The 52,584-nt window shown below is 40.1% G+C and overlaps 2 protein-coding genes across 4 annotated transcripts; both read right to left on the bottom strand.

Moving 5' to 3' along the window:
• Positions 1-523: 523 nt before the first annotated feature.
• Positions 524-23,213, bottom strand: C9 (complement C9). Its single transcript, XM_068665860.1, has 12 exons — positions 23,059-23,213; positions 16,416-16,533; positions 15,584-15,731; positions 14,096-14,243; positions 10,152-10,290; positions 8,640-8,855; positions 7,353-7,593; positions 6,358-6,486; positions 4,150-4,328; positions 3,677-3,905; positions 2,559-2,728; positions 524-684 (listed from the first exon to the last, which is right to left on the bottom strand). The coding sequence occupies exons 1-11, from the start codon at positions 23,142-23,144 to the stop codon at positions 2,580-2,582; spliced, it is 1,782 nt and encodes a 593-aa protein (XP_068521961.1). The 5' UTR covers positions 23,145-23,213; the 3' UTR covers positions 524-684; positions 2,559-2,579.
• A 1,902-nt stretch (positions 23,214-25,115) lies between these two features.
• DAB2 (DAB adaptor protein 2) lies at positions 25,116-47,339 on the bottom strand. Of its 3 annotated transcripts, none has more exons than XM_068665859.1 (15): positions 46,871-47,339; positions 36,255-36,432; positions 35,076-35,215; positions 34,269-34,367; positions 34,007-34,138; positions 33,272-33,352; positions 32,963-32,986; positions 32,668-32,715; positions 32,439-32,501; positions 31,003-31,296; positions 29,683-29,830; positions 28,645-29,169; positions 28,061-28,152; positions 27,234-27,301; positions 25,116-26,564 (listed from the first exon to the last, which is right to left on the bottom strand). In XM_068665859.1, exons 2-14 carry the CDS (start codon positions 36,349-36,351, stop codon positions 27,239-27,241), a joined length of 1,806 nt encoding a protein of 601 aa, XP_068521960.1. In that variant the 5' UTR covers positions 36,352-36,432; positions 46,871-47,339; the 3' UTR covers positions 25,116-26,564; positions 27,234-27,238. The 3 variants fall into 3 exon arrangements, with proteins under 3 accessions (XP_068521960.1, XP_068521958.1, XP_068521959.1); XM_068665857.1 differs by having other exon boundaries at positions 30,661-31,296; positions 46,871-47,337; XM_068665858.1 differs by lacking the exon at positions 32,963-32,986 and having other exon boundaries at positions 30,661-31,296; positions 46,871-47,337.
• Positions 47,340-52,584: the final 5,245 nt, after the last annotated feature.

The following is a 52,584-nucleotide window of genomic DNA, read 5'->3' on the forward strand; positions in this document are numbered from 1 at the left end:
GGCAACCAGGACACTAATTTTCTTTTGTTTACTCAGCTTTTTTTTTTTTTTTTTTTTTTTTTTTTTTGAGGCCTCCAGAACTTTATATCATTGAGAACTATGCTTCCTACCACAACCTAATTAAATTTTCTTAGTTGTCTACCAGTTTCAAAAGTTATTCAGGATACTGATAGGTAGTACAATTGCCTCACTCTTGTCTCTTTCGGGAGTTTTGCTAAAAATATAGGTGGCATTATACCAACTCTTCTACCTCAGTCTCTCTCAGGTTATTTACTGACAGTATACCATCAAATGGATGACGTTATATACATTATTCTGATATTCACGCTGGGTTTGAATTCTTGAAAATCAGTTTGAAAACATTCACCCCAAAGAATTCACCCCAAATAATTGTTGAAAATAATAAAAAGGGGGACTATTATGCTACCGACTAACAAACATAGATGATAGATGATTCATGTTCTAATAACAGCAGAAGACACAAAAAAAAAAAAAAAAAAAGGACAACACACACTGCATCAGCTCTTCTCCATTAAGATATTTATTGGTATATTACTTTGTTTTGCTAAGCAATCATTTAAGGTGCAGGTGCTTTTAATTCACGGTGTTCTGTTGCTCTTGGGTAGCAAGCTATCTATTGGAAACTGTGATTTGTAGAACTGGTTTGGAATCCAATAATCATTTCTAAAAAGGGGGAAAAAACAGTGACAAAGTGATAGAACATAGTAACTATGACATTTGTATTAGTCAATATTTAAGTGAAACAGTATTCTTATGGCTCACCAAGAACATGATTTCACTGTGTCTCAATTATGATTGTAACATAAACTCATTATAATAAAGAAGAAATCAAATCACATGTTATGTGCAGAAGCTTTAAGCGTGGAAGCTATAAGCCAGTTTCCACTGGCTTCATCTGGAAGAGTGAATTCTCAACAAGTCTGATGTTATCGGGAGCCAAAGTAAAATTATTTTTGTTTTTTAAAAAGAGCTTTTAGTATACAGGAGGAAACATATCTGAATATGTATGCATCATGTATAATCATCATGATATTTACTATTCTGACTGAAAAGGACATGTTGTTGATATATTTATTGAAGGAAGAAAATTAAGGCTGCTCATGAGATTTTAATACAAGACCAATTGCACTGGATCAACCAAAGGCTAACTTTGTTATCCTGTTTCTAACAATAGAAAAATAGCACAGACCTGGAGTATGCCCAGCAGTAGGGAAGCACATAGAAATACTTCCCCAGAACACTCTCCCGTCCCAGCAAAATTGATATTTCAGAGACTACATAAATGAAGGTCATTTCTATATGTTTGAGAAACTTCTATTAGTTTTTCGAAAGGTTTCTAAAATGTGTATTTCCTTTTGGTATGTCCACTGTGTAGAAGACCAGTCTACAATTTGTTTATAATCTGCCACTTGCCAGTTTTATCTAATGTCTCCTAGTTCTTACACTTCAGTCTCACATTACCCTGGATTTTACATCTCTCTGTCATATTCTCTCAGTTTTTGCTCTTCCAGCTGTGACATAACTTGTGAGATGAGTAGCTTTGATAGCATGGAGATGAGTTGCTGTAGGAAGCACTTCATAATTGTCTGATTTAGGACTAGATAGCCCACAAGTGATATCATGTTCTGCTGGCTATTCTTTCTTCGCAGTGCTTCACAAGTAGATTAGTGGACCTAGCTGAACTCTGTTGAAGGTGAAAGAGCTGGCTTGCAAGAAAAGGTCTGTTACGTATCTTTGGCTCAGGTATAACTCATGTTGCAAGACCATCAAGGTGTTTCAAAGGTGAAATTTGGAAAATCCTTTCCCTATTTTGTGACCTCTTTTCTTGTGGCCATGAAGAAAAGAGGGAATTTATAGTAACATATTAAGCATAAAACACAAACACTTCCTCCTGGGCCTGTAAACACTTATTGTCATTTCCAGGCAGCATGAAATCTTCTTCAGAGCAGATGAAGAAAGTTGAGATAGACCTTTCCATTCTATGGACCAGAGCATACACCCTCAAAATCCTGCTTACATGTTTTGATTTTCTTTGCAGTATTGTATTAGAAACAATACTCACAAAACTGTGTTGCTAAACATTCTCTTAAACTAACTTTTTCCATGTGAAAAGTTTCAACATTACTGTAAGAGTTACTGTTGGATTTAAGCATACTACTTATCAAGTAAGAGAATTCAGACTCCCAAACTGTCTTTTTATATCATGTGCGGAAAATATATCTTTTCTCTTTGAAAGACATAAGTTTTCTAAAGTCTAACTGAAGGTGAAATCTGGATTTCAAGAGCTGGATTTTTAGGCTGTTCTTCTCCAGAACTCTCATACTTCTGTGATATAATGTTTCTCTTCAAGACATTCAAAGACAAATCTAACTATTCAGCAACTGGAGCTACAAAGTGTCTGTTTTTAAAAGTTCTACCATCACAGGTTGAAATGAAACATGCAAATAAGTTTACGCATTCACTGAAATATCTCAAATATTGGCTGACCACTCAAAACAGCAGTAACAGAGTAACAGTACTTAAGAGATGCTGCTTACCTGATTTGGGATATTTTCTTCTCAACAGGGACGTTTTTCAATGGCTTCTCCTTGGCATGGTCTGCCTCCATCTTGTGGTGTAGGATTATTACACTGGCGAGTTCGAGTGCTTTCACCATTGATGCAGGTGGACCAGGTACTCCAACAGCTCCAGCCTCCATCAGTGACAACTGGTATTAAGACATCATACTAGGATTAGTCCAATATTTTTCTGTCTGCTGTGCAGTGACAGAAAGATCATTAATTAGAGATTTTTACCTAGCACTTCTGAGGATTGACAAGGTGGTCCATGAATTAATTCTGATTTTTGCAGTTATGGTGACTCTGAAGATCATTCCACCCTCTAGCATATATCCCAGCTACACAGATTTGGCTTTTGAAAATGCCCTTGTCAGTAGCACTGTTCAAGGGTCCAGATGTTTCAGCATTTCTGTCACCCCAGGAAACTGCATGAATATCAAGTTCTAAGGTATCTGTACTTCAAAGTCTCCACTACAGATACTGAATTTACTGCACATTATTATTATTATTATTATTATTATTATTATTATTATTATTATTATTATTATTATTATTATTATTATTATTATTATTATTATATTTATTTATTTTTCCCCATGTATACGACTGCATTTAGATCCGTCTTCCCCTTTGTGGACCAATCTAATATTAATCTAGCACAGTAAGTATGAAATGTGGTCATGTGCTAGCAACAATAGTGCTTTTGCAGGAAACTGAAGACAAAACAGCTTATGACATGCTGAGATTGCTTTTGGCTGAGATCAACTTACAGCCTTGGTCCTTACCATCATACCACCATCCTCCTACTTACTTAAATGTATTTGGATTGTCATTTCAAGATGCAATGATATATGTATTTGGATTGTAATTTCAAGATATAATGATGTATAGGGACAAAGACTTCTATCTTAGAGTGCTTTTATCATCAAAAGAAACCAGTAACTTCTACTAAGATCCGCACTCTATACCCATGCGATTTGACTGGAGTAGGAATAAGGGAGTGCTATGACATCCTTATGTCCTTGTGAAGGCTCATTTTCCCTGGATATTGTTCTAAAAACTATGCTTGTTTTAGTCCGCTTGGAGAATTTACTAACCTTCAACTCTTGTAGATTTGGGAATCTGACAAGCAATTCCCTTAAAGTAGCTTGAGCACATGCATGTACAAGCTCCATCTATCAGTACAAGGGTGCCTCCATTTTTACAGGGTTCACATTTGCACACACTATATTCAGTAACGTAGTCCTCAATTGCTCTTTCCAAATTTTGTTTCTTTAAATATGAATTTCTTATCTTAACTGGAACAAGTGTATGTATTGGAGAAGGCTGTGGAAGAAAAAAAAAAAAACAAAACTACATCTTTAACAGACTTTTCTGTAGTTCTGAATACTTTTGATACCAATAAAGGATACCATCCTTTAGTGCTGATATACACATCGCTAGAATAAGTATCTGAAGAAACTGTCAAAATGAAGAAAGTATCTGGTAGTTCATGAAACTTAGAGACTCACCTCCATTTTACAACAGAAGTTTTCAGATTCTAAGAGGCACAGATTCGAAGAGAACTTACCCGTTCCTGTATCACAACTGGTGCATCAACCAAGGACTTAGCCCACTCTACGTAATCTTCTACGTCAACCATTTTCGATCTTCGCAGTAACATTTCTTTTATTTTAACTGAAAAATCAACCTTCCCTCCATCGACTAAGGAAATAACATCATCAATGATAGCATCGTCTTTATATTCTGCTACAGAAAGAAAGAAGATGAAGAAGAAAGTTTAATGTCTATACTTCCTGATGAATGGTTGTCCTTCTAGCACAACCAGTCCACCTTTGTAACATGATAATTGAGAGAGGAACCCTTCACCCACTAATCATGGTGGAATTCCATATTTCTTTGCTCATACCAAATTTGTAGGATGAAATCTTCTATTTTGCAATTAAATTAGGAAACCCAATATCTGAAAGGAAAGGAAGGCATAGAGCAAAATGAGAGACATTATGGAGGTCATAACCAGATATTGGGTTTCCTAATTTAATTGCAAATGGCCTGTCTGCATGTGTGTGCGTGTCTCCATTTGAAGCAATTGGAGATGAGGATTCAAGGGACAATTGCTGGGTAGACTAAACATTTAAGGCCAATTACTGGAGTCACCCATAGTGTGTGTGGCATGTCTGTGTGCTGATATGCATTGTTGGTCTGCTGATCCCTACCAGTAACGTAAGTGGACCTGTGGGCCTTGGAGGATTGTATATCCAGGTGCCAAAAATAGGGTGAACAAAGCAGATAGGGAACATTTACTGCATCATTTAAATGTCTAAGGTCAGCTGCTGGAGGTACCTATATAGTCTATATATATATATATATATTGAGGAGGGGCTGATAGACCTGAAGGTTGTGCTGCTGTGTATATGTACAAGTTCCATAAAGGGAAGTGCAGAATCCTGCACCTGGGCAGGAACAACCCCATCCACCTATATGTGCTGGGGGCCAACTGCTTGGAAAAAAGTTTTACAGAAAAGGCGCTGGGGATCCTGGTAGACACCAAGTTGAACATGAGCAAACAGTGTGCCCTTGTGGCAAACAAGACTAGTGGTATCCTGCACCACATAAGGAAGAGCTTTGCCAGCAGGTTGCAGGAAGTGAACTTTGCCCTTTCTTCAGGTGCCTTTAAGTTCACCTCCGGAGTAGAATCATAGAATCATAGAATATCCTGAGTTGGAAGGGATCCTTAAGGATCGTCAAGTCCAACTCTTGACACCGCACAGGTCTACCCAAAAGTTCAGACCATGTGACTAAGTGCACATTCCAATCTCTTCTTAAATTCAGACAGGCTTGGTGCAGTGACCACTTCCCTGGGGAGCCTGTTCCAGTGTGCAACCACCCTCTCTGTGAAGAACCCCCTCCTTATGTCAAGCCTAAATTTCCCCTGCCTCAGCTAGTAGTTTCCAATTCTGGGCTCAGCGGTACAAGAGAGAGGTGGAACCACTGGAGTCCAATGAAGTGCCACAGACATGAAGCATCTCTATTATGAGGAAAGACTGAGAGAGTTGGAACTGTTCAGTCTGGAGAAGAGAAGGCTCAGGGGGATCTCATCACGGTGTACTAGTATCTGAAGGGAGTCTGTAAAAAAAGTGGTACCGGGCTCTTGGCAGTGGTACCCAGTGACAGGGCAAGAGGCAAAGGACACAAACTGAAACACAGAAGGTTCCTTGTGTGCATGTGGAAACACTTTTTTTCCTGTGAAGGCGACTGAGCAAAGGATGCCCAGAGAGGTGGTAGAGTGCCCAGAGAGTCATGGAGGTCTTCATATCCCATCTAGACATGGTCCTGGATAACCTGTTCTAGGTGGCCCTGCTTGAGCAGGGGGTTTCACACCAGGTGACCTCCAGAGGTCCTTTACAACCTCAACCCCTCTGTGATTCTGTGATATTTCCATTGGCTGACCTCTGTACTGATCCAATAGTGAGGGGAACAGGATGAAGCCATTGGTGCTGTTTGTGTTTGTATGAGTGCTGTGTTTCTATTTATATTGATTAGTTTGGCCATGCATATATCTATGGATGTGTTGTATATGTTGTACATGTGTGTACTGGGAACACATGCTCAGCCTAGCTTGGGAGTGTGGAATTATGGCAGCTTTGTCTTTACTGGGGTACATGATCTGTCATTTCCCTAATAAATAGCAGCAACTATGTTGATTTTTGTAAGGAGAAAAAATTGTTATTGCCTTTCCTTAAGCAAAAGACATAATGTAAAATAAGGATATACTTACATTTATCCTGAATTTTGATCTTTTTGCATATATCACCAGACATTTCAAGACCGCCCTTAATCTTGTCATATTCAACACTGACATCAAATTGATAGCCAAGACATTTCTTCACATCTTCTACACTGATATCTGGAAGCAAAAATAATTAGGTGATTATTAAAGGATAGAGTGACCAACAGCACAATGCTGCTCCATGGGAGGTTCAGACTGGACATTAGAAAAAAAATTATTTGCCATGGGGGTGGTCAAACACTGGAAGAGGCTTCCTAGCAAGGTGCCCCATGCCTGTCAGTTTTCAAGAGGCATTTGGATAATGCCCTTCATAATATGCTTTGACTTCTGTTTAGCCCTGAGGTAATGAGGCAGTTGGACTTGATTTTTGGTGGTCCCTTCCAACTAACTTTTCTGTTCTGTTCTGTTCTTTTCTGTTCAAGGAGTGTGATTATATTATTGGAGGATAAGTTTCAGTGCTACTGGTGCTGTTGGAAATGTTTATGCTTTCTTCCTCCTATTTGTATTCTGCTTTCTCCTCTTCCATGCAATGAATACGAGGATGACTACATTTGAAGTGTCTGCACAATTTCTAGAAAGTACTTGAATTTATTCCTTATTTTATGCCATCACCAACGCTTAGAGTTCCAGATGAATACACCGACGAGCAAACCAGATTTAAGGTTTTGACAGATTTCCTAAGCACTGGGGACCTCTTGTGAATCATATAGCACCAATTACTGTGATATTTTGAAGAGGTTTGTTTAATATTTTGTTTTCTAAGTTGTAGACTCAGAAAGCAGATTTCAAATAAGTTACAGAGACTCTCATCTCTGTTGAACTTGGATAATTTGAAGTGCCACCGGTGTGCCACAAGCTGAACACATTGAATTGTGCTGTTCTTAGTAGTGTTATATATACACAAGTCTATCCTCATCCATCTCTGCATGACTGGAAACTTGGTGCCAATCTGCATCTTCTAGCTAGACCAACAAAACACATACCTAAGCGAGACATAGCATGATTATCCAGAACATACACAAGTTCATATTTTCCTCCCACAGCTCCAGAGGCTGCATAGTGAGTTCCATAATCTTCTAGGAATTTGAAATATTCCCCCTTATCGTATTCAGCAGGCAGCAAATTTAGATCGTCAAGGAAAGTATCTGTGAGGCGGATATCACGACTCCGCATTTGGAATCTTCCCAGCTGAATCTTTCCTTTTACATGTAGAAAGGTTTGGTTCTGAATACAGGGAGAAGAAAACAGATGAGAGAACCATTCTGGTATGAAATACAGCAGGAAAATATGTTTTATTTTACTTATAAAGAAACTGCAGCCCTTTTAAACATGGTATTCAGTCTAGCATTTTGGACACGAACTTGTTAAATTGAAACAAAACTTCTCCAATCTAAACTGAGGAAGAAGCAAGAAATTTAGACTTCTTCATTTCTTGCATTTTTGCAGAAGTCTCCCTTTGTTAATTGCAGCAAGCCCTTTATGATCCATTTGATGACAAGTTCTTCTCTTTAGGTACAATATCTAAAGATTCTGAATTTTATAACAGAAAAATAATTCCACATGGCTTGCCAGATAACAGAAGCTGTTCCTGCATGCCTATTGAGGTCAGATGGAGTTTAGTCTTTGTTTATAGTTAAAGCAGAACTACGCTCTCTCTGATTGTGGATAACTTCTCTGTTATTCTCAGACTGTCAGCATGAAAGGCTCCAATAAAAAAAAAAAAAAATCCACCCTTGCATCTTAAAATAAAAATTTATCAAGAAAAAAATCCTTTCAAGGCATGTGAGCCATACATACATTTTAATTGTAGTATTTACTAACCCATATACTCATACATTACACTCTATATTTTTATATCATAGTCTAAACTAGGACCTAGCAGCTGCCTGTACCACATGACATCTTGTGAAATAGTTGCAGTAAAGTTGACTCTAAGTAAACATATGACTTCCAAACCCCATTATTTTCTGTAGTACTTGTGTGACCTTCTTAACAGCAGTGCCTAGTAGGAGGTATATAAAAGGAATTTAACAGCTGACCATTTAAAAGATGTTAAAATGCTGACTCAAAGGCTTTTAGAAATGACAAAATTCTTCAGGCATCTACATTTCCATGAAGAAATTTTTGTAGGTACAAATATTTCTGCCATTCAGCAAAAATCCCTTACTTTCTTGTTGTCTCTGGGCTCTTCCTACTTTTATGCTAACACTGTATAAATTTTACTATTTATAAAATGATTACATTAAATACTCAAGCGTGATTAAACTTACCCTTTCTGTGAATCTAGTCAACATAGATCCTAAATTTTTACCCTTGCTATAGTAAAACTTCAAGTTTCCTCCTGCAGTTTTGTTACTTCCTGAAGTAGGTCTATATTTCAGAGACAGGCCAATGTTGAAGCTTGTTTGTTTGTCCATGTACACCTCTCGTATCATTTTTAGATGATCACGATAGAACTCAGATGTGAAGGTTTTGCCTGCTTTTGTCTTAGAAAAGAAGATGAAAAAGTTATATGAGAAGCCAGAACAGACAGTAACAGGAAAATCTATGTAGCACTTTGAATTTGCACATTTTACTTATCAAGAACAACAAAAACAACAACAAAAATTATAAAAACACAGGCACTTATGTGAATAGAGCAGAGAACCATTAGGGCTGGGAAGCAGCTACCTGTCTACTTCATATAGTATCCAAATTGACTTTGAACGTAAAGAGTAATTAAAAGAGAAGATATTTTATCTGAATAGAAAATAATTCCAAAGAATGTATTAGTAAAGGCTTCATGACATTCAGGAATAGAAAAATATGTTTTGACAGAAAAAAAAAAAATCTAACATCTAACCCTTTTCTACTTTTTTTTTTTTTTTTTTTTTCTCCTTGAAAATTTTCAATTTTCCTTGGAAATACACATTTAAATCTCTAAATAATTTGACTCAGCTAGAGAATGGGATTCAGTAAAAAACAGTAATTTGATTTATCTTGATTCTCTCAGAAACTCCTGAGAGTTTTTATGCAGTTTCCTTGTATATTCAGCCTCTCCTGAGACCCAGGCTCCCAAGCCTGTCCGTATCTTTTTATCTCCATTTGTGGTCAGAAACTGCTATGGAAAAAAGCCCTCATTAAGTGGAGAGATGATGCTGTCCAAGAGCAGATGTGATGTAAGTAACAAGTCTCATCTTTAGAAGAAAACAGGAACACAATGCCTTAATGGCAGTGTATATTTTAATTTTTTTTTTTCCCCCACAAATTAAATATATATATATATATATATACACTAACACATAACAGAATTGCATTGAAAGTTTTTTGTTTGTTTGTTTTGTTTTGTTTTGTTTTGACAACAGGAGAGAGAAAGTTGTCACTGATTAAGAAACTTAGAGAGCATCAGAGTATCAAAATGTTCTGCCTTCCTTTTCATCACAGTCTTTTGTGTGTCCCTGAAAAAGTTTTGATTGCTGCTCTATCCAGTAAAATTAGGTATAGTATTCAGTTTTTTACATCTCCTATGTATATCATCCAACCATATGGTAAACATTCCAGAGACACTTTCATTTACTATACACAGGTGCAACAATAAACGTGTGGGAAATTATCTGCAGCAACTGAGTTTAATTGCTAAGGCATATGATAACATAACCAGTTTCCCTCCAGACTTTGCTGGCAGTATGAGGCTTAAAAGCTGCTGCTAACTTATTTAAAGAGGTTTCAAGCCTTCTGAAAGGAAGTCAAGATACAGCATTCATTTAAAACATTCTAACTTGCATAGAAGAACTTAGACTTACATCATAATTGAGAACACCAACATTCCACGGCTTGCGGTAATATGTCTGTGTGTTCCCATCACGCACCCTTTCACAAAGACCATTGAAAAACTCATTGTCAAATGGGCTGGCCATTGGCTGCATCCCTAAAACATTGATTCTGCAATAGAAATACAGGACAGGTTATGCTTCAAAAAAGAAGGTGTCAGCACATGTAGTTTGGAATCAATGGTGTTACGAATGGAAAAGCCTAATTTTTGTAAGAGATGGATAGGGGTAAGGGACCTGCTCCACCATGGCAGTTTGTCTCATCTTTTGTTTTCTTAATTTCTCATTCGTGTAATGGATAAAATACTACATATGTGTAAAGCACTTTATTTTAAAGGTCATATATTAGAAAGAAACAGACAAATAAAAGACAGATAATGCAGTAAGAACCTTAGGAATGGAAGGAGAGAATAAACATTTCTTCTTGAACAACATGTTTGTGAGGAACTATTAAATTATAGTATAGATTATAGTATATATATATAGATTTATTTTTTTTTCCCCTGCATAACTCATTATTATTTTGTTTGCTGTTAGGAACTTTGGTATCAAGAATGCACAAGATTCACGTAGAAGGAATATACAACTGCTCCTAGCTTTGTCTCTTCTCCCAGGGAGTGACTTAGAGGAGTAACAGAACTCCCTGGAGAGCAAATCTGAACCACTGCAAACCCTGAAAAGAGAGCACATTGACTATGTAGTTCTACACATCTATCTACCAGTGTACAAGAATTACTTCTGAAAACAGCTGCTCATTTGGGGATTCGATATTGTTTATTGGCTTTCTAACTCCTTCATAGATTCAATTCTTTCCAGGAAGCACAGTGTTTATGTCTGATACATGTACCTAACTAACTGCAGAAAATGGTTATCAGTTCATCTAAATTGCCAGCATTGGGTACCGCAGATGTGCATCTATACATTTCTCAAGGAAGACATCAGCAATGGTTTTTAAAAGAAATACTAAAGTAGCTTCTTCTTCTTCTAAAATAATAATAATAATAAGCCCATCTGTCTTAGTTCCCCGTACTACAAAGGCAGAGATTTTGCTCTTGTGCAGTCATGCTGTTGCAAGATGAAACGCAGGATGCACCCTTTTCATTTAAACACAAGGTGGTGCTGTAGTATACTTTTATTTTCGTCTTCTGTTCCTGTTTGGATAGCTGTCTTTTGACTCAATTTGTCACACAGTATGCCACACCTTCTCTCTGTTTGAAATTAAATATATACAGTATGGTCTGAGAAAAGAAAGATACATTTTCGACTTAGATTAATGAGGAAAACTATAAATGAATCAAGATCTAGGGAAGTGAAGAACAATAATGAAAAAAAAACACCCTACAGGCAGAGTGGTGTTGCAGTAAGGCAGCCTGTAGTATAAAATAATCAAGGGAACTTTTCTTCCTTTTAGATTCTCATGTTAGTAAAGTTATGGGGAATGACTGATTCCTTATTAATTATCACTTGAAAAGATATGTGTATATCACAGAATCACAGAATCACAGAATCTCTAGGTAGGAAGAGACCTCTAGATCATCGAGTCCAACCTCTAACCTAACACTAACAGTCCCCACTAAACCATATCCCTAAGCTCTATATCTAAACGTCTTTTGAAGACTTCCAGGGATGGTGACTCCACCACCTCCCTGGGCAGCCCGTTCCAGTGCCTGACAACCCTTTCAGTAAAGAAATTCTTCCTAACATCCAACCTAAAACTCCCCTGGCGCAGCTTTAGCCCATTCCCTCTCGTCCTGTCACCAGGCACATGGGAGAACAGGCCAACCCCCACCTCGCTACAGCCTCCTTTAAGGTATCTGTAGAGAGCGATAAGGTCGCCCCTGAGCCTCCTCTTCTCCAGGCTGAACAAGCCCAGCTCCTTCAGCCGCTCCTCATAGGACTTGTTCTCCAGGCCCCTCACCAGCTTCGTCGCCCTTCTTTGGACCCGCTCAAGCACCTCGATGTCCTTCTTGTAGCGAGGGGCCCAAAACTGAACACAGTGCTCGAGGTGCGGCCTCACCAGAGCCGAGTACAGGGGGACAATCACTTCCCTAGCCCTGCTGGCCACACTGTTTCTTATACAAGCCAGGATGCTGTTGGCCTTCTTGGCCACCTGAGCACACTGCTGGCTCATATTCAGCCGACTATCCGCCATCACTCCCAGGTCCTTCTCTCCCTGGCAGCTCTCCAACCACTCGTCTCCCAGCCTGTAGCTCTGCTTGGGGTTATTGCACCCCAGGTGCAGGACCTGGCACTTGGCCTTGTTAAACTTCATGCAGTTGACCTCAGCCCATCGGTGCAGCCTATCCAGATCCTTCTGCAGAGCTTTCCTACCCTCGAGCAGATCGACACACGCACCTAACTTGGTGTCATCTGCGAACTTACTGAGGGTGCACTCGATCCCCTCATCCAGATCATTGATGAAGATGTTAAAGAGGACCGGCCCCAGCACCGAGCCCTGGGGGACGCCACTAGAGACTGGCCTCCAACTGGACTTGACTCCATTTACCACAACTCTTTGGGCCCGGCTATCCAGCCAGTTTCTAACCCAACGAAGCGTGCGCCAGTCCAAGCCAAGAGCAGCCAGTTTCTTGAGGAGAATGCTGTGGGAGACGGTGTCAAAAGCCTTGCTGAAGTCAAGGTAGACCACATCCACAGCCTTTCCCTCGTCCACCCAGCGCGTCACTTTGTCGTAGAAGGAGATCAGGTTCGTCAAGCAGGATCTGCCTTCCATAAACCCATGCTGACTGGGCCTGATCGCCTACTTGCCCTTCAAGTGTCGCATGATGACTCCCAAGAGGATCTGCTCCATGAGCTTCCCTGGTACTGAGGTCAAACTGACAGGCCTATAGTTCCCCGGGTCAGCCCTCCGGCCCTTCTTGTAGATGGGCGTCACATTTGCTAGCCGCCAGTCAGTTGGGACCTCCCCCGATAGCCAGGACTGCTGATAAATGATGGATAGGGGCTTGGCCAGCTCCTCTGCCAGTTCTCTCAGTACCCTTGGGTGGATCCCATCCGGCCCCATCGACTTGTGCACATCCAAGTGCCGTAGCAGGTCACCAACCAGTTCTTCGTGGATGGTGAGGGCCACATCCTGCTCCCCATCCCCTTCCACCAGCTCAGGGTACTGGGTATCCAGAGAACAACCAGTATTGCCGCTAAAGACCGAGGCAAAGAAGGCATTGAGCACCTCCGCCTTTTCCTCATCTCTTGTAACTAAGTTTCCCCCCGCACCCAGTAAAGGATGGAGATTCTCCCTAGTCCTCCTTTTTGTGTTGATGTATTTATAAAAGCGTTTTTTGTTATCTTTAACGGCAGTAGCCAGATTGAGCTCCAGATGAGCTTTGGCCTTCCTAATTTTGTCCCTGCACAGCCTCGCTACATCCTTATAGTCCTCCCTAGTGGCCTGCCCACTTTTCCAAAGATTATAAACCCTCTTTTTTCTCCTAAGCTCAAGCCACAGTTCTCTGTTGAGCCAGGCTGGTCTTCTTCCCCGCTGGCTCATCTTTGGGCGCATGGGAACAGACCGCTCCTGTGCCATTAGGATTTGCCTCTTGAAGAGCGCCCAGCCTTCCTGGACCATATATATTAATATAAAATATGCCTATATATTTTATGTTTAAATAATGTGTTTTAAAAATACTAATGTAATATCTATGTATGAGTCTGCATATTAGCATAATGATTGATCAACTTAGTATTCACTGTCTGGATAAATATTTATCCTCCCCAAGTACACAATATCAAAAGTAGTCAGGTGTTTTTTCTGAAAGTTATGTTGCATTTCTGAATACAAATGAAAACATGATTCCTCTTTTGGGAATGCCAGTGTCCCAGCATTTTCAGTTGGCTTTGGAGACAATCCTAGACTCTTCACAATGTCAAATACATTTTTTTTTCTTTTTCCCTTCATTACATACCCTTGCCCTGCTGTCCTGCCAATTTCAGACACATCAATATCATGGTTACGGCATGGTGATCGTGGTTCAGATTCACAGTTATCTTCATCAGAAAAATCTCCACAGTCGTTATCCACGTTACACACAAGCCGTCGCTTTATGCATCGACCTAATTAAAAAAAAAAAAAGTTATTGAATGAATCCAATTCTTTCCAAGATGGACATTAAGTAACACCCCTACCTATTCTTCATTGAGGTTTTTCTTTTTGTATAGTTTCACCAGTTTCACAAAGAATTTTCATTTTTCCTCCTTAGAATGAAAAAAAAAAACAAACTAAAAAACAAATCAACAGAAAACCCCACCATACTATTAAATCCACTTATTAATTTACTGAGACAGAGAACTGCTGTCATTTGCAGAACGTTATCATTTCTTGTGGTTATTTCTATATTAATTTTTCATTATTAGATTTTTTTAATGTATTAGGAGAATACAAGAAGACATTACTCCAATATCAGCAAAGAATTATTTTTTAATTATTTAAATTGTTACTACTTGGAAAACATGAAATATAATGATTGATATTCTAATGCAACAGTGAAAAACTGATTCTGCTGATGTCAGGTATCACAGTTTATACACAGATTGATTTTTTTTTTCCTATAGAATTTAAAGATTTGAATAAATTTAGCCCTAAGATAATAATAATAAAAAAACAGTTTGTTAATATGAACTGTTTCACCTGTAAGTGTCACACAATGGCTTTGAACTAATAATTAAATACATGCTTTTTAATTTTTCTTTCTCTACTTGGACTTTACAGAAAGATACAATACTGACAATAGCTTGGAACTCAAAATTCACCTAACATCTTTCCTTTCCTGTTTTGATTAGTTTTAATTAACTTATTCTGTTTTCAATTATGATGAACCTTGAATTCATCTAATTCATATGCCATGCCTGTATTACTTTATAAATTAAGATCTGTGAATCTAGAGACTTGTTGGTCCCAGTTGGCATGTACCATATGACATTAGTCATTAAGCCTCCCTATCCATTTTGCTAGAATTCCTTCTAGCTTTATCCCAGTGATTTTTCATAAAACAGGATTCTATACCAGGTGGAACAGGAATGCTAGAAGAAAGAACAGTCTGTGGATAGCTTTTAAACATGGAGTGAAAAACAAGGGAAAATAATTTAGATCTGAGGCATATTATTTTGACAGATCGAAGGAATGTACCCCTTTCTCAAGCATTTTTTATGTTATGCTTTTGATCTCATGGCTTTGCAACCCACTTATCTACACATTCAGGACTGTCTTTAACCCTTAGCAATAATGTTCTGCTTCAGGAAATCATCCCCAAATAGAAAAGCATTGAAGCATACACCCTGTTTTGTGTATGCATTTTGACTTCAGTGCAGACTGATTGAACTTCTTCATAGAACTGCGTGAGATGTGATTTGCTGAACTATTGCACAACTCATGATGGTATGGAAACAAAACCTACCAGAATTGCATTGAAAGTCAGCACCACAGTCTGGTTCTATTTCTTCAGGACAGACTTGGTCACTTTCACAGTTCTGTGTATCTCCTAAAGTCTCCACACATGATTTTCCACCAAACTGGCCAAATCTTTCAATACTTCTAGAACGAAACTTAAAATATAAATAGCAGTTTTAATATTGTTTTAAGAGAAAAGAGAAGACATACCAGAACTGCAGAATTTCCACTGAACTTAGGACTTCTCAAAATGAGGCATCTTTGGTGAAAATATTGGTTGAAAAATCATAGACACAGCTTATGTTGTAAATTTATAGGAACATTGAATCAGTATCTTAGCAAATATATTTTTCACTCCCCCCCAGAAAAAAAAAAAATCCAAGGAGGAAATGTATCATACACATTTGATATTTTTATATTCTTTCAAGTCTTTCATTTTTTGGTAATATTATAAGAACTCTCCCAAGAAAGCAAAAATCTTAGTTTTTGCTAAAAAGATTGCTTCTTATTTTAAAAGGGAAAATCTATTAAAAAGTGATGCTCTTTACAGAAACAGAAACATTTACGTGGCCATAAAAGATTTTTTTCTGTCAACAAAATTTTTTCAATTACAGCTCTTGAATGGTTTTGTACATCTGGATGTAGTCTTACTTACTGTTATGGCTTCAGGTCTGAAATGATTATGGATTTAATCAAATCACAAACATTCAATATGAAGAGTTGCAATATGATATTTTCCCACAACCAAAAGACAGACAGATATTTTTTTTTTTTTTTTTTTTTTTTTTTTTTTTTTTTGCCTTGTCACAGAGACTTCCAGCTTACAGCCTACAGCTTACCCTTTGGTTGGTGCATGGGTCACACGGCCCCCACTCACTCCAGCTGGTCAGTTTACAGTCTATAGGGTATGGAGCATTCAGTTCTCTTGTCTCCCTGTGGAAAGCTTTTTCTGAAGAGCTGTCAAACAAAACATTCCAGGACAGTACACTAAAATAACGTTTGAATTTGCATTTAAACCATATACTGATATTTTGGAAGCACTTTCAAGTTGTTTTCTCCTTTACTTTTATAGCAGTTCTTGGTACACAAAATGTATAGACCACTGCTTAACCTTAAGCTCTTTGCTGATTTAAAATTACGCTTTTAAAAATATCATTTACTCAGCCTGCTTTTTTCCCCCTTTTTTAGATCATTATGCATACTCATACTTCTGGTGGGTTGTGCTATTGAAGAGAATCATACAATAATACACAGAGAATATCTGCAGTTCCCCTATTCAAACAGTGGATATACTCTGCATACTTAAAGCTAAATACAAAGGCACAGCAGTACATCTCAAATTGGTATAGTACTTCGTAAGTACAAAAAGAAGGACTAAGGAGAATCTCCATCCTTTACTGGTTGAGGGGAGAAACTTAGTTACAAGAGATAAGGAAAAGGCTGAGGTGCTTAATGCCTTCTTTGTCTCAGTCTTTAGTGGCAAGAGCAGTTGTTCTCTGGATACCCAACACCCTGAGCTGGTGGAAGGGGATGCACCAGGAAATGGTTGGTGACCTGCTACAGCGCTTGGATATATGCAAGTTGATGGGGCTGGATGGGATCCACCCGAGGGAACTGAGAGAACTCGTGGAGGAGCTGGCCAAGCTGCTTAACATCATTTATCAACAGTCCTGACTATCAGCGGAGGTCCCAGTTTACTGGTGGCTAGCAAATGTGATGCCCATCTACAAGAAGGGCTGGAGGTTAGACCTGGGGAACTATAGGCCTGTCAGTTTGACCTCAGTGCCAGGGAAGCTCATGGAGCAGATTATCTTGAGGGTCATCACATGGCACTTGCAGGGCAATCAGGCGATCAGGCCCAGTCAGCATGGGTTTATGAAAGGCAGGTCCTGCTTGACGAACTTGATCTCCTTCTACGACAAAGTGACGTGCTTAGAGGATGAGGGAAAGGCTGTAGATGTGGTCTTTCTTGACTTCAGTAAGGCTTTTGTCACCATTCCTCACAGCGTTCTCCTCAAGAAATTGGCTGGACTGGTGTATGCTTCGTTGGGTTAAAAACTGGCTGGATAGCCAGGCCCAAAGAGTTGTGGTGAATGGAGTCAAATCCAGCTGGAGGCCAGTCACTAGCGGCATTGCCCAGGGCTCAGTACTGGAGCCAGTCCTCTTTAATATCTTTATCGATGATCTGGATGAGGGGATCGAGTGCACCCTCAGTAAGTTTGCAGACGACACCAAGTTAGGTGCGTGTGTCGATCTGCTTGAGGGTAGGAAAGCTCTGCAGGAGGATCTGGATAGGCTGGACTGATGGGCGATCAACTGCATGAAGTTCAACAAGGCCAAGTGCCGGGTCCTGCACCTGGGGCAGAACAACCCCAAGCAGCGCTACAGGCTGGGAGATGAGTGGTTGGAGAGCTGCCAGGCAGAGAAGGACCTGAAAGTATTGGTGGATAGTTGGCTGAATAAGAGCCAGCAGTGTGCTCAGGTGGCCAAGAAGGCCAACAGCAGCCTGGCTTGTATAAGAAACAGTGTGGCCAGCAGGGCTAGGGAAGTGATTGTCCCCCTGTACTCGGCTCTGGTGAGGCCGCACCTCAAGTACTGTGTTCAGTTTTGGGCCTCTCGCTACAAGAAGGACATGGAGGTGCTTGAGCGAGTCCAGAGAAGGGCAATGAAGCTGGTGAGGGGTCTGGAGAACAAGTCCTACGAGGAGCGGCTGAGGGAGCTGGTATTGTTCAGCCTGGAGAAAATGAGGCTCAGGGGCGACCTTATCTCACTCTACAGGTAGCTTAAAGGAGGCTGTAGCGAGGTGGGGGTTGGCCTGTTCTCCCATGTACCTGGTGACAGGAGGAGGGGGAATGGGCTGAAGTTGCACCAGGGGAGGTTTAGGTTGGATTTTAGGAAAAACTTCTTTACGTTTGGCATTGGAATGGGCTGCCCAGGGAAGTGGTGGAGTCATCATTCCTGGAGGTCTTTAAAAGACATTTAGATGTAGAGCTTAGTGATACGTTTTGGTGGAGGACTTGTTAATGTTAGGTCAGAGGCTGGACTGGGTAATCTTGGAGGTCTCGTCTGACCTAGACAATTCTGTAATTCTGTGAAATTGGTATAGTACTTCAATATATATTTCTAATTTCTCAACTTAGTAACTGTGTGGGGTTGCCCTAAGCATAAATAAATGTTTAAATATTTTCCTGAGTTAAAAGAAGGCTCATAAATAAAAGTATTACTTGTTAACTATCTAACTTACATAGTTGGAAAAAACAGACAAATGTTTAGCTATCTAAGTATTCTTTAGCTTGCTGAGTTGAATACTTTGCCAGTTAGATTTCAGCCAAAGGCTTTTATTTTCTGGAGTGACTCTTCATTTTAGTGCCCAGTTTTAAATACTAAAAAATTTCTGGCTTTCAGTAAGTGAAGGGCCGTCACTTGATAGAAACTGGGTTTCTTGAAAGTGCCTACAGCTAGACATTAAAAAACTGATGCCCTGTAGAATGACCCTTCCGTTCTGAAAAACAAATCAGGTAGTTTACTGCTGACCTTAACCTCACAGGTAGTAGTGCTGAAAGCAAAAGAATGATGGGGTATCGATACCTAACTTTTACTCTCTATCATTTACACCAGTTTTGACATTTAAATGCTGAGTATTCATCCACTGCAAGGCAATTCTCTCTCTGCACCTCTCCACATTAATGCTGCTGCCTCTGTTCTACAGTGGGCCCCCTTTTTTTTGCAGGTCCCAGCTGGTTGGCAGATCTGCAGCTCCTGCAGTGTGATGTATGAGCTTTTGTTGCAGGTAGTGCATTGCCCTCCACTCTTTGACCTCCCTCCCTTATACAAATACATGAAGAAATCAAACAAATGTAACCTGATTCCTCAAAATTGAGAAATCTGTTGTTTGGACAAGGAAGATACATCAGTCAGTTCAGCTTTGGAGTGCTATATATTGTATGTTCAGGTTACATACACAATAAACTGTTAGTGAGACACTAAGTAGACCTATGTTTTGTTCCAGTCATTGAGTCTTAAGTAGCTTGGTGGCCACTGGGTAGTTGTGCAACTCTTCATACATACACTCAGCTCACCCATACTAGCTCTGATGCCTCAAACTTTCCACTGTCACATACACCAGCAGTAAACAGGCGCTGCAGCTGCTGCTGGTAGTATTCATAACACACACTCCCACTGTCCTGCCTGTGAATCCTAAACAACTCTTTTCCCAGAAGCCTCTTAACCTTAACCCAAGGCCTGCAATATATGGACCCCAGACAGAGGATGTTGCTTTTAACAGGTGAGACTCTAAAAAAAAGGAGACTAAAATTTACTGTAACTTCCTAAGTAGAAAATTGTACAGCAGGTTTTCAAAACATTGTCTTTTACATATTTTTCAAAACTCTGCATGACAGTAACATCATCAGAGGAAAGAAACAAAAAATCAGTGTTCTAGCAAGTGGATAAGAATCATCTTATTCTTCCCTATATCTATGAGTATGGCATTTATATGTACTTACTGATGTGAGACTATAAATCTCAGAGTAACACCACCTACATTAGTATTTTGGGAAAAGGTTGACAAGTTTTTCTTAAAAATAGAAGTTGGAGCCCACAGACACTAAACCTTAAATATACATTGGGACACCTAGTAGGGTTTCTATAAGTACTTGGCTATCTTACTCCTAACAATAACCAAGCATTAAGGTATTATGGAATTTTATGTTGAAATGCATTTCTGAACATTTATTATATTAAAAATGCAGCCAAAACCCTTTGCAGAAGTTAAGAATGGTCTATGAAGAGCAATGTCTATGAGTAGAACCTAAAGAAGGGACTAGACTCAAGCTGTGAGAATCCTTAGATTCTACATTAAAGTTTCTTATAAAACATTATTTTGAGTCTGCAGTAAAAATAATAATAATAGTAATAACAACAACAACAAAACAGGCAGGAAATGCCAAGTTGAACTTTTCAGTGCAAACTGAAGTTTTGCCTTCAACTGCCTTTCTACAAACCAGAGGTGATGGTGGTCTTTGAGCTTTCAGCCAGCACAGGTGTTTAAATAAGCTCAACCTAGCAACTTCTGCAAGAATATTCATTCTGAGTGAGTACGTATGGAGTATTTATGCACATTGGTCCTTTCCAGATTTGGACACAAGTTTCACAGGATTTGTTGCAAGTCCAGTTTTGAGGTTTTGGATCTAATTGACATTACAGCAGGAAAAAAAATCAGAAAAAAAAAGCATTGCAAGTGAGTGTCATGAACTCTGAAATGCCAGCCCTATCTATATTGATCTGGAAATTCAAATGGACACCCATGGAAAAAGCATTTTATTGAGCAACATTGTTTAGAAAGACAGGAAGACTTGAGTTTTTCCACTTCCATATTTTATTCTCAAAAAATGATGGAAGTGGATAAGTCTTATGAGGAACAGTTGAGGGAGCTGGGGTTGTTTAGCTTGGGGAAAAAAAGGGTCAGGAGACCTTACTGTACTTTGCAATTACCTTAAAGGAGGTTGTAGTGAGGCAGGAATAGGGTTCTTCTCCCAAGTGATAAGATGAGGGGAGGTTGTAGTGAGGCAGGAATAGGGTTCTTCTCCCAAGTGATAAGATGAGGGGAAATGGCCTCAAGTTGCACCAGGGGAGGTTTAGGTTGGATATTAAGAGAAATTTCTTTACTGAAAGAATTGTATTGCATTGGAATAGGCTGCTCAGGGAAGTGGTTGAGTCACCATCCCTGGAGGCTTTCAAGAAACGTGTAGATTCAAAACTTAGCAGTAAGATTAGAGGTGGACTTGTCAGTACAAGGTTAAAGGTTGGACTAGATGATCTTAAGAGTTCTTTTCCAACCTGAATGATTCTACGATTAAACTCGGGGAGAAAGTGTTACAGAAAAGTCATGCTGAAACAGGAGATGTTGAGGCATGCAATTTAAATATCAAAGAAAAGAAAGCATTTCAGTTTCTAACAGTGTCACTGAAGGTGGTAAATCAGAGCAAGAATTTTAGAGACAAGTACAGAAACCAAAATACTTTCTGTGCTATCCATCACTGGGAAGGTCTGAGGAATGGAAGAATGATCTTTTGAAAGAAAAAGGCGTTTCACAATCAGTACACGAAAATTGCTTTCACCTGTCTTAGATTGCAAAATACTTTATTGGCAGCTTCAAGCCAACCAGCCTTGGTGATTTGTTGTTGATCCATACATCAAAACACAGAGCTATTCAGTCCATCATTTAAAAAACTGATGACTTGAGAAAGAGGGTTGGTCTGATAGATAAAACAGACCAGCAAAGAAGTCATTTCTCCCTTGTAATTGAAGGCATGATAGCATTACATGACAATGAACTTAAACGGTTCCCCAGGGACATAGTCACAGCACCAAACCTGTCAGAGTTTAAGAAGCATTTGGACTGTGCTCTTAGTCAAATGGTCTGAGTTTTTGGGTAGACCTGTGTGGTGCTAGGAGCTGGACTTGATGATCCTAGGATGTTCTATGATACAACAACTGCAGCTGCTAGTGCCATTGGCTACGTGGGTCTGGCCCACGTTGCCTGCTTCAGAAGTCTTATATTCTAGCTGGATTATTGATAAATGAATATATCAAAGCTATGCTCTAGTTAGATGTGGATGCCCAATTAACCATTACCAAAAACAAGGAAAGGGAGAAACATAAAGTCTTATGGTTTTGAAGGCTCTTTTTTCAAAGTCAGTTTGGCTATTTCAAGCATCAATAGCAGTATCCAGCCTCAGGCCTAGACACTCATGCAAGAAGCAACTTTTTTTTTTTTTTTTTTTAATACAACATTCATGCCATCACAAAACACTTCACATACCACAATATAAGTCTTAATGCAGGCAGACCCTGATTCATTCTTAATGTGCATTGGCTATTAAGACTTACATTCTTATACCACTTAGTACTGTCTATTCTCATAAATGAGATATAGACCAGTCAGAGCTGTTTCTGGTTGTGTAGTTATTCAGTTGTTTCTAAATGATGTTTTAATAGAGACTGAGCCTGTAGTCCTCCTCCTTCTAGCGATGCATATACTGAAAACAAAAGGCTATATTTCCAAATTAGAGATATACAGTCTAGGAGACTTAAGATACTAATGTAAGTACTATCAGTATAAAATTGTGCATCTTCAGAAATATAATGATTGAGATTGTATTCTATTTTCACACTCACCATGTAATGGAAAAAAGCTGCTTGAGCTCCACCCTCGCTATAAGAATATAAGAGTAAGAATATAGCTTCAACAGCTATCAGTGTAATTGATGGCAAAATAAGTGAAGTGAATAAACCATTTTGATTTACTTCTTGAAGAAAAAAAAAAAAAAACAACAAAAAACCAACAACTTCAAGGAAAGAAGTTCCTGTGTTCACCAAATATATAAGCAAGCTGCCAGTGGAAATGTTTACATTGGTGGCTTATGCTATGTTGGAGAAAAAGAATAGCACAGGCAACTGTAGAAAACTGAGGACTCTTACCTTCTGCTTTCTCCTGAAAGTGAGGCAGACACCTCTAAACTGCATAATATGAATATTAGCTGCAGGATAACACGCATGCTTCTCATTTTGTGTCTGAGCAGGAAAGAAATCCTGAAACTGAATTTGCAAATTCTTTATTTGTTCTGTTTGTTATTTATTACCAAGAGGAGAAAAAAAAAAAAAGGCAGCACTTACTGAAAAATGCCAGTTGCTAGCCAAAACTGACTTACGGTAAGTGCCCTAAAGTCCACTTTTCAGAAAGTTTGTCTTTTTCCTCTACTTTATACTATTTCCCAATCTCCATAGTTTCACGATGAAAGAGCATTTACTAGTATCTTTTAAATATAGGGAAGATGCTTTCTATTCAATTAAAATAAATTAACTGCTTAGTAACAGCAATCATAGTGACTTACATAAGGAACAAGTAGTTCCTAAAGCAGAGCTGTTTACAAGGGTAAATTCAGTTTCTAACATGTTTGGAATCCTCTTTTGTTGCATTTGAGGAAAAAAAGTCCTAACATTCCTCGCCCCTCCCTCCCCTCCCCCCAATGCCAATATAAAAGAGCAACACATTTTTTTTTTTTTTTTGATGTTTTGAAGTAGGCTTCTAGTTTTCACTCTGTCACCCAAACCTCAAACATGAGCTACTCTTTAGAAAGTAATTCTTATTCAGCAGTTTTTTATAATTCAGATTTAAGGCACTGTGTGGTGGACACAGTCACAAAACAGAAGTAACTCATACATAACCTATTTTTTTTTTTATTTTTTATTTTTTTAGCAGATAAGCATTACTTAAGCATTTGGACACTAAATAATCTAGTACAAGGATATTCTGCAATATCATGGATAATAAAAAAAAATACTTTTCCTCCCTGTTCCCATTTTATTTTATTATTATTATTTTTAAGGTTAAATATGACTGGCTTTTTTTTTTTTTTTTTTTTTTTTTTTTAACCCATGCTTGGTTTGGGATAATTTCTTCTCTAGGAAGAAATTTTATGCAGCATTGATCTAGCTTGATGAGTACAGTTGTGTTAGTTTGTTGAACATGAAAGCAAGACCATGACACAGACACTTGTTCTGTTTCATCATACCTGCTTCAGTTGATGTTAAATATACCACCAAGTTCATGGTTCTTTAAAACAGAAACTAAATCAAAGTAAATGGTCATTTAAACTTAACTAGCAGACCAGCAATCATCTTTGACCAGAGTGGAATAGGTTCTTCTAACTCAGTGATTATCCCAACAGCTATTGTCATGCTCCAGCTAGAACTGTTTAAATTAACTTGAACAGCAAATAGTCATTTAGATGCTTAGTTCAAACTACTCTGGTAAATATATCCTTTCTTTTAAGCAAGGAAGCAGAGAACTTTTATTTTAGATTAGATGGTATCTTCAAATACTAAATTATATGTTGCTATGCAGGAAAAAAAAAAAAAAGATTCATATGACCTATATTTCAAGCTGGATACTAACTCCCTTCCAAAAGAGGAGTTTTCAAGCCTTTAATAATCCCAATCAACTGGTATTGGCAGAAGCAAGTAAGCACCTATTCTATTTTAGCCAGCCTGACTTTTTTTGCTAAATGTTACAGATCTACCTCCAGTACTAAAAGTGAATCTAAGACAGTAGCTTTCTGACAGATTTGTTCTTGTTAGCCATCTGCATTAATTGTAAAGCGAGCTAGACCTTTTTTCCTTTCCTATTTAGTTTTCCCTTCAGGAGTTTAGGCCACTTGCAAAGCAGTTGAAATAGACAAATTAAATTACTCTACATTCAGAAACTTAATTCATTCACATACACAGATTCCATGGTCCTAGAGAATCAAGCAAAAAAGCATCTTTATTAGCAGAAACAATTTACTAAGTCAGTTGAAAATTTTATGTTTTCTGTGTTGAACAGGCCTGAAGCTACAGAAAGACCTAAGACTCTGCTGTCAGACAGCCAGTGTAAGAACTGAACAGGAGACAAATGGTTCTTAGCAGGCTCTGAAATCCTAGAATCAACTGAGGCACAAGACTGAGTTCTAAGGACAGAATTAACAACCACACAGATATTAGTTTGCTATTAAGAGTTGCTTCTTTTTAATGTAACACCACTTGAGATACTACAATTACATAACAGTGTAACATCCATAAGTTTCTACATTTCCAGTTTGAGACAAATACTTAAGTTCATAGCTTTTTTGCATTACAGAAAGTGCAAGAGAGATTTATATACAAGACTAATTGCATGACTGGCTGAAGTGGATACTAAGGCTATCTCCAAGTTGATTTTCTTAACTTTCCAGTTCAGCAAATGCTTAGACTTTTGATTTAACAGTACTATTTCAAGTTTATGCTTCGTATTAACAGAAAAACCTCACATATCAGCATTCACCACTGGCCAAGAACATAGCTGTTACAGTTGGTCATAACTGACTGATTTAAAGGTCTGTTAGTAAAGAGGTTCTTTAGAAAAGGCACATTTAAGAGATGAAGGACTATGTCACATTAATAGCACAGAGCTGGTGCATCTGTTCACAAGGAATCTAGGCATGGATTGAAGCCAAGATTGTCTTTTTGCTTTCTGACATACTGGGAACATGTCATGCTACACCATGTATGAATTTAAACTGAGCAACACTGGGGACATTCACTGAGATATAAGCAAGAAACCTATCTGCTTGTTCCACTTGTCTGCCAAGCCCCATTAATTAAAAAAAAAAAAAAATCAAACAAATGAGCTAGTTGATTTCCCTCTCTGAAAAAGCCACGTTAGCACCGATACAACAGTTAGTGTCAATGACTAGCTCAGTGTTCTTCAAGAAGTGTTTCATCTTACCTGACACTACACTGTAGACCTCTAATACTCAGGACTCCAGCAATTCTGTTGCAGACCCCACAGTTCATTCCTTTATTACATTTCTGTAGCAGAATGCTACTTTTAGTTAAGTGGACAAGTATTCTATTTCTCCTCCACCCATACAATTTACATCTCTGTGGCTTAGACACCAAGTCATATGTCCAGTCACCAATTAGAAGTGAGTAGTATCCACTAACTTTACAACTGGCTGCTGTTGTGGTAACAAGCAAATGACCTAGTAGTTTAAAGTGTGGAGTTTAGCTACTAACTCAATTCCCTTATGTGAAGGCAGCACTTCTTCCCTAGGTACATTCAGTTCCTCTATTTCAGGACAGTGAGTGCTGCAGAAAAAGGAAGTAAGGTGACCATGTTTAAAAGACACGTGACTTAGCATCACTAAGCTCTTCTATGGAATATTGCAAGACTAAAGTAAAACTAACATCCACCAATTTGAGTTTGGGTCTCCAGGCTGAGTACAACTTTCCATTTGGTTTGCCCTGAATTACCATCTTCAGAGCATACTGTTGAGGGTTTTTTTCAATCCACCTGGACATGTTTTAGATTACAGACATCGTGGAATGGAAGACAGAAAAGTGAAACAAGTAGAAGAGTCATGTTGAGAAGAGCTCCAGTTATTCCATTTGTCCTTCCCTGGTTGTGCCTAGTATAATGAAAAGGGATTAAGGTTAGGATGGCTAGCAGTTAGAGTTTCACAGCTTAAACTAGCTTAGAACCACTAAGAAGAAAAAGCAATAAATAGCAAAACTTGTCTGTAGACAAGTAGACTGTATTTCATGGGATGACAAACTACTGTATTTATTCCCCTGCCATACATCTAACAGTTTGTGTTCTGTAGTTAATGGTAAAAGAACTTGAATTAATTTATAATGACAAAAGCTCATGACATCCCTTCTCTTGTTATTACTTTAATTCACCCAGAAAATGTGCCTTCAGTGTTTAGGAAATTGAACTGCATGGTGCACTGTCTGCTACCAAAGAGATATTCCACAGAACTTAGTCAGCACATACTTACTCATTAACTTTCCTCAAGGAAATGAAATCTACATCTCTTGTGGCTTTGAGATTTAAGTCCATAGAACAACAAAATCTTTATTGCTCAGAAAATGAAATTGGTTAGACTTAGGCAGACAACATGTACAAGTCTAAGTAGAGGTACTCTAGCAGAAGTGTACTTTAGGAACTGCTTGCAGGACTTCAGAAGAGCAATATAGTTAAGCCAGTGTAGTTGTTTACAGCCTGCTTTTTGCCAAAGGTTTCCTGAATCAGTTTCAGAGCATGAAGTAGGTTGTCTAATTAGTGGAAGACTTACCTAGTCTATGCAAAGGGGTTGCCAAAAGGATCACCAAATGGACCAGAAGGTTGTTTCTGAGATTCCTTCTATGAAAAGAAAAGTCATAGACTCAGTGGATTTTTCAAGGTTCACCAGGTTTATTCTGCTTGACTGTATCAGCTAATTTGGATTTCAAATGCTTTCCAGAAAGACAATACTGTGGAGCACCTGCTAAATACATATGAACAGTACTGCTTTAAGAAGAATAAAAGAGGGGTCTAAAGCCAGTTAGTAGTTATACTAGTTGGAAGCAAGGTACATTTTGGAAAAGCCATGTGTACTTAACTCATTTGTAGTTGAGCCAACATAGTCACTTTGAGACCTGTTTTAGCCAAATCCTAGATGTCACAGGCCAGCATTCTGGATGTGACCTAGATTTTCCACCAAGGGCTTCAAGTTCTGTGTCCCAAATGGGGTGATGTGGGTAGGCCACTTCCTCCCCCAAGGGATACCAGCCATAGGAACCTCCCATTCAGTCCATACTAGCCTGCAGAGAGGTAAGCATACATGAAGTGGAAGACTTCTGCAGCTGCACTATTTACAGAACTTTGTAGAAGTTCCCCATATAGAGCTGAAGAAGTTTCCAGGAGGATTTATAGTTTGTAGCATTTGATACAGACCCAAGCCAAATGGAATTACACTTTGCTAGCCTCCTTGCAACAAGTGCCCTCTGTTAGATTAAATATTAGCCTCAGGTATGCAAGTTTTGTTCTATAGCCTCTAAAAGCTATAACTAAGCCAGTTCTCAAACACAGGGATCCCTGTTGGTAGGGTGGAGGGACATAGTGGAAAGTTTTAGTACTTACAGGTGAGGCATTGAAAAGGTCTGCTTTAGGTTGACTTTCAAACAGGCTATCAGCTGGCAGTGCACTTTGTCGGGGAACAGGCTTTGGTAATTCTAGGAAGAAGACACAAACTGCTATAATCAAACAAGTACTCATCTCTTTCAGTAAACCAATCTCATTCAGTTGCATATACAAAAACGCAATCAAGAAGCTTTATATGACCTCAATTTTAGCTTTGGCTTGTCCCTTAGTATACTTGAGCTGGATGAGAGTTGTACAGAGGTAGCACTCTACAGACCTAGTTCAGGCACTAGGTGTCAGTGTTTGGTCACTGGCATTCATTCGTTATTTAACAACAGGGGAGACAGTCCTTTAGTTCTGTTTCAGAACTTAAAAACAAACAAACAAAATGGTTAATGTAATCATTACTATCAGATGCTACTTGTGATCGACCATCCTCCTCCCTGAGCAGCTATTCAAGCTGAAGAAAGACTTTACCAGTCATTTTGGCAGACAGCTTGATAGCTTCCATATTATCATGATCTGTACCGTTTTGGGGCATGGCAACTTTACTACTAAACAATTGCTGAAAGCTCTAGAAGCACCTGAAAGATTTTGCTGTTCTGCTCTTCTTGCTGGTACTGCAGGTGGCTTTGTCAGCTGGAAGTCTTTGAACATTTCCTTGACATCCTTCATCTCTCTATCACCAAGTGGATCCAAAGCAATAAAAGCATCGCTCTCTTTCTTGGATATCTCCTTCTGAGGGACAGTTCTAGGTGGTGGCTGAGGTGGGCTACTTGTTGACACAGGTGGCAGTACAGACTGGGGCTGAGCAGATAGTGTTGAAGGTGGGAATACACTACTCTGGAATGGATTTACAGCACTGGATGGCTGTGCCCATGAAGCAGATGTAACTTGTGCTGGCTGTGCCCAGGCACCAGGGGACTGAGAGACTGCTGGACCAAAAGATGCAGGCTGGCTCCAGCTTGGTACTGCTTGAGTGCCAAAGGCAAGTGGTTGAGTAAATCCTGCAGGTTGAGTAGACATCATAGACCCAGGAAAGACAGATGCAGCCTGGTTGAAGGCAGATGTCTGTGTACTCCATGGTGATGAAGTTATGGGCAAGCCACCTGTGAGGGGAAGATAATTACACAGCACTTCAGTGTTCTGAAGACCAAGTAGGAGTGTATCAATTCCACTGGGGGTACAGCAAGGAATTTTCCATCAGCTGTTTGCAAAAAATTGTTAATTCTTTCTTAAGAAGTCACTTGGAGAGGCTGGTAATAAAGGAGTTAGTATTTTTCCTCACTCTATTTCAGTACTAGAAGAACAGAACTGAGGTTGGTAGTTACTTCTGTATAAGTAATTACTAAGATCCTGCAGCAGTGTTACCCTGGCTTCTCAAGTTGTGACACATATTTGCACCTTGTGTACCCAGAACAGCAAGCTGCTGTCAAAAGTTTATCAGTTCTAATTAAGGATGCAGAATTTAGGTGTCTATTCACAAAGAATAATAGTTTAGGGCAGACAGCACTACAATTTATCTATGGATTAAACACTGAATATTAAAAAAAGCAGAGCTAGAGTATCAATGAAGTGAAGCTTTTGCACCAGTCTAAGATACCTATCATGAACTAACCTACCAGCTAATGGAGGTGCTGTGGTAGGACTTGTTTTGAAGAGGTCCAGTGGATTAGTTTGCACAGGTCCTGTCTGTGCCACTGAGGTTAAACCAAGGCTCTCCTTAGTTGGTGCAAAAAATTCCGGGCTAAACAAGTCATTTGATGCAGTCTAGAAGGAAAAAGAGCTGTTGTGAGATAGCATGGCAGAATATATATTGAGACTAATTATGATCAAGACTCTGTCTGGAGGCACAAGCTTTTAGATACAGCAGAGCAGGAAGCTTTGATGTATTCTAAGAGGTACTTGGTATCCTAAAGAAGACCAAGCATAAGAGTTTCAAACTTTAGTTTGTTTATGCCTACAAATATGCATGGCATTAGGTATATATAATATATAGAGTTGCAGGTCAATGGCAGGAGAATTGACTAAATACTTGCTATCATAATGAGACTCCCCTCCCCCAAACACTCCTGTTCAATCTGCAATGACACCTGAAGTTGTATCAAGGTCAGCAACTGAGTTTTTCCATCATCTGATTACAAGAGAAACGCAGCTGACCCAGAACCACACTGTGTATGGTCAGACACTGAAATGGCCCTCAGTAGGCAGGTACTTTGAAGTCACATAGGATTCTGTAAACTACGGTTGGTACCTCATCATTAAGAAACCACAAGCTGATGCCTGTACAGCTATCATCACGGCTTATTGAATTATATCAAGGGTCAATATACTTAGCAGTATACTTACCAGACCTTTACAGAAGTATGGCAGCATTAAGGAAAAGAGCATACATTTAGTGATCATAGCTATATGAAGCATTCATGAGTGTTAGGATGTACCATGGCTGCAGAGAGGTTAGAGTAAGCATGGCATGTGGAAGACATATGCTGTGAAGCTGTTTAGTCCATTACACAGTATGAAGAAAGAAAAGCTTCCTTCACCCAGCTTCTTTAAGTAAAAGCATGCATATCACCATTAATTACTCAAACATTGTTCACCTTGACAGACCTCCTTCCTCTTCCTGGCTTGGTACTTTGTGGTGGTGGGCTAATTGTTATAGACTCGTGTGACATGAGCTGGATATTGCTTTCAGAATCCAGCTTTACTCCATTCTGCAGGGTTACTCCTTTGGAAGGACCTTCCACAAATAAGTTTGATGGGACTTTAAGAAAGCCATTCTGTTCTCTGTCTGGTACTCCATTTGGAGTTCTTGCTGCAGGTAGCTTACTCTCAAATGGCCACTGGCTTGTTAGTGCTTCTCGTTTGCCAGTTCTATTAGATATCTGGTCAAACTGTTTACCAAAGTAGTCAATATCACCATTTGAAGCACCATTACCCACCAGTGTCAAGGTGCTCAAATTTTCCTTCTTCTGATCAGCAGATTTTAGAGAATCAAATGAAGTTTGTGCAGATTGGTCTGTCTGTGCAAAAGGATCATCACTGAAAGGGTCTGGATTAGGTGTGGGAAAGAAGCTGAGACTGGTAGAGAAAGAACTTTCTGGCAAGAATGGTGGCTGTGGCTTTGGTTGGGGAAGAGAAGTTGTGATGCCATTCGAGAAGAGATCCTCTTTTGTAAAAGTCTGTTTGGTCTCAATTTCAGAGTTTAGGTCCACTAACAGAATCTCTTTAGCTTCCTATTTGTTCAGAAAGAAAAAAAAAGTTAGTTTTATATACGACTTTCTGCAAAGAACACAAGTTCAAGGAAAATATCTGCAGAAGGAAAGATGCTGGTATCCAATACATCATACTAATATGTATTTATCATCACTTTGAAGTGACTCTAAGGCATTAAGTCAAACACTAAGTAGCTGTGATTTAACCATTGCTTGCCGTTTCAGAAACTCACTGTTAAAAGTACCTATTTAAGCTCCCTTAGTTTAAGGGAAGTTACAGTAATTAAGTTCACCTAGGATTTCACTGGCGCCAAGAACCCTTATTGAAATTTTTTTTTCTTCTTTTAAGAAGTTGTGAAATCACATTGTCTTCATGTGATTTCTAGTTGCAGTCTCTTTAGAGTAAGATTAAAAAGCAGGTGGAAGAGGTTAACATATTATCTGCCTACCAAGCAGACAGAAGGGTCAGACCTAGTCACTTGCTAGATTGACATCCATTCCAACACCAATTGTCGCATGGCTGATTGATGGCGTATAGTGCCAGAATAAACTACTGCAATTTGAGGGGTGGGGGTCACAATGAGTTGTGACAAGGTAAAAATGCATAGTTTTCTGCAGTTAGGCCCCCACTGTGAGCCAGGGACACGTCTGGAATAGGTAGGTGTCCATTCAGAACACATTATTAAGGATTTTCTTGTACATAAAATGAACTTCAACTTCAAAGGTCATTAGCTGAGTTTCTAAAATAGCCCGTACAGCAGAAATATATACAGATAGTTAAGTAGTTGTATACAATGTAGTTCTGTCAGTCTCAAATGAATTCTGCTGGATATAGAACTGCAGAAATGTAGGGATTGGAAGGGACCTCAAGGGATCATTGGGTCCAACCTGATCTGCCAAAGCAGGTTCCCCAGAGCAAGTTGCACAGATAAGCGTCCAGATGGGTCTTGAATATCTCCAGAAAAGGAAAGTCCACAACAAATGACATTAGCTACTCTAGTCAGTAAATAGCTACTATTATAGCTCTAGGATGCTAGTACATTGCTGATAACTAGACAGATGTCTCAGTGAAACTAGAACTAAAAGTAAAAGCAGATCTTACTACTAGGACAAAGTTTGCTATCAAAGCTGGAATTGAAACAGTTAAACTACATTCTACTTACTGTGGGACTGCTCACATCAGGAGGGGTTGACATATCCCCAAACAAGTCCATCTGGTCAACTCCCTGGGAGCCAGAAATATTGAAAGAATTGGTGTCTGTTAGAGTTCTTGCAAAAGCAAAACCCAAGCATTATATAGATGTTTAGCAGATCTACACGTGCTGTATCTAGCACACAAGGTGAAGATACTTTTTTTTTTTTAAATGACATTAGCTCTAAAATTTAACCTACCAGTTTCTGTTTGTTAGCTTGATCAGTAGACAGTGCTTCATTACCATTCTGGAATAGATGAACAACAGTGTCAGTGACAAATATCAAAACCTGCCATAAGCATGGAACTTGCAGGCTTGGAAGAGTAAATCAAGCACAGAAAATTTATGGGAGATTACTACCCCTTTTGCTCTCATTTCCACTGTAACTGGGCATTTTACAATTCCTCCATAATGCTAGCACTATAAAGACACATAGAGGTAGTTGTATCACAGCAGAAAACTGAATCAGCTGAGGCTGAACTGGAGAGACTTACCTCAGTCTTATTTGCTTCTTCACTCTAAAGAAGAAAAGAAGTCTTTTAGTATCTAGACATCAGGTAGAATATCCAAAGACTTTTGCTCTGGATAGTTTATCTCCTAATTTTGGTAATCAAACTGCTGGCACAGCTACCAACCAATAGCCTCAGATAATCCTGGCTCTAGATAGACCTTTTGCAAGTCTCTTAAAAGCCTGCAAGCCTAGCCAAAGCTGAAACAAGCTTTATTCAAACAAAGCAAACATTGAAAAGTGTTTGCAAAAATTGAAACAAGCAGACTAATGCAGCTTCTGTAACTTTACTTGCCTTTTTCTTGTCTTCTTCCCTCTTCTTCATATTATATATTAGTTGGAATAGGTCCTTAAGGTCAACAACTAGGGGCTCAGCCTGAAAGAGAACATAAATTTAGGCTACATGACACTTTGCATTTTGCTTCAGTAGAAGTCCACAGAGCAGCAACAGTAATGGTACAAGAGTAATGTTGAGATATCAGGAAACATCAAGACTTTAGAGAATTGCCTAGTCTCTGCTTAAGCTCTTTTATGTAGCAAGCAAGGGTAATGGGGTAAAAAAAATAAAAAAAATCAGCCCAGAACTGTTAAATCCCCATGGAAAAATGACAGTACCTATGCTAAGTGTACTTTTTTTTTTTGTCCTGCTAAAAAGCATGTAGCTCAAGACTTCATGAGTACATGGCAAGTCCTAATCATATTTGCTCGAAAGTGCAAGGAGTGTTCAAGCTCCATAGTAGCCTCATAGCTAGGAATGGGGGGGGGGGGGGGGAATTTATTTTCCTGTGTTTCTACCAACTCCAACAATGAACATGGAGAAAGCTTCTGTAGTTTGTTCTGGACTACAAGATGTAGAACAAAACAAGAGCCACTGGCAATAGTCAGTTCCTACCACCCTTCTTCAGGAGACATCTGTGCTGATATTTCCCTACACCTCATAGGACTATCAGGACACCTGATAGGGCCTACTGTTAACTGTTTACACCGTAGCATCACTCATAGTATACGGAAAAGGGCCTCTGATCAATACCTGTTGTGCTGTTTTTATGGCAAAAAACTGGTGTTGGCCTTCTCCTCCACAAATATAGCCAAAGGCACGATTATCTGTTACATCCCGAGCAATGAAGGAGATTTTGTTTACTGGATGCTCATGCTCTATGACCTAGAATTAGGAAAAAAAAACAAAAAACAAAAAACAAACCCCATTGGTTTAAATTGCAGGATCTAGTTCAGACTTTCTAAACTACTCACTTGTAGTAAGAATCACATTAAGAGAATGACTTATTTCTTACCCCAGTTTTCTCATCTATTATCTTGATACCAGAGAGAGAGATGTTCACCCAGATCCTTTGCTTGTGTTGACCCTGGGAGCGAGCTGCCACTGCCATTCCCTGAACAAATGGAATATCAAAGCATTGATGAGACGTCCACTGGGTTGAATGAGTTTTAGCTTGTCTCCTAAGAACAGCTCATGAGCCCATAGCCGATATTGTACTAGTGCTAATCTAGTTATTCCTAAGCAGTGCTATGGTTTGAGCAACATTTATTTTACAACAGATGCCTGGCTAGGTTAGATGTGATATCTCAAAATTAGACTGTTTCCTCTGTAAGCATGTAGGAACTTTAGAGATTCCTTCCATGGTTTACAGAACTATGGCAACAGCAGCATCCTCACCAGGTCAATTCAGCTTTCCTGGCCTGACTGAAACTACTGTGAGGGTTCTGCTTTCCAGAAGTAGCTATCTTCATTGCTGCAGTGTTTCATTTATCCCTTGTTTTGTCTATATATCTTGTTGTCAAGATTGCTACAGAATGGCAGCTTGGGCTTTGAATTATTATGCTAAATATCACAAGATTCCACCCTTCCCATCCAATACCAAAGCTCACTATTTGTAATCCAGTTCATTCTTTGGAATATAGTATGGATGATAACAAAAAGACCCAACAGAATATTCCCAAGAGAGTAGAGAAACCATGATCAACTGAATTTGAAACTACTAACTGAGCAATGGGTTACAGTTTTAAAAGCATCTGCCATCCAATATGAACGTTTCCATCCAAACAGAACATTTTCCTTGCATAGCAACTCAGGCTTTTACCTTCAGCTTCATCATTGAATCCTGACTCATTTTGTCTCCTCTTGCCTCAGGGACATCATCAATGCCAATCAGTTTAGCTTTGTATCTTACACCATCACCTTTGAATCTAGCCAAGAGAGATTCATCTGTCTTTTCAGGCCCTAGAGACAGATAAAGGTTTTAGAAGAGAAATATGTTATGTTGTGGCTTCAGAAGCTTTTTAAGTATGTACTAATATGGTGTATTTTCTTGTAAAAATTGTCAGTTGACTATAACAGACTAACAACCTAAGTCCTTCTAGAAATGTGTGCTCCACAAGATAGCTATTCCTTTACAGTCACAGTAATCTTTATTACTGTGACTGTACAATACTTAATGTCTAGGAACTTCAGAACAGTCATGACACATTGAAATCTGTGGGCATCAACTAAGCCAAGAGTAGTACTTCCTATGGCCATAATGGATGATCAACAAGCTTTCAGGTGTGAGCCTGAAGTTCTGGTCTAGTTAGATCTCTTCTTGGTCTCTAAGAATCTACTAGTGCCTGTGCTAGAACTTGCTGTCAGCACCATCACTTCTACAAGAAGTCCTAATACCTACATCCCTATAATCACTTGATATTTTAGCTGTATTTGCCATTTTCACTATTACCATTACTTCTCAGAACAGCTTCATTTTCTTCCATATACACAACATGTTCAATGTGTACTTCAGTATGTATTTCTGTATGAGGCAATTATATCTCAAATGACCAATCTAAAGAGCTATTGTCTAATACAATTATTCTCATGAACGATGTTTTCTAGCTTCTCTGGACTAGAATCTGAATCCAGTGTGTCACTCCCACATTAGAGGGAGGAGAATAAAGTGAGGTTGTATTCAGAGCAACAGCTACCTAGATGGTTGTAAGTCTGGTCACCTCCTCAGGAGACACCTCTGGACAACTCCTCAGGCATTCAGTGATTTTTTTAAAGCATCTCATTTGCTGATCTTGACAAGCAAGCTCCAGAACCTAGAGCTAGAAAAAGCTTTCAAGCTAAAAGCCTACCTTCTGGTTAGATTATACTAGTTTATTTACTCACTCTCCCAGTCAGCTTGAAACCTTTAAGTTATTTCAACTATGCAGCAAAAGTAGTCTTAGTTTTAGGCACAAGATTCAGGAGACTAACCTGAAGCATTCAAGAGGTAAGTATTTCTTACCTTTCTTTTTTTCTTTCTTTGAAGGCTGTGCTTTTGGTGGAGCCTGCTGCTCAGGCTGGCTGTTGATAGTAGTAGTAGTTTCAGCTTCAGTAGACATGATGAGATGATGGTCAGTTGTACTTGATGTAGTTCTTTAGAATCCAAGGAACAATCAGAAGGTAGGCATAATATTTTTACCCTGAAGAAAAAATATCCCCATTATACCTGTTAGTCTAGTTTTATTCTGCTGAATACTGAAGCACTGTATAGCCTGTAAATCTTGGAAATGGTCATATGGGAAATCTGACTCACTGTCTCTTCATCTCAGGCTACAGAAAGCATGAAGTTACAGCAACTAGGTGATGACCCCTTACCTCAGTAATACCTAATCAGTATATCATTCTGACCTACATCCACAGGCTGTACTTGCATCATCATGTTTTAATCCGTCATCCTTTAGCTTTTCACCTTTTAAAGCTATTTATAGCACCTCAGATATTTGTTGTATTCTCCTTCACTACAATCATCATCTGTAGTAGCACAGGAAAGAATGCAAGAAACATTTACTAGGACCTGTTCTAAACACTCATGAAAATAACATCAGAATACTCAATAGAACCCATCAGATCTTATTCCTGTAAGTACTCAAAGTCTGAAGTTATAACACTCAACAGGTAAAAGTAACTAAGTTCATTAGACTGCAAGACTGCTTCAGAAGACAAAACTCCCAAACACCGAAACTCTTGCCTAAAGTTATCAAGTAATCTCCCCCCTTCAAAATAGATCTCTGCAAATTAAGTCATACTAGTCCATTGTTTCATACTTGTCCAACTCCATGCCACGATACCTTTCTACCCTCAGAGAACGTATTAAAACAAACAAAAAACTACACATCACCACCAACTGCAGCCACCATGTTTTGTTCCTAAATAGCTGAAACACAGAGTCACACTTACTAAATAAAAGGACTTGTGCGTATGGAGATCTGAAGATCACCTATACCCAGCCAGAAAGATTTGGACATTCACATCTGCTACAGAAATTGCCTTGTGAGTTTTGTCTAAGGTATTGAAGTGCGTTCTGTTCAAGTGGTCTGCTGAATTTAACATTAATAAGTAAAGCCAAATGATGGTAAGAATTAAATAGCTGGTCTACATTCTCTACTAGCCATTCCCTCTGTTTACAAACTGGTAGCAACAGATCAAGTCACCCCTTTTATTCAGCACACTATTTGAGATGTACTGTGTAACCACAAAAATGCTGCAGGCTTATAACACCATGAGATATACAATGCCTATAATTCTCAACGGCATATTCCCCACTTGCCTTAGTTATGCCTGATGTTTTACCTGTTACTTAGAAGTTCCTTTAAGCGTTTTGTTCCCATTTCTGCCTCTCTTCTTCCCTCAATTCATTAAGTCCATATCTACAAATTGACTCATCTAGTTTGCAATTATTGTTATTTGCATGCCAGTGCTTAACTGATTCTTAACCTAGGAAAGACCAAGAGATCTTTGTTCTTAAGAGAAAGAATTTCACCTTGAAGGCCTCAATTTCTGTTTAGCCAGGAAGGACAGTGTCCATTGCGACAACGGAGCAAGAGAAAAAACTATTACATCGCACAGGTTGGAAGGACACTCACAGCAGTGCTAGAAGGTTTTGCCCACTGGGGGAAGAAGAAAGCACTCATTAAGCAAGTGAAATAAAGCCAATTGGATCTCACTTTAAATCTAGTCCAGCATCTAGTTCTGATAGTAGAGTTTCAGGTAGAGATAGACTTTACACTTCAGTGTAGTGTGCCATTCCCTAGATTTATCAAGTCCTGTAGAAAGAAACCTTAATATCTTTCCTATAGATATTAAGATATTAAGGTTGAATCATTAGTCAGCCACCCATCCCCATCTAGAAGGTTACTGTTTAGAGAACAGAAAGAAAGTATGGAAAAGAACAGACCTAAGACATGCTCTCTAGCAGCTGAATCACAGCTTTCAGATGTTCCGCCCAACCCTGTGCCAGAAAGAAGAAACCGCAAACTTGAGGCGCTGAGTCTTGCCTGTAAATGATCCTGTTTCCCCAGTTTAGGGGAATGTGTTATGCAACCTAGTATCAGACTCTGAAGAACCCATAATTAAGAGGAAATAAGTAAATATCCTAGAAAGAAGCAAATATCACAGAATTATAGGGGTTGGAAGGGACCTCAAAAGATCTTCAAGTCCAACCCACCTGCCAAAGCAGGTTCTTTAGAGCAGGCTGCCCAGGTAGGCATCCAGACAAGCCTTAAATATCTCCAGAGAAGGAGACTCCACAACCTCCCTGGGCAGCTTGTCCCAGTGCTCCATCACCCTCACCATGAAGAAATTCTTTCACATGTTGGCGCAGAACTTCCTGTGCTCTATCTTGTGGCCATTACTCTTTGGCCAAACTCTTTTCAGTGGTTTGCGTGGAACTGGACAAGTCCCTCTGTCTCCCACACCTCAGGTATTTATACACATTGATGAGATCCCCTCTGTCTTTTCTCCAGACTGTACAGACCCAGGTCTCTCAGCCATTCCTCAGAGAGAAGATGCTACATGCCCCTTCTTTTTTGTTGCCCTCCACTGGACACTTTCCAGAAGACCCCTGTCTTTCTTGTACTGGGGAGCTGAGAACTGGACACAGTACTCCAGGTGAGGCCTGACCAGGGCAGAGTAGAGGGGCAGCATCACCTCCCTTGACCTGCTGGCCACGCTCCTTTTGATGCACGCCAGGATCCCATTAGCCCTCTTGGCCAACAGGGCACACTGCTGGCTCATGGTCAACCTGTCGTCCACCAGGACCCCCAGGTCCTTCTCCTCAGAGCTCCTCTCCAGCACGTCATCCCCCAGCCGGTACTGATGCACACGGTTGTTCCTTCCCAGGTGCAGGACTCTACACTTGCTCTTACTCAACCTCATTTGGTTTCTTCCTGCCCATCTCTCCAGCCTGTCCAGGTCTCGCTGAATGGCAGCACAGCCTTCTGGTTTGTCAGCCACTCCTCCCAGCTTTGTGTCATCGGCATACTTGCTGAGGGCAGACACTATTCCCTCGTCAACATTGTTGATGAAGATGTTGAACAAGACCAGACCCAGCACTGACCCCTGGGGAACACCACTAGTCACAGGCCTCCAGCCAGACTCTGCTCCTCCGATCACCACCCTCTGAGCTCAGCCAGTCAGCCAGTTCTCAACCTACCTTACTGTCCACTCCCCTATCCCACACTTTCTCAGCTTTGCTATCAGGATGTCATGGGAGACAGTATTGAAAGCCTTGCTAAAGTCAAGGTAGATGATATCCACTGTTCTCCTCTCATCTACCCAGATGGTGATGTCATCATAGTAGGCAACAAGTTTGGTTGAGCACAACTTCCCCTTGGTGAATCCATGCTGACTACTCCTCATAACGTTCTTCTCTTCCAATTGCCTAGAGATGGCATCCAGAACAAGCTGTTCCAACACCTTTCCAGGGATTGAGGTGAAACTGACTGGCCTGTAGTTTTCTGGATCCTCCTTCTTGCCCTTCTTGAAGACCAGAGTGACATTGGCTCTCCTCCAATCTTCAGGCACCTCAATATGCACAAGAAGGATTCACTGAAGAGATATAACAACTGCCCATACGGAGGTCTCTTTATGTGCCAGTTAACCATGCATTATTAGCCATCTGCCTTCAACCTATGCACTTCGTTGCCTAGAGCAAGACAAAACCCTGAGGTGGAAGAAACTTGGCAGGAATACACACAAGTATGATCTTTTTGATAGGAAGACAGGAGGATTTGCAAAGGTTCAGCCTCTCAGTGTTAATAGTTCAATTGAGAAGATCACTGAGAGCTTTCTGGCCAGTTTACAGAACCAACTCTCTCCCATCCAACATCTGGCACATCTCACCTCACCTGGTAAGAGTTCACAGTACACAATTTATCACACTTTCAGAGAATTCTGTCTTTGATGAATCCTACCTCTCAAGGAAGAGAATTAGCTGCTAAACTAAGAATGCAAAGATAGACAAGTAAGGTCTAGATTAGTGATGACCCCACCACTCAGTTTCTCGTGCAATTCCTTGATAGCAAGGCTAAAACCATTGGTCTTGGCTTACCAAGTTCAAAAACACATACACACACACAAAAAAAATGTTCAGCTATGCTGTTTAGCCTGTAAGTTGTTAGAAGCCTGATTTGTTGTTTTAGGACGTTGTTCCTTCAGTGTCAGGGCCTCAGTTAAACCATACTTGATCTGTTGGCCTAAACATTTCTAGATTAACAAAACTTTACTCTGGGGATTTGATCCTACTTCTTTCATGCAACTTGCATTAAGCTCTGTTTAATGTTCTGTCTTCTCACCTAGAAGAGGATGTATCAATACTTTGCAGGTGTATTAAGACAGCACCATGCCAAATGCTTGCTCTGCCAACAGAAATACTCTTTTGGAAAAAGCTACAACTGTATTTGCATATCGCAGAACAATGCACAAGGTGTAACTGTCTTGATAATACATAATTAGTAAAGTGAAACAGGGAAGGGTGATATTCATCTGCTCCTTGTGACAGAAGTGCAATGATGGATCTCTCATGGAATACCCTCTTCATGCCGCTGCCTTCTCCCTTAGTACCTACTGGAAATAGAAATAGCAGATAGAGATCTTAATACTCTAGTTAGTCATGTCAGCTTCAGATATTAGCACATACCACTGCTGGTGCAGGACCATGCCTGTGAGCCACTATCCAGACATCTTACCATTTCAGCCTATTTGCCAACTGGTATTTCATCAGCTGCACAGAACAGTCTGTTCTCATTATATCAGTGCATCAGTCTGAGCTGTTTGTTTTTTAGAAATTCAAACTAAGTTCCCAAAAGTGTTTTCTACATAATTCATTGCTGGAATTACAGTGAAGTGATCATCACTAAATTAACAGCTAGAGCTGAACAGGTCACTCAGTTCAAGTAATGCAATTGGACTGTTCCTTTTTTCCATAGTACTATGGCTTTAAGCACATAATCACTGATGAGATGATTAGTTACATCTCAGCCAAGCTTCCACTGTAGCTCTACCTCAGATTTTTCTTCTATAGAAAACAAATACAGTTGCAGCTATATTAAAACAGAGGTATTCAGAGAAATCATGACCAGTTTAAACAGGCTGTATCTGGTTAACAACTTGATATAATATATATTAGCAAGCACTATTTATAGCATTATGATGTAAGTTCGCAAGCATCACCCTTCACCTTTTGTTTTCTTCCTTAGAAGTATCTTCATAAGCTATTGTTGTTTAATTGATTACTTCACCTCAAATTGGAGGGAACTAGGACTGCCTTGTCAGTTTGATAGACTAAAGTTAATTCTTTGGACAGAAACTTTAGTGTCCAAAGTTAGCATCCAGACACTTAGCTGGTGTGTCTGAACTAATGACCTGTTTTGGGAATAATGCAGCATCTTACAATGAATTTTGATAGCAGCTTTTCCAGCCTCTGTGTTCAGCATTTAGATCCCAACCTCTTAGTTCACTTTGTAGATTAAGAAACCAATCTTAGCACAAGCAATACCGGCATCTGAACTCTAAGCTCTTCTTTTAGAAATAAATTGGAAAATACTCCACTATTCTCTATTTTTGACAGTTATTTAGATGATAACACAGGCTTAGATAATATTCTTATAGAAGGTCACTAGCCTGCTTCTGTAGTCCTTACAAGAACATTTCCACAATAAATTTCTTCATATCCATTTTCCAGAAAGACAGAATGCTTTCTGACTTGTTAAGGGACCACTCTTACATACCACTCACTTCAGTTTCCAGTGCTGAAGCCTCTGTCTCAGGAGCCACTGTCTTAAGGGGCTTCAGCTGTCCACTCCAGCCACTGCTCAGAAAAGCATCAGCTGCTACTTACAGGATAAGGAATCTCAGGCCATATGCTGGCAGTGCCTTCAGTCAAGACTGTTTGCTGAGAATCCCTGCATACATTAAAAACTGCTCTGCTTCCAGGTTGCAAAATTGATGCAGCTAGTGTTTATTCAGATGCAAACTGGATTTTGTACCACAGAACAGCTCAGATACTTCACTTCCAACTGTACTGTTCTATCCTGCCTAAAAGGACTGTTCCTGATCTTCCTTCTAGTAAGTACAGCAAAGGACTTTTGCCAATAACTGTGCTTTTCACCCCTTTCCTCAGAGCAGGAACTTGACACATATTGAAGCTGTTATCATAGGTTATTTCAGCTGCATGCTGTTAACTGTCCAGTGTTGGCAGAGTTATCCAGCTTTGCAGTTTGGGTGTGTGCAAGCTGTACTGAGAGAGATTGCATATGTTCTGCATAACCTATATGGAACTGTAAGTGTTCAGTTGTAACTGTGTTCTTGTTCACAAATCTATCTGCATGAAAAATGGGATTTTGTTGTATTATTCTTGAGTTCACTCAATTTAAAATCATATAGTCATTACAACAGGGTGAAGTGTTGTGGTCTGCTTATACAGAAGGTGCTCATCCAGCCAATTAACCTTAAGCAGTCAGAAACCTGTCCTTAAACATTAATTTTGGCAGTATTTGAAGAACCTTGCACCTAGCCACCAGCTACAGCCAGCCTTTGGTTACATAGTTTGTTGTAGCAGTCATTGGTTGCAAAAGTTGCTCCTCGCTGTCTCCTATAACAGATGTAAGTTATGTTCTTGATCTCTCATTGAAAGACTGATGATTCTGCTTGAAATTTATGAAGACAGGTTCTTCTACAGCAGTTTCAGTCCTCAGTTTCGTAGTATCAAGTATACTATAACTCTATCTATTCTATCAGCCAGGCTGGCAACTGTTTGCAGGTAGATCTGCTATTCAAACTACTAGAAAACTAGGTGACCTTTGTGCCCTCCTTTAAAGCACAAGTTACCCTGTTTAATGGAAGCACAAAAGTTAGTCTCCAAGGTTGCATACAGGCTGCAGTATTAACACTACTTCCTTTGTGTTCTCTACTTCTCCTGCCCACCCTTAGAAGGTAATCTCATCACTAAGCATTTTAGTCACAGTGTATTACAGACCCCTCATAGGAGGAGACTTGCAGTTATGCAATGTATCAGCATTAAGTGTTCAGTATACTTTGCTATGAGCAAGATCCTAGTGGACATTTGTCACGAAGCCTCCTCAATGTCAGGTAAAACATCTTTTATTGTGGCCCTCTAACCTAGCAGTTCTGTTTAAGATATAAACCTCCTAAGGTATTTTACTTCTCATCTTATTGCCTAAGAATGCAACATGAACTGACAAAACAGCAGGAAATTCAGCTCCGAGGCCAACCGTCTGCCCTTAACTGGCCTCAAAAGGTCTGAGCTTTGAGATTTAAGGTGACGTGCACCAGCTATGAAGCTTTATTAGAAGCTTTTAAGAAAAAAAACACTGATACAGTTGGGAGTGAAGATCTGCAGGGCATTTCAGCCAAGGCACTTCATAGCATATGCAAGGCACATCTTTTCAGTAAAGAGGAAAATGGAATTGTCTATGCCCTCATCAACCCAAGAAATCAGGAGTTAGACAGGAGATGATGCTTTGTTCAGTACTCAGCCTTTCAGCTTGTATAAACATGTTAATCCTGTTCTAACTGGTACCTCTTGTTTACTGACTCAGCCTGCCACCATGTTTTATCCAGCTTGTTTATAACCCTGAGACCCTTGAACCTATATACAACCTCAGAACTGTGTTCCTAAAGTCAGCTTATTTTGGAAGTGACGTTTCTTTGATACCTTATTCTATTTGATCCTTCTAACACAACTCCAAATTGCATTTCTGTAGAATCCACTCTGAGGCAGGGGAGTACTGGCTTGTGCCTGGTTGTGCTCCACAACAGAAGCTTAAGACCTTTTAGCATTTCCCTCCCCAGCCTCACAGTGGGGGAAGAGTTTTAGTTTCACTACTAATCCCTTAATCTACATGCAGAGCTAAATTTTTCCTCTAAAATCCTTACAGATAGCACGAAGCTACCTTGTAATCTCTTCATCACTTCTGACAGAATCTATACAGCAAACAGGATTTGTTCTATCAGTACCATTTCCAGAGTCAGCTGGCTTTCTCTGGATGTGGAATTCATTCCTTCACTGTCCTTGCAAATTCTCGTCTCGAAAGTGCTTGCATATTGCTAGCTTTGCTGAAGCAAGTCCACAAGCAGCCTCAAGTGCTTGGTTAACCCAGCAGGTCACACAAGTGTACTAGCAGTGTAAAGTTCACAAGGAGAAAAGTACAGTTTTCTCAGGAGAGCATTCACCTGTTCAGAGTGCTTGTCCTGCATCTGTTCATGAAGTAAAAGTGGTAAGTAAAATGTATATCCATAACATCTACTGGGCAACTGTGTCCAGCAATTGGATTATTCAGGTGCTTTGGCAAGTAATGCATATCTCACTGAGAAAGTGGGATCTATACATACTGCAAATGTACAGAGATACTTAGAAACATAGCAGAAGGCATGTATTGGAATGGATAACCATCTCTACCTTCACAAAAGGTAACTGATGCCAGCTTTCTGGCATTTGGCTCATCCTTCCAAATGATAACACTGTGCACAACTGCTGGTGCTCAGCTAACAGCTTAGTTAGAAGTAAGAGCACAGTAGACGAGAAGGGGTATCATAAGTTACAGGACTAGTACAGTAGAGCTTGTTATAGTCCTAGCCTTCTGTCTACAGTAATAAGCTCAGAATATTATCAGATTCCCCATAGCAGAACCATCTCATCTGACTCAAAGCACCTGGCTTTTAGCATGCTGTACCCAGAGTCTTCCTGTACCGTACGTAAGTCATGAGGTATGCTAGTTAAGCCTCTGCTTTGATGGGTCACCTGACATTCATTTAGGACTCACATCTTCCTTACCATTTCTACCACTCAGTTCTCCTCCAAAAGGAAATTCTAGTGACTGTCTATTAATAGAAGCTTCTGCTTTAGACTTGACCACATCCTCAGCCCATTCAGGGCAATTGGAAGCTGGACTATGCCTCAAGGGCCATTTGAGTTGGATGAGATTGCAGTGATTCTTTAAACAGACAATCTTGTGTCTCATACAACCCCCTTCTCAGCTGAGAAGATTTAATCTGGACTTGCCCCTCTGTTTAGCTACCCACTGTATCCCGCACAAGGAACAATAATCACCTGATGCAGCATTAGTAGGTTTTCATAATAGCTCCTAACTTCCTGATAGTGACCTGTTAGACACCTGGTCACATTTTCGATTTATTTGCACCTAGTAAATCTTTACAACCAGATAGAATACACAGCTTTCGTAATTAATTTAATTTAATCTGAACTTCTGTTGTGCTTATTGACACAGCAGTGTCGATATCTAAGCATATCTATGCCAATTCCTTAGCGTACAATGAGAAAAACCTTTAAGTCTATAAACTCTCTGATCTGCTCAATTTTGGACAGCCTTGTTTATGAAAGCTACAAAAGTCTTCTGAGGGGGAAAAAAAAGTGTAACCTTCTAAGGCAAACTAGATCCATTAATATGAAAGTGATTTCTTTCCACTCACTCTGCATTCTCCACCCTCCCAGCCCCCCAAAAAAGTTAACTTAATCCTACCTTACCAGTGGATTTACATGCCTCCTTAGAGACTGCTCAAGTAGCCAGACTCAACTTATCTGAGGAGTAGAAGATCTGCTACAAAGAAGTCCAGCTGTATTGATACCACCTGCACGTATGTTACTGCTCAGATCACAGGCACTACCTTGAAACCACAGCCAAAGTTAAGTGACATCACACAACAATTGCTAGAGACTTAAAGCCTCACCAGCTAAGAAGTTAGTTTTCCTGAGGAGAACAGACTCATTTCAGCTAATCCTAGGCATCTCTAATTACACCGATTTACCACACACAGGAGCATCACCCTGAGATTCACCAGCAGAGTGGTGCTCAGCAAGGATGCTCTATATAAAAACAAAACAGAAAACCCGCCCCTGCTTCACTGCATCCTAACCCTTCCCTTCTCTCCGGTACCAGACGGTTCTCCCATCTCCACAACTCAACGTATACAAGCACCAAGTTTCACAAAATTTCCCCGTCTATAACCCCCACCCCCCTCCACACACAGGAATAAAAACGCATAATTATTTTGCTTCCAGCTCAGGCTTCCTCAGGGAGCCGGCCCTGCCGGAGCAGGATGCAGGCGGCTTCCACCCCGCGGCACAGCCAGGACAGGGGCTGCCAGTCTGGGAGCATCGTGGCTGCCCCCGGGGCCGGGAGCCGGGGGGCCGGGAGCCGGGGGGCCGGGAGCCGGGGGGCCGGGAGCCGGGGGGCCGGGAGCCGGGGGGCCGGGAGCGTTGTCCTCCCCCGACCCCGTGGCGCTTTCTCGGCCCCGTCTGGCGGCAGAGGAGCTTGGCCTTGCCCCCCAGGGGCTGCGGAGAGATGGGGGCAAACCCCGCTGCGGTGGCAGCTCCCCTGCGGGGTCCCCACTCCGTGAGCCCCGCAGCACCCCGGGGAAGGGGGGGGGGGGGCAGCCCCGCCACGGGCACCCACCTCGGGAAGGGAAGGAGGAAAAGAAAATGGATAAATGAGTGAGTGCATACATAAAATAAGCGCCTTCTCCCCTTCCCGGTGATGACAGCCCCCCTCCCCCCTCCCGGAGGCTTTGCGAGAGCCGAGCCCCGCTTGCAAAGCTACTTACGAGCTAGATCCGTGCCGCCCCGAGCATGATCCGACGACTGCAGCTGGTAGCCTGGCGGGGAGCGAGGGCCCGGTTAAATATTCTGTGGTACTCTCGCCTTCAGATTAGTTAGCCACTCACAGCGAGAGATATGGTTTTAATCAGATGCTGGCAGCTGAGGACTACCCAGGAATGTGTTATGATGTTTTTGCTGCCTGGTCTTGGCTACTCCCCCTCAACGTGTCGGTGCTCACTATCTTAACCCCATGCGAGCCGCCGCCGCCGCCGCTGCTGCGGGAGGGGGGAGTGGGGGGCTAGGGACAGCCCCCTGTCCCGGCTGGGGCCCGCAGCCCACCCGCGGTAGAGGGGGGGCGCCCAGTGGGAAGGGGCACGGCTCACGGAGCGCAGGTATTTCGTGCTCGCCAGGCGGCGGTGGGCTCGACTCTGCTACACAAAACGGGTCCCCTCGTGTGTCTGTGTGCCCGTCTGTGTAAACGCGGGTGCGGCGGTGGTGTTCGAAGAGCGAGTCCAAGCCAGAAGCTTATTTTCTGCAAAAAGGCTAAAACCAAAATACCACCCTCCCACCACCCCCAAACCTGTGGTGAGCTGAACCAAAATATTGGGTCAGTGCAATTCAGTTTCTGGGTCACATCCAGACCTGACCTTTGTACTTCCCACTCATCTTTATTCAAACATCTATTTTTTTTTTTCTCAGCGCAGTACAGATGTTTTCCAACTTGTGTGAAAAAGCCTCTGATAAAAAATCATTTTTTCGTCCTTGTAACAGAACTTTTTTTTTTTTTTTTTTTTTTTTTTTTTCAAGGCTATAAACAGCCTAACAATCATTTTCTCAAAGCAGTGCAAAATATTTCTGTCCAAAACTATGATATTGCCCTTTGCAACAATACCCAATTTAAAAAAAAAAAAAAAAAACAGAGAGAGGGAGAAAAAAGAAAAAAAAAAGAAAAAAAATACATATTTTTTCAGTATTACAACCGCAGTTGAAATACATTTGATAGACATTTTTAAATACTTTAGACAGGGGAGTATTTAATGCAAAATGATTTTGCTACTGGGGAGTTCAAGATTCAAAACTGATTCATTTGCATTTGTTCATCATGCAAAGGTACCAAAGGGTATGATACTTTCCTTGATATGGTGAAGTGTACATTTTTGAGTCTCACTGCTCAGGCCTGCAGTAGCAAAAGTGGTAGGAGCCCTGTGTGCCTGTGGTTACTAAAAGCTGATAGCTGTGTCTCACTTGCCTGTATTTGTCTTTCATTTCAGAAGTGCTAATTTTAACTAGAAAGAACTCCTTAAGGATGTATTTTTGTACACCAGCCTAGTGTCCACGGAAGGAAGTGCATACTGCATGTCAGGCATTTGCTACAATTAACAGGTTGCTGGCCACACAGACATTGGTATTTGCAGAATTAGATCTGAATTCTTTGGGACACTATCATATTCATGTTTAATAATGTTGGTTTTGTACAGCTTGCACTACACTGTACATTGTTTTGAACAGCTTACACTAGAGACCTACCAAAAGGACTGAAGCTTCTTGTTGCTCTATGGTAGTATGTGTTTTAAAGAATAATGCTTTGCTCAGCATGTATTGTGGAAGTGAGTTACACAGACTGCCTAAAACGCAGGATGAGATTTTGCATAGTTTAAAAATGGTGCAGTAACAAAGCAACTTCTCTAAAGCAGTCCAGCTTGCTGCTGGCATAAGCAGGACTAGAACTTTTTAGGCTTTGCCTACCACAAAACCTAGGCACATTTTACTGGAACACCTCGACTAGTTGCACTACTGGTTACCAATACAGTTTGTACTATTTGTTAAATTTTGAAGAGATTAAAATGTTTCACTTACACCCAGAGAAAGCAGTTTAAGAGCCCTTTTGGGGTGCAATGAAATTAGCCTACTAAATGAATGTCAAGAAGTCCTTTACCACCTACCACTACTTGGGACATAACTAATAATATCATGGAAAACAAAACAAAACAAACAAATGAACAAAAACCCTTTATTGATAAATGGTTAAAAACTAACTGAAAAAAATACACTTTTCTTAGAGAATAAAAAATATCACAACCTTAAAGGACTGCAGTGTCTATTTTGTAATTCAATTCGGTACAGCTCCCCTGATGTCCCACATTGTTGAGCTAAATGCTGAAATCCAGAACTGTTACATTAAACATATGTAATAAGCTTGCTTTCTGAATGTAGGAGGAATCCAGGCAGAAAGCCCCACAGGAATTCAGTTATTTCTTCTATACTGCACTGCAGGACTTAAAGGGCATGCTTTACACTTCATGAAAAGTAGAAAGATTTGTATTTCACCACAGTAAAAACAGAACCAAATGGACAATGACTATTATGACTTTTAACCTGACTCTGAAAAGATTATAGCAGAAAGAATGCTATGTTTTCCAGGATGATTGCTTTTTTCTCATATTTGTTATGTCTGATCTTACTACTGCTGGCACAGTTTCACTGCCCTACCCAAGGTTTTTTTGTTTTAAGTCAACTGTTTATTGTACAGAACAGTATCAGCCTCGGCAATTCACAAATACAAACCATTTTTTCAGCAGGTCTAAAATTATCTTGAAGCTGCAGCTGGAAAACTTCACCTCAGTGAGTTTTTCTACCACTTTTCCGGATGTTAACTCTGCCTAAACCACAGTCTGTCATTAGGATCACTGTGATTCCAGTCCGGATAGAAACTGGGGTAGCAGAGTGAAATAAAAACATTGAAGTGCAGAGACATTCAGAAGAAATCAACTTTAACTTTAGAAACATGAGTGCCTTGAAAGCAGTATCAATAACAGTTTGTGAAAAATCTGCTTGCAGCAAAGCAACGCAGTAGCTAATCCTGCGATGGCTTGCTCAAGAATGCATGGTTTATTATTAAAGTAATCTTTTAAGATTTTATTGGAATGTGCTTCTACAGTAGTGTTGTTGCCTTTGTGGGCTTTACTATGTGTGTGTCATCTTGTCCATAATTAAACTTTTCACTGACAGACCTGGGACTTTTTTTTTTTTTTCTTAAACCTCCCACTTTGAATACTGGAATTTCATTTGAACTTTAAATACTGCCTTGGAATTTGCCATAAGGTAAACTGTCTGCTCCTCGAAGCTTCCCTGTGCTGCTACAGATGTTGCAGACACACAATAAGCAACTGAATGTAAGAGAAACTGCAAACTTTTGTTTCAGTGTTAAAAAAAACTGGTGGGAACAAAAGAGTTGTTCAGATGATCAGGTTGTCCCTAGAGAAGTCTCACTTTGGAACATACGGGAATGAAAATTAATGGAAAACTAGCCTAGAAAGTTCATTTTTAGTGAAGCTTCACTGCTGTCAATGGAGAGAAGGTGAAGTATGTCAAAGGAAACATGAAGGAAGAATTTGTACTTCAGCCTTTGGACTTCTCAGCCAAGTTTCTCATGTGACTTGGACTTGCTGACCACTTCTTTTTATAAATTCAGTTAAAGATAAAGTCCACTGAATATCTGAAGCAAAAAGTATCCTTGCTATTTTAAAATCTTAAATTAGAATATATAGTTCATTTTAGCATAGCTGTAGGCATAGAGCTCTGGGTAACATAGTCCATATGTAACAGCCTCAGTACCCAAATGCTGGTTCATCAACAGACCCTCAAACTTGTCTTGAAAATAGTTTCTCCTGGAATCAAGAATAGACTTGAATAATTATTTAAACCAAGACTTGTTTGTGGAGGCCCAAGTTTGGAAGTCTGGGGCTTAGACTGCCACAGGGATTTAAATTGTTAATATGTTCAGCCATTTAGAAGTGATTGAGCAAGAGAAATGTAAGAGCTATTGCCCCTCAGCTGAGGTACAACAGCTCTCTCCATGTGTGCCTTAACTAACAGCACTGTGAGGCAAAACCAATTATTTTAAATTGCTTTCAGTGGTATTTGCTAACAATTTCAGCTAAACTCTCTCAGTTCTCAGGTGATGACTGCTAATATTTGGCTTAGAAATGATGACTTCCCATAGCTTTTCTGCCCCCTCCCCCCTCATTTCCCAATTCCCCCTGTCCCCTCTCCCCCAACCCCCCAATGCTTCAGGCAGGGATATTTTGGGAGGATATGGTGAATTTTGTGACTGGATTCTCATTCATTGACATTATAGCACTGCATCTCTCCAGCCTGGAGGTTTTACCTATCCGACATGGTCATCAGCACAGTGCAGGCTTCTAAAACACGAGAAACATTGTGAAGCTGCTCAGCAGTTTTTCGTATCTCTTCCCATCTGCAGCCTTAGTTTGCCTCAGGCCTGGCTGTGAATGTGTGCTGGCATGGAGAGTAGGCATGTGATGTATCATGTCTTACATCACACAACAGGGTCACGGTGTGTAGCTCACACAGTGCCTCTGTTCTGGCATGTCTATGCTCAGCTCAACTCAGATTTTAGCTGAGGTAGCAGGGACATTTCCACCATTGTAACACTGTGCTTGGTCACTTGTATGGTCAATTAGGACCATGAATTCTTCATACCAAAAAATATGTTTGTAGGCATTGTCTCATCTCAAGAAGTACACTGCCCCCACCCACGTTAAATAAATAAGCATAATATTTTGTTTGGTAACACTAAAGATGAAGAAAAGCCTACTTCCAAGCTGTAAGGCTGCTCTGTAAAAGGAGAGAAGTGACCACTCTCTGTCTTGAAGGAAGAGTGACCAGTATCTATGGCCCAGATGACGTTGTATGCACACATACATTCCTGAGTACAGGAAGGGATTTTGGCATAGTGCATTTCTTCCCTGGAGAGGTGCTATGTCCAGAAGAGGGAGAATTTCAGATGCATCCCTCTTGGCAGCGTTTCATGTTGGCTAGCTGTAGCTCCTTCTGTTTGTGCAAGTTATATACTCTGGCTCTGGTTTTTGATCCACAGCTGGTGCCTGACTTTTGGGCTGCATAATATTTAGCCTCCAAACATGTGAAATTAGGGGGTCTGGCCCATTGCTCCTAACCTGTACAGACTGTCAAATGCAGTTTGACAGTTAACCTGCTTAGCTGTGTTTGCAAATTCTACTCAGAAGTGCCTTCATGTTTTAGGCATCCACATAGCTTTAAAAACATGAGTTTACTTCTTTTAGTTAATAGAAATCTGGTTTTAGCATTCTGTACTGTTCCCTTCCTATAAGTATCATCATGAAAGGTTGTCCTTAACCCCTGTGATATGCAAAGTGGAGTTTGCACTAATTACACATCACAGAGGATTTAGATGTAAGCAAATCATGAAGAATGTATTAAAACCCACAGAACCTTATTGATATAACATAATCAAGTGTAGACATTTTTATTTTATTTTTTTCTAATACAGTGTCTATTGCATTTTCAACAATTTGCTCTGTAGTTATAAAGTAGCTTGAGCAGAAGGAAAGCTGAGAGAATATAACTTTATCTGAAATTCTAAGAATTTAAGTCTCACCTTTGAATCTGGGCAAGTAACTGAATATACAGCTAAGGAGCCTAGGTAAGCATAAACTTATGACTGAAGGAGGTGTCAGGTACATTCACTCAAGATCTTGACATTAGTTTTGTGTCTAGACACAATGTGTCTTGACATTAGTTTTGTGACAGAAACAGTCAGTGGCAGGAAACAACATTTCTGGGATCAGTCATCCAGAAGAAGAAATACACATAGTTCTTTCATCTACTGTCTCTAGATAAGCTGTTTTGGTTACAGCCTTTCTTTGTTTGGGTACTT

Source organism: Anas acuta, chromosome Z (genome assembly GCF_963932015.1).
Source record: "Anas acuta chromosome Z, bAnaAcu1.1, whole genome shotgun sequence".
In the NCBI taxonomy this organism is placed as follows: Eukaryota; Metazoa; Chordata; class Aves; order Anseriformes; family Anatidae; genus Anas; species Anas acuta.

What these genes read in the sequence shown, in the direction of transcription:
- C9 (XM_068665860.1), bottom strand. Translation starts at nt 23,144, where the DNA reads ATGAGAAGCATGCGTGTTATCCTGCAGCTAATATTCATATTATGCAGT. An exon ending in ACCCATGCACCAACCAAAGG is followed by an intron (nt 15,732 to 16,415) that starts GTAAGCTGTAGG and finishes TTATATTTTAAG; the next exon opens with TTTCGTTCTAGAAGTATTGA. An exon ending in TGACTTTCAATGCAATTCTG is followed by an intron (nt 14,244 to 15,583) that starts GTAGGTTTTGTT and finishes TTTTTTAATTAG; the next exon opens with GTCGATGCATAAAGCGACGG.
- DAB2 (XM_068665857.1), bottom strand. Translation starts at nt 36,351, where the DNA reads ATGTCTACTGAAGCTGAAACTACTACTACTATCAACAGCCAGCCTGAG. An exon ending in TAATAGATGAGAAAACTGGG is followed by an intron (nt 34,139 to 34,268) that starts GTAAGAAATAAG and finishes TCCTAATTCTAG; the next exon opens with GTCATAGAGCATGAGCATCC. An exon ending in AAGAAGCAAATAAGACTGAG is followed by an intron (nt 32,716 to 32,962) that starts GTAAGTCTCTCC and finishes CATCTATTCCAG; the next exon opens with AATGGTAATGAAGCACTGTC.